Genomic DNA, 72,089 nt, shown 5'->3' on the forward strand with positions numbered 1-72,089 from the left:
CATTGGGGCTCACAAGTGCAAACTGGAATAGGTGTAAGAGTATCATATTTATCCCATAGAATCTTTAATTGTGTGTGATAATCAGTGAAGAGAGTGAGTTTTGTCAAAAATTATAAATCTCTTTTTGCAGTTCTGAGATTCTTATAACATCTCCTTGAGAAAAACCTATCAGATAAGTCTTTCCAAATATCCACAGCATTGTCTAACCACAAGAACATTGGGGCTCACAAGTGCAAACTGGAATAGGTCTAAGAGTAACATATTCATCCCACAGAATCTTTAATTGTGTGTGATAATCCATGATAAAGAGTGAGTTTTGTAAAAAATTATAAATATCTTCTTGGAGTTCTGAGATTCTTATAGCATCTCCTTGAGAAAACCTATCAATAAATCCTTCCAAATATCCACAGCATTGTCTAACCACAAAATACTTTTAGCAATTGAAGGTGATAAAGAACGGATTAACCAAATAAACCATTGTGTTGCATCTTTGCTAGGCTGGATAAGTAGGATCATCGTTCGAAAGAATTAGTATGCTTCCATCGACAAATCCAAGCTCATTCTTTGAGAGCAAAGCCATTCGCATGGATCTGAACCATAATTAAAATTAGGCCTGATAAAACTGGTGAAACTAACACCAGAGATGGATTCTCATTCGGATGAAGGTAGAACGGATTTGATGGTGTATTGTTTGCCATGCAATTTGTTTTTACACAATAGGATGAATCTCGTTGTTTGCCATGTTGATTACAGCAGAAAGACTTGATCAAATTGAACTAATTCTGTGAAATCGATGTACGCAAGCAGAAGGACAGCCAAGAAAAAAAATTCTGATAAGAGAAAATTCCGTCCAAGAGCCCCCACCGATGTATGCAAGCGGAAGACCGAAGGGACGCCTACAAACAGAACAAGCAACGATAATATTTCCAGTTGTTCAATAGAACTTCAAAAGCGGACAGTAATGGAGAGCCCTTCTCAGATGTTCAAATTATCCTTTAATCCAATCAGTATTGCAGAGTATGGAGGATGTTCTAATAATATTTCCAATCAGCTTGCTGAACAATACCAATAGCAGCAAGAAGAAGAAACCAGCAACAGATTTTCCGATCTGCAAAGCCGTTCTGATAATATTTCCAATTAGCTTGCTCAACAACACCAGTAGCAGCAAGAAGAAGAAACCAGCAACAGATTTTCCGATCTGCAAAGCCCTACTGTCGGCGAGATTGTGAAACAGAGAACTAGATCTGTTTGAACCTGCTATTTAGTGCTGCAGAAAGATTGTGATGAAAAAATCAGATCTTGGAGAATATTTCTGCCAGCGAATCCTTCTCAGTTCAGTGCCGTTGGGAAAAGAACAACGAGATACTCTTAGTTCCCGAACCAATGTTCGCAAGAAAATCCTACAAGATTGGCATTGATGCAGACGAGGCTCGGCGAAGAAGGGAAGACAATCTTGTCGAGATCAGAAAGAACAAACGAGAGGACAATCTCCCAAAGAAACGCAGAAAAAAGAAAACAGAGAGCCTATCTTTGAGCGCGTCTGTGATAATGGCAACGCCGGAAAATGATATAGCAGAAAATTTATGAAGCTCTGAAAACCGGTACAGAGGTGTCAAAGCAGAACGCTGCTTGTGCTCTGCTTAGCAAATGAAGAAAAAAACAAAAAAGAGGAAAACTAATAAATTATAAATTACAAATAATAATCGATGTAAAATTTTATGTTTGATGTGATTTACATGTAAAACTTCACTACATTCAAACGTATGCAAAATTGAACGAGTAAAGGTTTAGATTGATAATGATTACACATTCTCTCCAAATGCCAACAAAAACAAATTGATATAAATTTTTACAATATTCTTAATTTACACCGATTTCAAACTCAGATTCGCTCGCTTTCAAGTTAAGATAATTTTTCTCAAGTTCAAATGGGCACGCTCCCCACTTGCACATTTCGCCGTACTTAGAGATGTTCCCAATATATGGTTGCGATGTACCATGGTCACATGTTACCCCAATGAAATATGAATACGACAGTATTCAAAACAAATACATATTGAGAGTGCGAAGGATTCTTCACCACTATCATCGGTGGAGTTGCAGCAGTTTCTCGCAAAACAATTAGGGTAAATTACAAATACCCTGTATTATGGGGTCAGTGACAAAGACCCCTTGGCCCTTGCACTTTTTTTTTTTTTTTTGTTTTGTAACAAAAACCCCTTTCGTTAATATTCCATCAGTTAATTTCGAAAAATATTCTCAACAAAGTATAAATTTTTTTAAATGCTCAAATTAATCTTTTATAATTAAATTTACCTTTTTCTTTAATTTATGAAATCTTCTCTTCACCACTGTTCCTTCGAGTAATAAGTCGTCCTCGCTGCCTCCTTGGCGTCCCAAAGAAAAGGCGGGTATAATCTCATGCTCTTGTAGAGCGACCCATGATTGTAATGTAAACCTTATTCTTCACATGAGAGTGTCTTTGATATTTAACCAGAAGAACCGGGTGAAGGTTTCCATGTTGTGTCTCGATCAGTTGAGATAAAGCTAATCACCATTCACCAAGTTTATGCAAAGCCTAAAATTTGGGAAACTGTTTCCAAAAGCGTCTGGTTAATTGAGCCAAACCTTTCGTTGCTCGGGCGGACAACACTTTCAGATGCGGTGGTGAATTCTGGCGATGGAAACGAGGGACACAAGTATTCTGGGTCAAATCCGAAAGCAGTCTTGCAAATGCTGTCAAGGCAAATCTCTGGAGGATATCTTATAGATTGCTCACGTACGGAATTCTCTACGGCGACCATAGAGAGATTCTGGCTGGCTGTATAACTAAACATGCAGCATTCGAATCCATGGACGTAGAAATAGAGAGTAATGATCTAAAAGACAGAAGAGAAAGGGATGATGATACCTGCAACAAAAAAGAACGATTTGACCTCCCGATTGAAATCTGACAATCCTACATCCAGAATTGAGAAAGGTTTCATGTAATAACCACAGATAACTACTTTGTGATAACCCGAAAACTGCATTTGTTAATTCGACTACAACTGGAATTAGGCCTATAGGTGATCTGTAATTACGGAAATAGACATGGATGCCGAACTGAGAAACGGGGCCATGCTGGGTTAGTCCAGTACGTACTTGAGTTCAAGTGTTCAACAACTAGGTCAAAATGTTCAATCCGGTCAATTCCACCCGTGCCATATATGGACTTGTGGGCACAACCCGATTGAACTTATTCAGTTCAGCTTTACCCTTGCAGTTTCATAAAGCAGGTCGCAAATTCTTTGGGGACGTGTATAAGATATATGTTGCTTTCTTGTAAATGATCTTTTGTGGACAAATACTCAAGTTTGGTAAGATGAATAAGAAATATGTGAGAGATTCAACAACATTTGTATTAATACCACTCCACATCTCTCTTAATTTCTTGACGTCAATGATTAACTATTAGGTCTTCTCTGCAATTTGTTTACCTTCTCTAGATTGGTGACTTGTATTAATACCAAGATGTTAATGGCCCTTGCCATTTCTCAAGTGTCCTTGATTATTGGGTCGATCTTCCATGGAATGCGTATACCTTGTCTTGATTCTATATGTTGAGAAGCTTAGATTATTAATCAGCCATTCAATTGGTAAGGTAAACAGTGGAGGCATTCTACGGCATTGCAGATTTTGGACTAACCTTATAGCTCACAGAGCGAAGTTAATAATTCTCTAGAGAATAATGAAAGCTACCTATCAAAGGCACACATTTTGGACACACACGTCAGGTATCGTAATCTTTTCATGAGCTTCGACTATCTATTCTCTGCAACCCACTTGCTACTTTCGTCAGACTGTAATCTTCTGACGTGGTTCAGAAAACTCATTTCATTTAGGGCATGAAAACTGTCCCTTTCTAGTTCCTTTGGTGAAAGTTTTCTAAAAGTTCTACATATGGACCTCACCACGCCTCAACAGAGGACCGTAACTCCAAAATACGCATATTTAAGATGGCAAGTTTTGGATGATGCGTTGGTTCAAGATTAAGGATGATCAATTTTTTCTTTTCCGGCAATCAACACTTTCTCATTGTCGGAGATTTCTCACCAAAAAGTTAGATTTTTTTTTCTTTTTTGACAATGATTAAGGTATTTTTGCATCTGCTAGGTTTTAAGAGAACGACAAGAAAAAGAAAACAGACAAAGTTTAGTGAGTTATTTATTTTGGTAATTTAATGGCTTCTGTCATCTGATTTAAAGGTTTTAGGGAGCTCTTTGTCGCAAATTAAATTATAGGGGTCTTTGTCACTGATTCTATAGTACAAATGGGGTCTTTGTAATTTATCATTTTATCCTATAAAATGTTTTTGAATTTCTAATCTCTCGAAGTAGAAGACATAATCTAATGCTACTTAATGATTGAAACAATTATCTACTTAAATATATCCTAAATTTTCTTTTTTTTTTTTAATTGATTTAAACATACCTTGAGCTAATCTAACATTAACCTCATTTCACTTTTTAACAATCATTTAGCCCTTTTTGATGATTAATTGGTCGTTGCAGTATTCGTCCCTGAAATCGAAATCGACGGGCGGATTGATGCATGGGATATGAAACCTGTGTGACGTCGGACAGTGCGGCGTTTTGAAATGGAAGAGCAGCGTCTCGTCGAAGGAGAGCTCCCACTCACCGTAACGAATGGAGTCGTGAAAGGCGGTGTTGCGTAGGTTCTTGACGTAGTTGGGCAAGATGCGGAGTCCATCATAAGCCCTCGTTGGACAAATGTAGAGGTCCAAACGCAATACTATTGCAAGGCAATTGCAGAGGTCCATCTTCGCCATTTTCAACTGGGTTTTGGTAGTGTCAGAAAAGCAGTAGCAGTTGCAGAGGTAACCGTTGGACAGATGGCTCTTATCGATGTAATCGTTGGATAAAGACATGCATCCGGAGACACGAGTAACCGTTGGACAAAGACATGCAGTCGGAAACGCAAGTAACCGTTGGACAGAGGAAGGTAAAGTTTACATTGATTTTATTAATGTAAACTTTCCACTAATTTTTTTTTGGTGAATATACTTACAAGAATGAAATTTTACCTAATGCCTGTACCTAATGCCTGTAAAATCGAAAGGATCAAAACAGATTAGACCAAATGGGGGCATTTCAGTTGTTGGAATTGAACTAACTGCCAGCCCAACATTAGTTACACTTGCACTAGAATGTAAAATCAGCAGTAATGTGGGTAGGAACGAAATTGGGTAAGGACCACCAGCAATGCATGGAGATTAAGCCAAATTGTGGGAACCATAACTTTTTCGCTTCCTCTTTCATTCTTCATTCTAGCAACTCAACCGGCTCAAGGGAATGGAAGGTAAGAAAAGATCTGTAACCCATAATTAGACCAATGAATAACCCATAATTAGACCAACGAATATCCCAGCTTCTCTTGCGTCAGGAATATATAAGCCTCAAGTATTTAAAATTTGGAAAGAAGTAAAATATAAGTGAATATTAAGCAACAATAATTTTTAACAAAACCTCAACTGAGGCTGAATTTTTCTTGATGTAGGTAGACTTTGTACTACATAATCATTTTTCTTCTTGTCTAAAAGTTACCGATTCAGATGAATCTTGGAAATGAAGGGAAAAATTGCCATTGGGAAAATAACTGGATTTGGATTTTTGTTTCCTTTCGAATGGTGAACGAACTGGAACTTCCTATCGATGATATTTTCTTGTACAGCAGAATTTCCTAGTCTGGTAAGTTGTGTCATTCATAACTATATTCACTCGAAATTTGTACTCAGCAGCAGAAAAAGACGCCATGCTTATTGCTTACTAATATGGTGGCAGGGATGAAAATGGGGTGGGTTCCTTTCCACCTCCCTAAACCCCCCTCCCTTTCGTGCCCGCCCCAAAACATTTAATGCAATGTTTTCAAAACTGGAAGGTTCCGTTTTATCCCAGAACCGTTTTTCGTCAAGAGCCATTGAATTGGTCAGCGAATCGTTGATTCAGGTGATCGAATTGTCAATCCTAATAACAGTCCAAACTTTCACAGAACAAGTCTGTTCCCTCAAACTCCAACCCACTCAAAACCCTGTCATTAACACCCAAAACACCAATCAAACAAAACCTCCCAATACATGAAAAGTTCTTAAAAAAGAATGATACAAAATGATGAGAAATACCACAATCCTAAACAACACAACCCCCATCATCCACCATTTCAAAATCATTTCCTCAGTCAACGGTTTCGAAGGCAGTTAAAAGGGTCTCATTAGAGAAAAACAAAGAGAGCTATTAAGGGGGCCGGGGGCCGGGGGCCATCGCCAACCAAGACTTTTATAGCATCATCAGCAACTGAAAGAGACATGAGCTGCACTATTATTAACATCACGATCAACAAAACCAAATTAACCAAACAAATCATGGAGCAAAGGCAAAACTACAGGAGAACAATCAAAAGATATCAGGCTCACAATTCTGACAATACTTAATGAGTCAGAGCATATAATCAAGTTCTTAATTCCAAGATCCGCTGCAGCCAGAGCAGTTTAAAATGGCCAACACCTCATCGACGCTTTCAGTCCATACGCTTATATTTTCTTTTCCAGGTAATTTGCATTCATATCTGCAGGTTTGAATAATGAAACCGATTGTTCTTGGCTGCTAGCTTGCATGATGTGTGAAGGTTTAACTTATATTATTTCATTCAGAGTACCCTATGATAAAAGGGAAAACAGATGAAATTAAGAACATTTAGATTCTAAAAACTTCTTTACTGATTTATTTAAATATCTATAATTCAGTGAATAAATTTATGAACAATCACCGGTTGCAAAAACAAGGAGATTGTGGGTGTTATACAATATAGTGAAGATGAAAACAAAAAACAAGGAGCAAAGACCGCGGGAAAAGTCCATTTTTAAAGTCAAATCACAGAGATATCACTCTTATTGGTGGCAAAACATCGCAAGCATCTTGCTATTCTCACTCCCCGTCTTCCCTCCAACAAATCACAACTCCTACAAGTGCAACATCCCAGTGGCAGGGATCGGATGGTAAAAGACTTTATTACCTCTCACGGGACTCGGAATTCCCAACTCTTATACCATGTCTTCACAGACGTAATAGCTGAGGCCATCCTAAATATACCCTTGACCCCTCAATATCAAGAGGACAAGCTTCTTTGGAACAAAACCAAGGATGGGGAGTACTCGGTTCTACCAGCTTACATAAGCTTCTCAAGCACATACCATGGGCCCCTCTCAAGAACAAATTAAGTGGTCAAAACTGTGGACCACAAAAGCATCCCTTCGGTGTCAACTCTTTGGATGGAAAGTCCTAATGAATGGAGTTAAGATAAAGCAATCCACTCGGTTACTAAGACACTCAAGGGACCCATCCTGTGTTTTCTGTGGTAATGCACCAGAAACACAGGCACACCTCTTCTTCGAATGTGCTCTACCAAGAGCAGTTTGGTTGTCAACGCAAATTGGTTTTAATCCAGAAGCCTTCACACACTCAAGAACACCAGACTTCCTATCATGGTGGCTTGAAAGGAATCCTGAGAAGAAAAATCTCTTCGATTTCTTCTTGGGTAGGCTACTAGCTTTCTTGAGGGCCATTTGGGATCACAAACACGAAGTGATCTTCAAAGGAAAGTACCCGGACCCCCTTGAAGTCATAAGGAAAGACAATGCTTATGTCCTAGAAAAAGCAGTTCAAAACCGGTCTCAATCTCACTTCCAACATGAACAAAATGTCATACCTACCCACAACTTACCCCTCGTTTCTCACTCAATAGCGATAGTTGATGGATCCCGGAATCCAACAACGACTCAAGCCTCCATAGGTTTATATATAGTCTCTTACACACACAATGTTTGCTTTGTAGAAGGACAACAATGCAATGCCATTAACTCCACAGAAGCTGAGCTCTAAGCAATCATCAAAGGTCGGAGAAGACTTATTTTATTGGGTATCAACTATGCTTTCATTTTGTCGGATGTGAAGGAGATCTTGCAAAAACTCAGAGAAACCAGGGGAAACACAAGGTGGAATGAACATGTGCAGTTCAAGCATATCAAATTCACTCTCCAGGTTCCAAAAGTAGGCCGAAGACTTCGGGGCCTTGGGAGAGGTGAGCCAAAGCCGAGGACCGTAGGCCAAGGCAAGGTATTCCTTCTAAGGACCGAAGAAGTCGAGGACTGTAGGTTGTTCCTTCGATGATGAGGTTCCTGGAGACCAGTGGTACTGCAAAACAGGGAATGTCAGAGGCCTCGGGCGAACACCCAAGGCATAGGCTCCGAGCGGTGTAAAGTAGGAGAGGGTGTAGACAAAGCCTTGGGGGTAGTCCTCAGGTGCACTGGATCTCCTAGAGTAAATGCTAAGGGAGCAAGGTAAGTGCGAGTAATAAATGAGTAAGTTGTGTTAGAATTCCCTATTCTGGATCCCCTTTAAGGGGGAGTTACCTCTTATTTATACTTGGGCGTACTAGAGGTAGGTGAAGATGAACACCCCGGATGAGAGTCATTTGAGGACAAGTGGCAGGCCCTGGTGGGTACATCTGACCGTCACGCAATTGGCCCCATATGAAGGTAGCAGGGATCCCCCCTGCTGTAGTTGACACTGTCAGACGTTAGTGGGTTGGGTCAGGCTAACCCACATCACTTGCCCCCCACTCCCGAGGCCGAGGCGAGGCCTTGGCTTCAGTTGGCAACGAGGGTAGCAGTCGAGGTAAGGCATCGGCTTCGCTCATTTGGGAGTAATGGTCATTATGCCTTCGGATTCATCAGCCAAGTGGTGTCCTGGAATGGCGTCGTTTTTGTTGTGTGCATCATCCCTCTTCGGTTCGGAAGCAAGTGTGGTGCGGATGCTCGATTTGGTGGAGGTGTCCCGTATCGTGCACGGACAAGTCACGTTAGGGGGCTACCGTGTGGGGGACGGTTATTCCAGTAGTCGTGTGTTCGCTATGTTGAGCGGTTCGCTTAGTGGCTTGCGATGGGCGGGCCCTGAGGTTCACTCAGCAAGCTGTCGTGGGCGATCTTCACGGTCCACCCGACGTTGTTTCACCTTCCGAGGCATTGCGTGAGAAGGTGCGGTAGAATTGGTTTGCCAAAACAAAGGGCTCCCGTGCCCGTTGGATTCACGTCGATCTGAACGATTGCTTGGGCATCGTTTCGTCTTTTGAGGTCGAGCGTCGGGTGGCGCATTACAATTGGATGGTGGGAGCAAACATGTCTCAGCCATCGAATTCGAAAAGATCCATGCCGTCCATTTTCCTTTAAATAGGGGCCCTGACAGTGACTTTCTCCTTCATTTGAACTTAGATGCCCTTGCTCTTGAGTGAATGCAGCTCCCCAACTCTCAATCGTCTAGGACATTCACATTTCTTCCTCTCTTTGGGACATTTCATCTTCTCTTAGGTAATCAACTATGTCATTTTCATATTCTGACCCTGAATGCCATGAACTCTCGAACATCTTGGGAGGGAGATCTCCTGCAACCACCTCCCGACGGGAGGTGGCCGTCCTAAGGGAAAGGTTAACCTCGAGGGGTGCCGAGGGCAGCTACCGGGGCAATAACCCTCCCCATGATAGCGCAGCGTCAACGTCACCAAGGGAGCCCGAAGGACCTCCTCTTTCTGAGGAGAATGTTGTGGAAGTTGTCGCCAGACTAGTGGGAGGGAGCACTGCCCAAAGGATGGCTGACACTAGTGTCCCACGTTTAGAGATCGATAGCTCCTTGGATGTGGGCCAGGTCAAATCCCTGGCGATGAGGTTCCATATACTCCGGTCATATGACCTGAGGGTCCCCGATGTGGGCGATCGGTCGTAGACCCCCAAGGAGGGAATATCTGTCTCTACCGGTATTTTTTCGAGTTTGGCTTGAGGTTTCCCCTTTCTTGATCTCCAACCTGTTGGAGTGGTATGACATCACTATCAGCCAACTCTACCCAACGCCCTTAGTACCATCGTTGCCATAATAGTGTGGGCTCAGTTCAGGAGCGTGGGGTTGATGTTGAAGCTGTTCCGTGCCATGTTCGTGCCAAGAAAGCACACTTCCGAGGCCAAAATGCATTTTACTTCCACCCGAGGAGGGGGAAGCCTGTGCATAACCCTTTGTCCGTCCACGGCTGGAAGGACAAGATTTTCTATGTCTCTTGCACTGAGGATGAGCGGTTGTGATCTGATTAGGGGGAGGCCTACGTCATCATCGAGAGATGACCCCCACTGCTCCGAGATGAAGAGGCTGCAATTGTAACTCACCTGCTTGTGATGGGGACATTCCAGGCGAAGCCGTCGGTGGAGGAGGAGGTCCCCCTACTTTTTGCTGGGATTAGCCCAGCCCTCCTCGGTAGGAGAGGTTTTGCAGTTACTTAGTATGTCTTCAACGTTTTTCCCTTTAACGTGCTAATTATTTTCCATTGCCATTTTGTAGAAGTGCCAATGGATGCCAAGTAGCATTTGTTGGAGAAGGCCCAAGTGAAGCAAGCTGGGAAGAAAGCCGGAGGGCAAACGCCGAAGAGGCCCGATGATGAAGCTTCCCTCCTGCCCCATAGAAGGGGGGAAATCCGCAGGTCCCCACCAAGGGGAAGCAGTCGATGGTGGCACCCCAGGAAGTCATTGGTGGGGTGAAGAGGCCCTTGGAGGTAGCCAAAAATCTGATAAAGGCGCCGAAGAAGCCCACCACCGGGACTGAGGCACCGAAGAAACCCGCAGATGGGCCCGAGGAGGGTAAGAAGAGGCTCGTACTAGAAACACCGAGGGAGGCCGAGGAGGTGGTGCGAAGGTCCATGCCCGAGGAGTGCCCATCCGTGCCTTCATCATCCCCTCCATCAGTACAGGGATCTCGAGAGAGCCGAGGGAGTCAGGAAGATCTTACGCCCACAATGGCAGCTCCGAGAGGGGGACTCCATTCAAGATTAGGGGGTCAACCAAGAGCTGGTGAGTGGGGCCATCCTGCCAAGGTATCGTTGTCGCTTACTGTAGAGTGACCCTAAGGCCATCTACGATGAAGGCCTGTATCACTTGGCTGAGTTAAGATGTTCTTTGGTTTTGTGTTTTCTTCTCTTCCTACCCTTTTGTTTGCTAACTGGTTTTGTTGCAAGTCTATCTACACTTCGTCGGTTTGGGGGACCGAACAAGACTGGCCATGTCTCGCATTAACAAGGTAGAGAAGGAGAAGCTATAGAAGGAACGAGAGAAGTTCCCAAAGGCAGCAGCCACCACCACCGAGGACAAGTACCGAAAATTCTTAAAGGCATTCCTGGATCAGCAATCAGTTCGGGCGCGCCTTGAGGTTCAGCTGAAGGAGGAGCAGCAAGGGCTCTCCAAGAAACAAATGGAGCGGGTCCAGCTGGAAAGCATTATCACGAAAGTGGAGTGACGGGCAGCCGAGGTCGAGAAGAAGGCTGCTGAGGCAGAGAAGAAAAGTGGCGAATCAGAACAATCATAGAAAGCAGCGGCCGAGGCGGTGGAGGTGTACAATAAGTCCTCCAATTATCTAGACGCACAGGCATACAAAAAAGGCATTCCTACTAGTGTTGCCAGATTTTGGCTTCGAGGGGCTGCAGGTGATCCTTGACTCTCCCGGCGAGGCTTAACTGGCCGAAGACTCTGTTCCCCCTCCTACCAATGGCGAGGTGCAGGTGTAGATTTCCCCCTCCTTTTTGTTCAATTGTTGTAGTACTTTGTTGTTTGCTTTTCTTCTTTTTCTTTTTGTGAATGTACATATGCTTGGCCTACAAAGCTTTAACAAACTTTTTGTAAAAGCAATACAAAACAAGAACTAAGCAATGAATGAAGCCATTTTTTGTATCTACTGTGCTTTGTGCATGTTGTCTCTTCCACCTTCTTTCTTTTCTTCTCTTTCTTTTCTTTTGGGAGGTCCTTGCCCCTCTGAACAATCAAGACCATGGTACACAAGGCACACACAATTCATCCATAGTATTCATTTATTTGCATGCTCGCCTCAAGTAATTGGGGTTCACCCGGCTCCTAAATCCCTTAAGTGTCAACTTAGGCAAGGCCGAAGGGACTTGGCACCATGGCCGAGGTATGCCATCGAGGTACTTGGGGAGATGAAAAGCCATGGTGGAGTAGCACCATCGGAGTGCAGTTCTCCTGACCTGTTCTCACCATGTGTTTTCTCAGGGGAGGCCGAGGCATCCCACCGGTGAAGCCGAGGGCTCGACCTCGCTATTTTTGTGGCGCTAAGTGTAGGTAGCCGAGGGGATTACCATGCTCCGAGGTGACGAGGTGTAAAAGGCCTTTTGCCCTAGCATGAATGCCCTTGGTGAGGTGCTTGTTCCGGTGTATTGTTTTCCGCAATGGCCCATGCCAAGGGCTCGTCCCTCGGAGGAAGGCTTCCCACGTCGGCAGGTCTTGAGGCTGCGGATCTTTTTGGACTTAGGACATTCGTCCAATCATCCGAGTTGAAGAGGAACTTTGCTTCATTTATTCATTACTTCATCAAAAAATTACATTCATTTGTAATACATCCGGACGAGGGACGGGTCTTCCATATAAACTTTCTAGCCGAGTGCTTACTTAATCTGGTAGGGGCCTTCCCAATTGGGACCCAACTTTTCCACTCTAGGTTCAGGGACCATGACCTTCTTAAGGACAAGGTCTCCCTTTCTGTTGTGCCTTTCTTACACCCTAGAGTTATAGTAGCAGCCACCCTAATCTGTGCTTGTTCTCGGGCTTCTTCCAAAAGATTTAAGTTCGTTCTGAGCACCTCGTCATTCTCGGCCTCATTATACCTTTTGATCTAAAGCGTTGGTTGGCAGATCTCTACTGGAATCACTGCTTCCATACCGTAGGTCAGGCTGAAAGGGGTCTCTCCTGTCGCTGTCTGTGGTGTGGTTCAGTATGCCTAGAGGACGCTGTATTGTTTGTTGGCCCATAGACCTTTAGCTCTATCCAAGAGAGGTGTACTATTGGTCGACTAGGCCATTCGTCTGGGGTAGCCCACCGAGGTGTACTGTTGTCTGATGCCAAGAGAGGTGCACTATTCTCGGAATTTAGCATTATCGAACTGTTTTCTATTATCCGTAACCAGCATGTGGGGGAGGCTGAAGCAGCAAATAATGTTCTTTTAAAAGAAGTCCTAAATTGCCCGTGCCATGATAGTGGCTAGTTGGTCGGCCTCTGATAGCTATAAATATATAACCCTAGCAAGTGCACTAGTTATCAAGTAGTATAAAATATCGTTCCTACAGGGATTTAACAAAATAAGTATTAGAACCATTGTCTTCCCTAATTATCTGGATAATCAAAATTTAGATTTTAGCAAACAAGAATTACTGAAAATAAAAACTGGAACAAAGAAAATAAAAACAAGGGTGATCACTAATCGAATATGCAAATGATGGAATCACTAGGACTTTTGGTGCACCTAACCAATGTGATGAATATTGATGGGTCCGATTATCCAAGACTAATTGTCATTCCCATAAGCTGAGATTTTCCCAAATTTATTTAATATTCTCTCTCGAGATAGACTAAACCTACGCCAATCAGGTAACCCGTCGATCTCTCGAGTAGAGCTCTCAGGATGGAAATGCATTAAGTCTAAGAAAACCATTAAATTCATATGAATCATGTATATATATATATATATATATATATACCATTCAATTCACACTATGAATTATTCTGTCAATTATGTGAATTCCTCTCTCAATTCATTCACATAACCCAAATCACCTAAGAGGTGGTCAAGCTCTTAATTGCAATAAGCACAGTAATTCATAGACTATATGGAAATCACAATCTTGGATAAATCAATAAGATAAAAAAAATATTCAGTAACATGGTTAGGCTTTCCATAGCCCTAGAAAGAAACAAATCAATTCATGATGGAAGAATTAAAACAAACAAAGGGGAAGAAAGAACTCTTGAATTCGCCCATGGTGCTGAGATCTCCTCTTTTTGAAGTTTCTTGAATTCTTAAATCTTTCTTGAACCTTTCTTGACTGATTGCTCTTTGCTCCTTAATTCAAATCAGAAGTTAAATGATTGAATGATTTAGTGATCAAGTCATCCCTAAAACTGGTCCGCCCCCTCCTTTATATAGATTAAAGGGGAGGGGTGGTCTCCTAATTTCTCTTGAAGTTGATCTTTACAAGAAATAGAAAGTCCTATCTTAATTCTAATCTTATCTCTTTATTTCTTGAACTCAATCCCTTTTTCACTCTAAGATTACATCAAGAATTTGGATCTAGAAGGATTCTTCTTAGTTTCTTGTTCTTGGATTCGTAATAGACCTCCTTTGCGAATTGGGCTTCAGCCAAGCTTTTCTGCGAGTTGGGCTTCAGCTGCGGATTGGGCCTTCCTATGAAATTTCTCCGAATTCAGGCCCGGATTTGACTTCGATGCAGGCCGAATCAGTGAAAGACCAAAATATGAAAGTTGTGGCTTTTTCTCTTATCTTTCCATTGGGTCTTAAATCATCCTATTCGGAGTTCGGAGACGCGAGTTAGGCCCAAATCATTGAACAATGTCAAAACTGTGAAAAATCATCCGATTTGTCTTTCTTTGCTCTTGATGCCTTCTTTCATGCCCTGAACCGGAATACAAGAAATATGAGTCTAATTAAGTACTAATTCAGTATAAAAGACAGAATATTAGGGGATACAAATATGATAAATTCTCCTCTCATCAGCCTCCACTCACCTGGTGAAGTAATCCACAGTAACAACGAGGTACTTCCTGCCCCCCATTTCTGAAGGGAAGGGGCCGAGGAGGTCCATCCCCCACTTAGAGAAGGGTCAAGGGATGTTGAGGGCCAAAAGGTGGTAGCTAGTTGATGGTAGAGGTTGACATGTCTCTAGCACTGGTCGCACTTACGCACTAGCTCAGCTACGTCCTTGTGAAGGGTCGTCCAGTAGTACCCTCTTCCTGGCAAAAGCATCAGAGGTAAGGCAAGGTGAAGGACCTCCTCTACAATTTACCCTCCAGTAGGGTGTAATGTGCTACATAACGTCTGAGTTTTCTGGCTTCGTTCCTATCGTCGGGTAGCCTCCCCGTCAGTAGGAAGTCGATGATGGGGTCCATCCAAGATGGTTCAGCCTCTACGGGGAGGATTTGGATGTCCCCTATGGAGGGCCGAGGTAACCTTTCCATGCGCACAGTGCGGCCAAGGGCCACGTCCAAGGTGCTTGCCAATTTGGAGAGGGCATCAGCTCGGGTGTTCTCGGCTTGCAGGACTTGTTGTACGGAGAAACGACAGAAGTGGCAGGCTAACTCTCTAACCTTAGCAAGGTACTTAGTCATGCTCTGTTCTCTGACCTCGTATTCACCGTTAACTAGATTCACCACCAATTGTGAGTCGTTGAGAACTTCGATGTACTTAGAGCCGAGATCTCTGGAAAGCTGTAACCCTGCCAAGAGGGTTTTGTACTCGGCTTCATTGTTGGATGCAAGGAACTCGGATCTCAGCGCATACTCTATGATGGCACTGTTGGGGGTGAGGAGAATGAGGCCTGCTCCACACCCTTTGGCATTGGACGAACCATCGACAAAAAGTCTCCACGCAGGGGGGGTTCCTCCACCAGGCATGCTTCTTTTGATTTGCCTCTGTGAGGCTAACCGAGGGGCTTGTTGAATGTGCATTCTGCTATGAAGTCAGCCAAGGCTTGCGCTTTGATCGCGGGCCTAGGCTGGTACTGGATGTCAAACTCTGATAGTTCGATCGCCCACTTAATCAGGCGTCCCGAAGTCTCTGGCATGGTGAGGATGGCTTTAAGGGGCTGATTCGTCAAGACCACGATGGTATGGGCTTAGAAATATGGCCTGAACTTTCTAGCTGAGGTGATGAGGGTGTAGACTAGCTTTTCCATTTCAAGGTACCTGGTTTTGGCGTCATAGAGGACCTTGTTGACATAGTATACAAGTGTTTGGACTCTGTCATCTTTCATTAGGATCGAGCTGACGGCCTCGTCTCTAGCTGACAAGGACAAATATAGAGTTTCTCTTGATGCTATCTGAGCAAGGAACAAGGGTGAGGCAAGGTATAGCTTGAGATCATCGAAGGCACGCTGACATTCCTCCGTCCACTAAAAATTTTTCAAGTTCTTGATGGCACAGAAGAAGGGAAGTTAGCAGTTTACCAACTTCGACATGAAATAGTTGAGGGCGGCTATCCTACCAATGAGTCTCTAGGTCTCCTTTACTGATCGAGGGGTGTCATGTCTACTATGGCCTGTACCTTGTTCGGGTTGGCTTCAATGCCTCTTTGAGTGACAACGAAGCCTAAGAATTTTTCAGAGGTAACTTCGAAGGCACACTTTGATGAGAATAAAAATTATCATATTTTTATCCCCAAATATTCAGTCTTTTATACTTAATTAGTACTTAATTGGACTCATTATTCTTGTATTTCGATTCAGGGCATGAAAAAGGCGTCATGAGAAAAACAAGGCTAATCGGGTAATTTTACCCAATTTCGGCACCACGAGATTATTTGGGAGTAACTCTCTCATCCGGACTCCGATTGAGAAGATTCAAGATGCATTGGAAAGATAAGGGAAAGATATACAACTTTCATGTATTGAATTTTGATAAATTAGGAATGCATAGAGGTCAAAATTGGGCCCGAATTCTAACCAAATTCGCAAAGAAGCCCAGTTCGCAGAGAAGCCTTGCATCGGCCAAATTCGTTAAAGAAGCCTTCTCTAAAGCAATTAAGGAGACACCATCCAAGAAAGCTCCAATAAGGAGGTCAGCTCCAAGGAGAAAAGGAGGAAGTCGGCGGCAAGGAGAAGACAAGATCTCAGCTTCGAGGGCAACATCATGAGTTCTTTCTTACCCCTTGTTTGTTTTATTTCTCTTATCATGAATTAATTTATTTGTAGCTAGGGTTGTGGTAAGCCTAACCACGACAATGAATTGATTTTTATTCTGATTTACCCAAGATTGTTATTTTCATATTGTCTGAGTTATTATGCATAATGCAATTAAGAGCTTGGCCACCTCTAAATTGATTTGGTTTATGTGAATGAATCGAGAGAGGAATTCATATAATTTACTGAATAATTCATAGTGTGAATTGAATGGTATATAGAGATATATATACATGATTCATCTGATCATATAAGTTTTTCATAGAACTTAATGCATTTCTATCACGAGAACTCTAGTCAAGAGATCGAAAGGTTACTTGATAGAGGTAGATTTGATATATCCTAAGAGGGAATATTAAATAAATTTGGAAAAACTTCAGCTTATGAAAATAATAAATTATCTTGTTTAATCTAATAAATTGATATCCATTGGAATGGTTAGGTGGACCAATAGTCCTAGCGCTTCCAATTTGATCGTTGCAAGTTTTGTCATTGATTGCCCTTATTTTTATTTTGTTTTCTTCTATTCTTAATTTTTAGTAGTTCTTATTGTTAGATCTGAAATTCAGTTGTCCAAATAATTAAGGAAGGCTATAGTTCTAATACTTATTTTGTTAAATCCTCGTGGGAATAATATCTTTATACTACTTGATAACTAGTGCACTTGCTAGGGTTATATAATTATAGCTATCACACTTGTTCGGGTTGAGCTTCATGTCGAACTTGCACAGAGTATCAAAGGTCTCAGCCAAGTCCGATATGTGTGCTTCGGTCTTCAAGCTCTTCACCACCATGTCATCAATGTAGGCTTTGACATTCCTCCCCATTTGATTCTTGAAAATTTTGTTGACAAGGCGTTGGTAGGTGGCCCTTGCTTTCTTAAGGCCGAATGGCATTACCTTGTATCAGTACAAGTCATGCTTAGTGATGAACGAGATCTTTTACTCATCGTCGGGGTGCATCTGGATCTGGTTGCACCCGGAGAAGGCATCCATGAAGTTGGGTAGTTCATACCCTGCAGTGGCATCGACGAGGTTGTTTATACTCGACAAAGGAAAACTGTCCTTCGGGCAGGCTCGGTTAAGGTCTTTGAAGTCAATACAAATCCGCCATTTCCCATTAGCTTTCCTTACCAAAACCACGTTAGACAACCAGTTAGGGTAATGTACCTTACGGATGAAACCGACGTCGAGTAGCTTATCAACTTCCTCTCCTATGGCCTTCCATCATTCTGGTGCAAAGTTCCTCTTCTTTTGTCGGACTGGCCTAGAGCTCGGGTCTATGCTCAGCTTATGAGAAATGACCGATGGGTCAATTCCGGGTATGTTTGTGGCAGACCAAGCAAAGGCGTCATCGTTAGTTTTGAGGAAATTTAAGGGCCATGTGATAGGAGGACATGGCTGGGGCTGACCAAGCAAAGACGTCGGCGCTCACGGGGAAGGTTGGACCCGACACGGACTGTCTTCTCTGGTGATGACTCGTCCAGGAGAACCGAGATGAGGTCTTCAATTGGTTGGCCTCGGCTCGGTGGCTCCTCCCGGAGGTCAAGGCCTTCTAGTGACAGGGCCTCCTTATTCTTTCCTTTTAGCACCACAACGTAGCATTGGCGGGCAATTTGTTGGTTCCCACAAACAACTCCAACTTTGTGCTCAGTGGGAAACTTGAGGGCCAAGTGATAGGAGGACATGGTTGCCCCTACTGCATCAAGGGTTGTCCTCCCCATTATTGCATTGTAGGGAGAGGCAACCTTCACCACCAGGAACTCATGCATCCAGGTCACCTGGTGTGGTGCTATCCCCACCGTGATGGGTAGGGTAATTTTTCCTTCCAACCTGACGACACCGCTGGAGAAGCCAGCGAGGGGAACTTTGATAGGCTGAAGCTGCTCTGGCACAAGCTTCATTCTCTCATAAGTGTCGTAAAAAAGGATATCGGCTAACAAGTCACTACCCCCCAAGATCTTTTTCACCAAAAAATTGGAGATGATGGTTGCGACCACGAAGGCATCGTCATGGGGGACTGTGACCCCCTCTAAGTCCTCATTGGTGAAGAAGAGGGCATGTGGACAGCTCGGCCTCTACGGAGTGTCCTGGTAATTCTACTTCTTCGGGACAGGCTCCTGGATGTTAAGATGCCTGGCGTAGGCTTTTCGAGCCGAGGCTGAGGCTTCACCTAAGGTCATGCCCTCGGTGATGACATTGATGGCGCCTACCACTTGCTGATGCTGCTGCTGGGAGGACGAGGCGCCAACCTCTCCTCTGACGAACTACTTGAGGTGCCCGCGACGGATAAGGGACTCTATCTCGTTGTTTAGATCGTAGCAATTCTTAGTGTCAGGCCCAGTGTTGCGATGATACTTGCAGTACTTCATAGGGTTTCCCATCTTGGGGTTTTGCTTCAAGTTCGTTGGCCACTTCACAAACTTCTCCTCCCCGATCTGCATCAGTATCTGAGTGCAGGTGGAGTTGAGTGGCATGTAGTCCTTGTAAGACAAGGCTCAGGCCGATGGCTTCTTGTTGTCTTTGCCGCCATAGTTGTCGGGGTGGTGCTGGTGCCCGCCTTTCCTCTTCTTCTTCAGGGGCCCGTCTTGGTGCTCGGTTGCCCTTTCTTGTTTGTCCCCAACCTACGATGTATTTTTGGGCCTTCTTAAGATATTCGAGCTTAGTCTTCAGTGGGGTCTTGGCGATCGAGCACTTGAGGGCTGAGTTGAGGTAAAGTCCATTAATGGCGGCATGCATGGAGACCATAGGGTCGAGGTCTCAAAGTTTGAGCTCTTCCTTCTTAAAGAGGTCAATGTAGGATTGCATGCTTTCACCCAGTTTCTGCTTGAGTGACATTAGAGAGACTACGCTCTTCTGGCATTGTCTACTACTCATTAAGCAGGTGAGGAACAAAGTTGTAAATTGCTCCCATGAGCTGATTGATTGAGGAGGGAGGCCAGAGAACCAGCGGCAAGCGGCCCCCCTGAAGGTGGCCTAGAAGGTCAAAGCGTCAAAATACCCGTACAGTATCATGAGCGCCCTAAAACCCTCTAGGTGGTCATCAGGGTTGGTGCTCCCGTCATACATTTCCAATGTGGGGGGAGAGGCTCCGAAATGATTTCTAGGGCAAATGCGTCCATGCGATCAGTGGAGTTGCCATGACTGGTTGAGGCATCAGCTCAGCTCTCCTTAACCTGGTGGAGCTCATCCTTGATGGCCCCAATCTTGGCAAGCCCTAGGTCAGCATGGGCATGGGCCTCACTTTAGTCCTCGCAGACTTGGTGGGCGTTGACTCGGACTCCCGAGTACTCCGAGACATGATTGTGTGCTCCTCTGCCGGTGCGATGATCATTCAGAACGTCCCAGAGATATATGACCGAAGGTGGCGTCATCTCTCACCTCGGGGCGAACTCTAGGGTGGCCAAGATGCCCGCCATCGTCCCAAGGCACCTCCCTCCGGCAACGGTGGTGTTGCTCTGAGTGGGCACACTTTCCCTTTGTCCAGAAGGACAGATGTTCCTTCGTGGTGAATATGGGTTATGGTTGTTGCCCGATTCTGATGGTTTGGCCAACGAGTTACCATGGTCGAGGGTTGGTGGCTCGACATGCTCGTATCGGCCCTGATCCTCTAAACCCCAGCGGGGCGGTCGCCTCGAGAGGGACCTCCTTCTCGGGGGCAAACTTCTTCCATACGTTGAGCAAGGTGGTCCAAACGATTGAGGACAACTTGAAATTGTTCATAAGTGACCAGGTTCTAATTGTTCCTGGTTCTTCACACCATGGCTTTCAAGCTTAAGAGGGCTTGGATTTAGAGTATGTTTTTTTTTATCCTAAAGCGGGGGTCATCTTAGCAACGTTTCCCACAGACGGTGCCAATTGTTGCCGCACGGACTGGCTGAGTGCAATGAGGTAGGCTGAGGCGAGGTATTCCTTCCGAGGACTATAAAAGCCGATGACTGTAGGTTGTTCCTTCAGTGACGAGGTTCTTGGAGACCGGGGGTACTGCAAAACAGGGAATGTCAGTGGCCTCGGGCGGAGACCCGAGGCATAGGCTCCAATGCTCAATTTAGTACGATGAGTAAAGTAGGAGAGGGTGAGACGAGGTCTTGAAAACAGTCCTCGGGTGCACCAAATCTCCAAGAGTAAATGCTAAGGGAGCAAGGTAGATGCGAGAAGTAAATGAGTGAGTTGTGTTAGAATTCCCTCTTGTGGATCCCCCTTTAAGGGAGATTTACCTCTTATTTATAATTGAGTGTGGTGAAGGTATGTGAAGATGAACATATTGAATGAGAATCGTACGAAGTCAAACGGCATGCCCTAGTAGATACGTCTAACCTTCATATGGTTGGCTCCGTACAAAGAAAACAGGGCTCCCCTCTATGGCTGACGCTGTCAGGCTAACCCACATCACTTACAAAAAAATACTTTGGGTGTACTTGAGAGATTTAGCTGCCGTATAAAAGAAATATGCTCACTCCTCAAGCTCTATTTCCTTGGTGTTGATTTTTATCCCGAAGCCCTGCATCCGGATGAAAACCACTATGTGATGCGTGTGCTATATATACCCATTAGTTTGTAGAGATCCTGGTTGGTTGTAGCCTGTACGGTAAGGGTAATGGGTTTCAGCCTTTCAGGGTTTGGAACCTGGAAGCTCTCTCTCCATCCGCTTAGGCCTCGTTTCCAAGTGTAAAATTCAAATATGTCGACTGCACTATTGTGGTTGGAAAATTACAAAAAGGCAAACTTTGCGAGCTAAAAAATATTTATATTCGGTGGTGAGATGGTCTGAAAATAAAATACGGGGATTGACCGGAGGCCCCGAGTGCCTGCGCATTCGTACCAATGTTTTTGCTTTTTTTAAAAGAAAAATGGAATGGAGCAGTAGCAGAGGAGAGACTAATCCACCAATTTAACAAACAAATTCTCTGGATTGAATCAACTAGGAATAGGATAATAATAAAATCCAAGTCCTTGAAATATGAAAAATAAAATAAAATCTACACAATCCAATCCAAGCAATCCTTTTGATTAAAATCAAACAGAGTGAGAGAGAGTTGACTCGAACTGGTTAAGGGGGGACCAGTTGACGGTGAGGGTCTGATGTCTGAACTCTGAAGCATGAGGTCTGAAAAATTCAAACATGGAGCCACCCCGATTGTGTATTCACTATTCATAAGGTGATGTTGACCTAAGGCCTAGTCAACTCAACTGACATATGACAACCAAGCATTGTGTGTATTCAGATGTGCCCTTTTATTTTGAATTTTTGAGTATTTCGTGTGGTGAGAGTTGAGACCGGAGAGAGAGAGAGATTCGCACATTTTAAACTGCAGCAACAGGGTAGGCTGCACTGCACCAATACTACGGCAGAGAGGGAATTCTCATTTTAATTATTAACTTCCCCGTGAAGAAGATGGAAATAAAACGACTCGAGTACCGCACTGGACTACATCATAGTAAGGGAACGGATTACCCATACCCCACCGGCCCCAACCTATCCAAACACACAGAGCCTCTCTCTCTCTCTCTCTCTTGGCGCCTAGAACAGATAAATTCAGCACAATGACGGCTATGGCTAATTCTCTCATTTTGAAACATTTGAGAAGCCAGCCCCAACCTCAGTCAAACAGTGAGAAAGACAACCTCTCTCTCTCTCTCTCTCCCCCCTTGGGATGTGGGGGGCTCAGTGATAACTGATAAACAAGTTGGTTAACATATAATGGAGTTACAGTGCAAGAAGAAAAATGTTGACAAATCACTGCTCTCGTTTCTTGATTCTACGTCCACTCAATGTAGCATTAATGAGGAAGACAGAACCATTAATTTTCTGACCACAATTCAACGCTTGCGTTCATCACTGTATTTGTTTGCTCTTGAACCCGCATTCAATGCTACCCCATCTGCCCACACCCTCCTTTTTCTTTCCCCCACTTATCTCTGCAACCTCTCTTCAGCTGTCAATTAATGTCTTCCTTTTTTTACTCATTTATCATCAATAGTGGGAGCATTCTGCATTCCCCCCTGTTCTCTTCTCAGTTCTCGTCATAGTAACTTCTTCCCGAGATTAGTAAAACAGTGAAGCGTACAAGAAAGAAAAATCTTTAACCACGGATACAACTTTCACTAGACAAATGAGACAAAATCATGGCTTCAGAACAAAAGATACGAAAAGTTTTGCGGAAAGACTCCAAGGAAAACCAGCTTCATGGGATAATATGGATTGGATTAGTATATTGTTCTTTTTGCTCTGTTTTTTCACTACTGTAGATTGTTCAATTTTGAGCTGGCTGATGTGGCTTCTTCCTCTGTTTGTATTGAGACTGAGGGCGAGGATTTTGACGACACTTCTTTCATCTGGGATGTTAGAGGAGTTGATGATGGCGGCTTCACGGGTGGGGCTGCACAAACTGGAATCACTGATCGAATGTGAACTGCTGGGGCAATGCTCTGTACATAGAACCTGTTTGTGTTCAATATTCTTGGGAGAAGGACCGCTGCTGGGACCATGTTTGCTACGTCGGCTGCCTCCATTGGAGAAGAAAGAGGTCTGAAATGCCTGGTTGTGATCTGTGCTTGTTTCGGACAGTGATCAGGCATCGAAATGTTGAGCTTTCCCGTCTTAGGGAGTGGAAATCTCTGTTGATAACTGAGTTTTGGCCCCAAGGTACAACCCTTGTTTGAATTGTTGGGTTCCTTTTCCATGGGTTTCTCACTGGCATCTGGTTTTCCATTAAGACACTCTTCTTCGTCCTTTTCATGCTCTTCCAATGAAGGTGGGAACTCTTGTCTATTGACCTGTGATCTGTTGCTAACTCGTACTGGGATAGGTTTGTTCGGTGGGTAGAAAGAGAGATGGTTTTCTCTGGTTGGATTTGGCGGTAGGAGCTTGGAAGATGTGAGAGGAATAGATTGGGGAAGACGAGCCAAGAAGCAGTTCTTTTGCTGTTTCTGTTGCTGGGCTGTATAATTCAAGGAGAAATCAGGGACCGGATCCATAGACGTCCATTCCTGATGATGCAATAAGTTTTGGGGGGAAGAAGTAGAAACGTTATCCCTGTGAATCAAGAGCTCTCTTCTGCCTGCCTGCTTAGTCACCCTCTGTTTTTCGGATCTTTTTCCATCTTTAGGCCTGAAATTTGAGAGAACCTTTGCCACTGCTGCCTGTTCCTGTTCTTCATTGTTTTCAGTATTGCTTTCATTATCTTTGTTTGTTCGAGATGGAAAACCAAAACTTGGCACTACATGGATAAACATGGTCATGCTTAGAAGCCGTGATAAAGATCAAATTTCTATATACATACTGAGAAGGAAACTATGACAAACAGAAATTACTTTGTTTCAAAGCAGACCAGGCAGCCATGGCGGCATTTTTCTCAGCTTGTTTCTTGGTTTTTGCTGGTTCACCAACGAAATTCATACAGGCAAGCTCTACAGTGCAAGTGAAAACAGGTATATGGCTAGGTCCTGACCTCACGGTGGTGTATACAGGGAGGTTCAGACCAGCTCTATGAGCAGTTTCTTGCAGCAGGTTCTTGTACACTCCAGTCTCATCCTAAGCAGAGCTCATAGAAGGAAGAGTAGAATAAACAATGAAAAACATATAGCTATTCTTTCATCTCCTCAAACATAGAAAAGAAGAAGCCGAACTTATCATGTCTGGTTTTGTTTCGCAGAGAACTTACGAGAACTTTGGCAGCTAGAGACCTTGAAGGACCTCTTGTGTAGAGAGTGTTGAGTGCTACTTCGGCTGCTGCATGTTCTGCCTGTCTTAGTGTCGTGCAATAGCTGGGTCCTTCAAAGATTTCACCATTGAAATTGACGGAGGCCTTGAATCTAGGAGCATGATCAGGCCCTTCTCTGATACATGCATAAGAAGGGAGATTAAAACAGCTCCTCTGTGCCAGTTCTTGCAGCTGGTTTTTATACATACCTGCCATTAACAAACCCGTAATTGATCACATAATCCAAAAGAGATCCATTGTCTAAACCAGAAAACAATTTGAATAGAAATAGAAAACTGCATCAGTGGAGCTAGCCTTTCATCCAGAAGGGCCAAAAACACAAGAACATGCAAGTACAAGAAGAGAAACCAACCTTCTAAATCAGTCTGAAGAAAATGAACGCACCAAAGCCTCTTCACTACCGCATGAGCATGTATATCTTTTTTTTTCCGGGAAACAAGCACCTGATTTGAGATTGAGATCTGTAAAGAGTGAAAAAGAAATACAAAAAGTGAATAACGCTAAAATGTCGATCCAAAGCTAAGGTTAAAGGTTAGGTGGGGCTCTGTCTCAAAGTCTCTCTTGATTTACCCAAGATGGGGTTGAATTCCTTGACTGTCTGTGTTTAACGCACACTTTCCAAATACGGCACGGTTTTTCCAAAGCTGAGGAGCCAAAGAGCAGCCATTTCCAAGTCCCCACAGCCCCAGCCATCAATGAGAGCATTTATGGCTTCGTTTCGTAAACCATCTTTTCTGTATTCTGTGGTTTTCTAAACTTTAAACAAAACCATTCCTAGCCTGAATTGCCTATATATAATATGAGAGTCATAAGTCATATGTCATAAACATGGAGGACTTAAATGTGGATGACCGGAAAGATTCTTTCGTCCAAAGTCAAAGCACCATTAGTTTTCAGTCTGCCAAATAAAAAAGTTTTTCGGTATACACCAATGAAGAGTAGAGTCTGGATCTGCACATCACCATTTGATGCCACCTGTCCTTCACACATAGACAAAGTTTTTTTATAAAACTCATGTGTCGATAACAGGTGGCAAAAAACTGCTACGTGCCTAGCTATTTTTGTTAATGGCAGATCCAGACTACTGAAGAGTAGAGTCAAGCTTGTCATGAAGTAACACGGTTTTATCGTCAACAGTTCTTCCGTCATACGTGATACGTCCATGATGCATGAAAGGGTAGCGGGGTTGGGTCAACTTTGTCTTATATCAGTGGATCCCACCTTGTCCGTAGGGCAAAGTTCTACGGTAAGAGTTGCATAAACGCCCGCAGCCAAAAAAAAGAAGACAAAAAGCCATTTTCCACTTAGGCAGTTAGGATTAGGATTTAAGAACCCATATAATTTTGCATACAGATTGAATGCATTGCATCTACGTGCTTGATGCTGAAACATAAAATGAAAAGTTAAAGTCGTGATGTAAGATTACATCTCTCAAATTAAAAAGTAAATCCCTCGTAGCAGCTACCAAATACCAATGTGTCACGGTAATAATCACAGCCAATCCCCTTAATCCTTAATTAAAAGACCAGACGTGCTAAGAGGCTGCTTCATTCATTTACGTAACTTAAGGTTATACCCATCCTTCTGTTTTTAGAAGGAACTATAGATATCGCTGATTTACAGGCTGTATATGCTAGGATGTGCGCGGCCTGATTGTTTGTTCTATTTATGTATAACAAAAAACAAACTAGTAAAAGCTTCCAGAAGTTTAGCTAACCGTGGCTGATGAAGTTTTTCAACCCAGAGCTTTGGTTTTGTGATGCCCTGCAAAAAAGACTTAAGTTGCATGGAGTCACTGTATACTACTACCGAAGATAATTTCTGTCTGTGTGCTGCCTCTAATCCTGAAATTAGTGCCTTTAACTCTGCACCATAAGGGCTGACTGCCCAGCATGGCGCTCCTTCATATATGGTTTCTTCTCTTGTTGACTGTGGGAGGATGAAAGCTCGTCCTGCACTTCCTGTAATAGGATCATAAGAACCATCAATTTGCATGGTAGCTACTCCCCTAAGTGGGTTTTCTGGAAACTGTACATTAGCACAACTGCCCGAGTCTTTCCATTCTTCTAGTAGCATGTAGGTTCTCTATTTCTTTATGATTTCCTGTGGGATATATGTGACATTTTCAAATTGTTTTTTGTTCCTTGCATTCCATATAAGATAAAGCAACATACACCCCCTTCCCATGATCTCTATTGCCACTTCCTTTGCATGTGCTGACCTGAGTTTTTGGTGCCAATTTGAGAGGATTATATGGGCCGGCTGGTCTGATATTGCTTCTGGGTTTAGTCCAACCTGAGCTGAACACGATACATCTCGTGCAAAATGACAATGAAAGAAAAGGTGATGAAAAGTCTCTACCTCATTTAAGCACCACACACATAATGAATCCGACTGACCTAGCCAATGGTGGCTTTTGTCTTTCGTGGGTATACCTTTCCATAGCATTTTCTAAACAAAAAGTTGGAATCGGTATGGAATACTCATCTTCCAAAGTAGCTTCCAGTCAAAGAATGTTGATGATGATGAGCTTACTTCAGAAGAAAGGAAGTGATAAACTGAGCTTACTGTGAATCTCCCTGATTTGGTTAATTTCCAAACAGGTGTGTCTCTCTCTAACTCATTGTTTTTTGTAATGCTCATTTTGTGGGGGATTGATTGCTGGTCCACTAACCGGAGCATCTCTGCCTGGTTCCATGCTCCCTCTGAGCTTAGGAGATCACTCACTTTTATACTCGGGTTTTGATGAGTATTTGGGGCTGGCTTCGGAATCGTGGGGACCCAAGAGTCTTGGAATGCCTGTATGTTTTCACCGTTCTTGATCATCCACAAGGTGTTTGGTTTTAGAGTGGACAGGAGCTTTTGGGTTTGTCTCCACCATGGAGAACTATTACTTCTTGGTTTTCTTGCATTGAACAGATTGGAATTGGGGAAGTATTTCTGTTTAATTTGTGAGCTCCACAAGCTGTTTGGGAAGGCTAACAGCCTCCACTCCTGTTTGCTGAATAAAGCTTTATTCATCCTTGCACTTTGCCTGAGACCTAATCCACCACAACTTTGGGATGGCACAGCTTATTCCACGAGACTGTATGTCTCTTTTGGGAATTCCACCAGAAGTCACGTGACAATCTGTCTACTGCTTGATGGAATTTTTGGGGTAAATTTGTTGTTGTCATCTGATAGTGAGGGATTGACTGCAGAACCGACTTGACAAGCGTAGATTTGCCCGCTTGAGATGGTAGATTTGAACTCCAAGTTTTTATTTTTGTTATTATTCTCTGTTGGAGTTCCTTCTGTGTGCTGGTTTCTGTCTTTCACGTTAGTCTCACTCCAAAATAATTATTCCCCACTAATGGTTGTTTCACTCTGAGGACTTGGCTAATTATTTTCCTGTGGTGCCTTGGCACATTGGTGATGTAAGCCACTAATGATTTGCTAGGATTTGATTTCTGTCCAGAAATCTGTTCAAAACAGTGGACTTGATTAAGCTCTTTTACTTGCTTAGTGTCAGCTCTATAGAATAGGATACAATCATTTTACTTGCTTCATGCAAACGAAATTGCTCAAATGTTTTCCCAACAAACATTGGAATGAAAATACATTGGTGAATGAAACTATACTATTAATAATCTGTTGAAAACGTCAAAACTATCCTTCAAAAGAAGACACTGTTCATCATTGTCTTTACCTTTACATCTAAAATACATTATTGTGTAGTTATTTTTTTACTTTCAGTTATTATTTCTTTTGAAGGATAGTTTTAACATTTTTAATAGATAACTGATGATCAGTTACAAAAACCAACTTGACACTTTTTGAAAGTTTAGATACTGCAGTGACACGCTTAAAGTCTGAGTACTAACTTGACACTACCCCCAAACTTCAGGGAACTAAAGTGGAATTTTTCCTAATTTTTTTAATTAAAAAGCTACTAAAATAACCGATAACTACAGAAAAGATACCCCCGTCATGCATGATTTTTTTTATATTTTTATTAAAAAAAAAAAGAATACTCCCATGACCATAGGAGAAGGGAAGAATCAAATTCAACCCTTTTCACTAAAATCCATTCTCATCAATCTTTGCCCTTAAATCCAGCCTCGATCCTTTCTGATCCGGTTGCATGTCCTACCAATTCGAAGATGATTGAATAATCCGGCTGATCTGATCCTTCATCCCACAAAAATAACAAATGCAAAGTAATAGCACGCAGCAGCCGTACATGAATATTAATAAAAGCTCTGTACTCACAGGCCCCAGAAGTAAGGTTTTGTTGGCTGCCGCTGCTCGGCAGGAAACGTCTTCACCAAATATTCATATATTAGAGACGTGAAAACATTGATCTTCAGATACAGAAAGCAATAACAAGACAAATACCTATTCCACAAACTGCGTCATAACCAAGGCTTAGAAGAGAGGAAAAACAGAAGCGAAAAAAATAAAACTCATAAAGGCACACTATTCCTCCTAGATATACAATGACCCAAATATCATGCCCCCTTCAAGTTCAACCAACCAAACAAGCCCCATACCATACGAAAGTAAACACAGCAATAACGTGGAAGATGACCAGCAAAGCGTCATGCCCCAAACCACCCAAATTGCAACCTACCATGCCCATTTCCTCTTAACGCGCTCTTATTTCTTTTTACAGCGTAGAGTTGGAGTGCCCAACCGATATTGTCATTCTGGCTATCCTGTTGTCATAAACCCAGTTAATTTCCTCGATGATCAGCTGCCAAGGGGAGGCGTCAGGGTCCAAACATCCCACTCCATACTAATTGCAATAATTTTACCCTGTTCAGTTTGGTTTCTATAGCCTAGAGTCTGACTGAGAATCTTGGTTGCCTGTTGTCGCGCTGGCACCACTCCCACTTCCAACCCGATTTGATTCACCAACTCCAGCCGCCATTGCAAGAACTTCTGGAGATATTTCCCAGCTCCCGCTTTTCCGTCCCCAACTTGAGCGCCTAGGATGTACTCCTGCACGCCCTTTGGTACCATCTGCAGGATATGCCCTGCTTAAATCTGATGAGGCATCATCGAACCCACCATCCTTGTTGTCTCCGCCATCATCATTGCTATGCTGCCCTTCAAAGTCACCTGACTCAGCCCCAGCCTCACCCCATGTAGGCTTTCTACCCATTTCTCTGTCTCCCACAGCTTTTCCCATGTTGGGGCTAATAAAACCACCACCCACAGTACGAGGTGGTAACACAGGCTCCCGTTGCACCCTTGCCCTGAATTTGTTTTTGGATAATGGAATGCTGGTGCAGAATATCTCCTTGAAGTTCTCTGCCACTCCTTTGTTGTATGGATTGGCTCGTCGATCATATCGGTATCTAAAGTTCTCATAGGTAGTCTGTCATGAAACAAAAATCTCAATGTCTCAAAAACTTGAGAATCTTCAAGATTTCAATTTGCATGGATGATATACAGAAAAACCTTATCTTACCTGGTTTGTACTGATGAGATATAAATGAAAAACAGTGAGGCCACCCACAAACCAAACTGAAATGAATGTGTAAATAATCAACACAATGGAGGCAGGTGTTTTGGTCATTGCCTTCCAAATTGTGGTCTCCTCAGCATCCATGATCCTCGTGATGTAGACCCAGCAGAATCCAAACACATATATGCAAAGAAGAGTTGTTGAGAAGACAAACATGAAGAAGAACCGATAATTTCGCTGCACATGGTCATAGTAATATTGTTCAGAATTCAGAGGGGCATATATCAATAAATCAAAGACTGCCCTTTTTATTGCTAGAAATCAAGAACTGCCTGGAGCAACATTTTGAGGTCCACCAGAAAGCTTATCAACATCTTCATTTGCTTAGCACAGTTCCATTTGCAAATTGATGAATACCATTTTGAAGTCAACCTTAAGGGGTTATCATGATCTATATCATATATGATTCTTTTTTTTTCTGTAAATATTTATACCATATATGATGCTGGCTAGAACTTGTAATAATCCACAATAAACAGCCAAGCAGGTGATGTGTCTTTTTAAAAAAAAAAAAAAAGTGTGACCCAATTCCATTTAAAGTTTAGGTTTGAATGAATCAAGGACATAGAAGAGAGGAAGAAAATAAAATGTGAATGTCATTCCATCAGATAACAAACAATGTTCCATAAGATTCACATTAATATCATCACTTACCAAACCAATACACTGGCCGACCCAGGGACAATGGTGATCAAACCGTTCCACGCAGTTATTGCAGATCGAACAGTGTGAACAGCGAGGAGGTCTATAAAGCATGCAAGTATCACAGTACTTGATTTTCACAGTGATCCCATTGACAACAACATCCTTCATGCGAGGCAAACGTAACTGTGGAGTTTGACCACCAACTTCAGAACTCCCATCATAGCCCTCTGGCTCTGGAGGATGTGCATTACGAGGTATAATACCAGGATCTCTTCCAGAAGTTAACAGAAGAAGAACTAAAATCTGAGCAACCAACCACACCCGTCATTTATGATTAAAAAATCTTGAATAGCTCATACTCTTTATCAAATTTATCAAGATAAGATTCATAACAACCACTACAGAATAATTTGTACAGCAATAAAGTAAGAGTGGAATATAAATTCAAAATGGGATTAAAAATCACAGGTTTTGATATGGAAGCTAAGCACACAACTCAACAAATATCATGGAAGAAATCGAGTTTTTTCAAATTCTTACACCAGTGGCAATTATGTAGTTTTTAGCTTATTAGAATTTTGTCAATGTTAGTCCTTTCGGAGTTTATCTTTTCCAGATTTATTAGTGTTTTAGTAAATAGAGATAATCATCTTGAAGATTATAATAGTTTAAGCACCCTTTTTTAGAGAGTAGGTAGAGTTGTGGTTGTAATCATAATCACGCATTATTCTTTCATCCTAATTTCAGGGGTCAAAACTGGTCCTTTTCCATGATTTTGGTTTCATTATATAGCTTTTCTAATCACCCATCCAACAAAAGAATGACCTCCCATACTAAGTATGGGGCCATTATTTATGGATGTTAATACGTTTTGTTTGACACCAATTTATGTTGTAAACTTAGGTTGTTATTATTGTATTTTATTTTTTATGTATAGATTTGTTGTTTAATTTAAGAGATTAAATCAAGTTTTATTTCTAAATAACCCACTTTATGGATCCTACATCATTTGAAATGAGTTTTTGCTTTTTTGAGAGTGGACACATTTCCAAGGAAGAAAGCATTTGCTTGAGAGTGGACACATTTCTAAGGAAGCATTTGCTTGAAAGTGGGAATAAACCACTTTTGAGATGCTCTTTCTTGAGCAAATAAGATGTCACTTCTCTGAAGGTAGAAGGCTGGAAGCTCTCTAGTCTGAGATCACATCAGCGCCCCACATACACATCTCAGTGTGCATTGGGAACATCTCTCCCGTACATGCCACTGGGAGATGTTCCCAATACACAGTTAGGATGTGCTGTGGGGTGTTGTGGGTGCCGATGTGAATTCCTCTAATCTATGACAGGATTAGGAAGTTCTTAATTAGTGTCTTATCTTTTTTTTTTTTTTTTTGAAGGGTAACTTTCATTCATTCATAGGAGGGATGTACATGAGATGTACAAAAGCAGGGCAAAAAACCACAAAAAACAGCCCTTTCAAGATGCAGGCAATACATTTGCTCTGTACAAGCAATCCCTGCCTGAACCAGATTTGGCTAAACAATCTGCAGATTGGTTTGATTCTCTAGAGATCCATCCATAAATGCAATTTAAAGAAGCTGACAGCTCATAGATTTCATAGAGGAAGTGTTCAAGCCTCCAAGGACAAGTTCCTTTGCTTTTCGTCCACCCAATTGCATTCCTGGAGTCACCTTCCACCAAAATAGAGGTAGCATGAACAGAGAGGACAATTCACGAGCCATGAGAAGAGTTTGGATCTAATCTTCAGAGGCATCAGCTGCTGAAATAGGACCACTGAAGGCGCACTGCAATCTCCCTACAGTATTCAAGATAACTCCTCCAATGTCTGCAAAAGATGGGGGTTCTACTGGTCCTCTAAAACTGCCATCAAGCTTAAGGATAAAGCTGCTATTGGGTCTAGGGGAGAGTGGAAGAGTGGGCTGAGGAATAAAGGGAGAGGAGCAAAGAAATTCCAGTAGGTTTCTGTCCAAGTCACCATAACTGATCCAAGAAAATGCTTTGTTGGCCAGCATCCAAGAGAAGATCAGATTCACAGCATGCCTTTTCACACTTACTGTAGAACACACTTTTTTTTTTTTTTTGATAAATTAGAAGACACTTTGTGGTCAATTTTTTTTTCTTCCCAGATGCACCACATGACTGCATTAATCACAGTTTTCCAGAAGATGCTTCCCCACTTCCACATCTTTCTACCTTTCCATTGGAAAATGAAGTTACTCACTGAATTTGGAGGGACCCAAAAATAGTTGCTGCCATGGGTGGTCTTGGAAGAATTGCCACAAGGAACGAGTTACCTTACAGTTTATGAGCACGTGTCCAACTGATTCATTGCCTTGCAGGCACATAACATAAACATGGGGAGAGACATGAAACATACCTTTCCTTTTCCTTTGGATAACTCGTAAGTGTTGATATGATCAATAGCTGCCTCCCGAATGAAGAAAGTAATTCTGGGAGGAACTGAAGATCTCCATATTCTCTTTGCCAGGAAGGGAGGGGGACTGGGCCCAGCAACCAGCCAATTAAAGTAGGATTTGATGGTGAAGGACCCATTGGTTGTCAGGGACCAAATAAACATGTCCAGATTACAGGGAGAGAGGCAAACGTTGGAGAGATAAAGGGTAAGGGAAGAGATTTCAGACACCTCAGGTTCCGTTAGGGTTCTACAGAGGTTGAAATTGAAAGACAGACCTTCACCGCTCCTAACAAGGGTGGAAAACACACAGACCTGATTGTCAAGGACCAGTCTAAAGAGTATAGGGAAGGCCAAGCTGAGAGGAGTGAGATACCACCATAGATCAGTCCAAAACTTAATAAGAAAACCATTACCAAAACAGTATCTAAGGAAAGGAGATAAATTAAAAGTGAGAGATATACCTTTCCAAGGGTGAGCAAAGGTGAATCTGCCTAAGTGAGAGATATAGCTTCATTGCTTAGTTTTTTTAGGAGTAATAGTCAGTTGTTAGAGTTGCTCTAGGTGTTCCATGTTTGAGACTTTGAGTGTCCTTGTAGGTTATATATAGGCTTCGATACCAAAACCTCTACATGCCTAGCATACCATTGTTGGACAGGAGACATACCCATTTTTTTGGATGACACCAAATACTGCATGGACGCTTCTAAACATACTTGATACTTTTAAAATATGTATAATGATTTGTTTTGAAATATCATTCTATAAAAGTTTCTGTATATGTTATTGATTTAATTAATTATTGGCAAGACATAAATCTTGCTAAACTAACACTTGGCTTCAAAAAATATATAAAAAATGATATTAGCATACCATATGGGATCCATACTCATACCCATGTCTAGATTCTAGAATTTTAGGAAATAGAGTTATATCCTCATTCTTGTATCTATGTCCATGCCGATATCCATATATGAGCATCAAGGTATTTAGGTGTCTTGTTTATAATGCAAATAAGAAGTTGTTTGTGATCAATTTCTTAGTTGAAACTGGAGTTTGTAAAGGGAGATCAAAGTCCTAGTGTTGAGCCAATGAGCCTACAAAAGGAACCATTGAAGTTGAAACTAGAAGAGATGATTCGATGAATGAAAGTTTGGTTTTGTGTGTGTATACATGCACCTTCCATTAGTTCACAAGAACAAAATCCAGAACAACAGCTTTGGCATTAAGTGGTGAGTAGTCTTTGTAACATGGATTGGAAGTGATTTCAACCTATCCAATTTATAGAAGGGTAGAAGAGTCCTGAGATTAGTAACCATGTAGACATCGGTGCCATGGGCTTCTATAACCGCCAATGGCATTCATTATATCATTCCAGGTTTTGGTGGAGGCAAATGCAAGCAAACAAAGCAATGGACTCAATCAAACACATACAGAATATGGAAGAACTCTCAAACGTCTCAATTCCAAACTGTCTTGTATCAGTTTCTGCTACCAACTGGACATAAGTTCTGCCTTGAGAAAGCAAACCAACCACCATTTCAAGATGATGTGCCAATACAACCGTGCACCATGATTGTAATCTATGGCTTCAAGACACCGTAGTTTGGTCAAACCATCCCAGTTCAATATGTGACTGGCAAACATCAAAGCACGGGCCTAACCTCCAATAAAGATCTTCTAACTCATGCCTTCTAACTAGGTAACATGACCATGTCCAACTACCCACCTTATGTTATATCAAGCATGTGCCCCAAATTCCCTTAACTCAACTCTTTGAATGGGCTGAGAGCATAGGACCTGCACCCAAATGTGCACCAGTTCCTCAGAAGCATGACAAAGCCATAGCAGCTGTCAACATCCTGTTAACATGTGTTAGAGAATAAAGCCTATTCAAGGACCTCGCTTAACAGCTTAAGCTTTTAGGTTGAATGGTTCTCTGAGATGGTATCATAGCCACTTTGACCAAGTGGTCTAGTGTTCGATTATTGTCACCCCCGCTGTAATTAATTAAGTTTCAGCACAAGGTATGGGTGGGCATGTGCTGTCCGCACTTCAAGCCCAATGGGCTTTCGTGTGAGGGGGCATGTTAGAGAATAAAACCTATTCAAGGACCTCACTTAACAGCTTAAGCTTTTAGGTTGAATGGTTATCTGAGAACATGGATTGCCTTTCTTGGAGTAATCCCCCTGGGAGCCCCAAGACGTCCACGGAGGTGGATTGTGAAAACCCAAAGGTTCAGACATAGCTCACTATATGTGCATGCAGAGTAACTTTCTTTCTTCGAAAACAAACTGTACTTACAACATGGATCTTTTTCTTGATCAGCAAAGAGAAATTTTTATTATAATAATTGAGGATAAAGTTAACAAAAGAGATAGGACTGCCAGCCCAAAGTACATTTGTATTACATAGCAGCCCAAAACAAATACTGCCTCATAACTACATGCTTAACAAGGGAATCAGCTAACCCATTTGCGGTCCTCACCCATTTAAATTCAGCAATTATGTCCTATGCAATACTTAACAGTCCACGAAGTCTGACTGCTACCACTTAGCCCATGAAACAGTTAGCTTTGAATCTCCTTCCACCTCCACCTGTCTGTACCCCAATTGTTTTGCTAACTGAAGACCTTGCAGCAAAGCCAATAATTCAGCTTTCAAGGAGTTCGCCATTCCAATAGGTCCTGAATATAGAGCTAGTATTCTGCTTTAAGAATACATGATCAGACCACCTATTCCTGCCATACCTGGATTTCCAAAGGAGCTGCAATCGAAGTTCAGCTTTACTTTGTTGACTTCTGGAGGTTTCAATTCCATCCTTATCTTTTCTTTCCTTTCTTTTTCTCTAGATGACTGTCACCTCTGTCCAATCTCTAAGGATATCATTGGCAGAGAAAACTTAAAAGCTTTCCAAGGTTTTTACCCAGTGTGCAACCTTTATTATGTTGTCCACCATCTCCTCCAAAGATCTACTCTATCCAATGAAGATTCTTGCATTCCTCTCTTCCCAGACCACCCAACCAAAAAGAGAACAAAAAAACTCCCAAATGCAATGCACAAAAGAACAAGAGATTAATAAATGAGAAAGAATTTCACCACTGGCCTTGCATAAAAAGCACGTATGAGGAGAAAGGTAAGTATTAGGCCTTCTTCTCTGCAGTATATCACAATAATTAATCATTCCCAGGAAAATTTCCCAATAGAAGGCTTGAATTTTAGGCGGAATAGGCTTACACCAAATCTCTTACACCGGGAAAGTCTGCCCCCTATAGAAGAGGAAAGTGAAAAAACAAGAGAAAGTGAAGAGCCCATCAAGAAAGGCTGACTAAATTCTATAGTCCTCAAGGTTTTCATCTAAAAACACATTCTCTAAGAGATCAAGTAGGTGGATAAGAGAATCACATTCAGTCTCACTTAGTACCCTTCTGAAGCCTAAATCCCAATTTAATCCTTGAGGAGAAAAGTTCCCATTCTAGAGATAGTTTCTTCTTTGAGATTAGAAGGGGCAGAAAGTTCATGAAACTGTGTTTTAAGTGGTGTTTCCCCTAGCCAAAGGTCTTCCCAAAACCGGATTTTGTTATCCTTTCCCACATCAGAACAAATGAAATTGAAGAAAGTTGGGTAGACCTCATGAATGGCTTTCCAAGGAGAAGCTAAGGTTGCATTGGGGGGGGGGGGGGGCTAGCTTTGCATTCCAGCCGTTTTCTTCCATCCCGTGAATGCATTCAATGACCTTGTGCCACAACCTCTCTCTTTTAAAAGGGAACCTCCACAACCATTTACCTAGCAGAGCAGTGTCTCTAAGAGATAGGTTCCATAATCCTAAACTACCTTTTTCCTTGGGTTTGCAAACTTGTAAACATTTAACTAAATGATCCTTTTTTTCCCTCTCAACTCCCACAATAAGTCCCTCATAAATTTCTCTAGTTGCCCTACAATTCTAGCTGAGACCTTGGGACCTTATAGATTAGAGACATGCTAAAAGTTATCAATCAAACCCTTCCCTTCAAGTTCTTTACAGCTTCTGGTTCATCACCTTCACAAAACAAGATTGTGCCATCAGCAAATTGGAGATGGGAGACAACAATCTGGTTCCTACCAATCCTCCAGCCTCTAAATAAACCTTGCAAATCCGCCTTAACAATCATTCTACTTAAGGCCTCTGTGATCAAAGTAAAAAGGGAAGGGGGACAATGGGTCTCCCTGCCTAATCCTCCTCTTGATAGGAAATAAATATCTTGCAACTCCATTGATTAGAATTGAATAGTTCACAAAGCTAACACAACCTTTAATCCACAGCCACCATCTTACACCAAAACCAATTCTAGATAGAACCTCTAAGAGGAAATTCCAACCAACTAAATCATAAACCTTTTCTAGGTCCATTTACACACCAGAACCTTCTCACCACCCCTTCATTTCTCTATAACACTCTCATTGGCCACCAAGATTTGGTCAATAATTTGTCTTCCTTCAACAAAGGCACCTTGGAAAGGAGAGATCACTGAGGGTAAGACAATTTTCAGTCTTTCAGACAGAACCTTTGAGATAATCTTATAGAGGCTCCTAATCAAACTTATTGGCCTATATTCCTTTGGGGTTTTTTACTCCTTTGGCACCAAGGAAATAAAAGTGGCATTTGCCCTAGGAGAGAATCTCCCCTTTGAAATAGAATTCCCCAGGCACTACAAGAAGTCTTTCTTTCAAAATCACCCAACATTCTTGGTAAAAACCCATGGAAAACCATCTGGCCCAGGGGCTTTGGACCTCTCCATTGAAAAAAAAAATGCTTTCTTAACCACCTCAATAGAAAATTTTCTTTGTAAAATCTGAGATTGCTCTGCTGAAATTCTGTCCCATTCCAAATCCGGGAGAGTTGAGGTTGTCCCCCTTGAGGTTGAAAACAAATCCTTGAAATGATTCACAAAAATCCAAATGATCTCCCAGTCCTCCCTAATTTCTTGACCCTCCAATTCTACAGTAGAAATAGAGTTTTTCCTTCTTCCATTTGCAAGTGAGTGAAAAAAATTAGAATCACCATCACTTTCTAATAGCCATTTACATCTGGATTCCTGTCTCCAACTAATTTCTTCTTTCCTCTAAATCTCTTCTAGATTTAACTTCAGACCCCATCTTTCCTCTCTATTCTCCTCTAAGAACAAACCTTGAGCTTCTTGTGCATCCAAAACTTCAATCCTTGAGCAAATAGTTTCTTGAGCTTCTTCTAATCTTCCAAATTGTTATTTGTTCCACACTTTTATTTCCTCTTTCAGCGTTTTTGGTTTCCTAGAGAAACTTACAATTTTCCTCCTCAATTCTAAATAGCGAGGGACCTCCAAAAGAAGATTCTTTCTCAATACGAATGGGACAATCCTCTAGGCAAGGCTCTAGAGGCCAAGATCCCTCACATATCTTCCCACTCAATCAAAAAGAGGAATCTGTCTAACATGGATCTTTTTCTTTTTGATAGAAAAGGCATCAAAGGGAAACAAAGAAAGATAAAAAAAAAAAAAAAAGCAAGTAAAAAAAAAACAATAACAACAAAGCAAACCAACTAGAACCAATACCTACTCAGGAGAGCACAGCTAGGTTCAGAACTTTGCAACATGGATTAACAGAATTGTAACATGACCTCCAAGAATTATCAATTAATGAAATATTCAACCACAAAAAAAAGCATCCAAGAAGTGGCAACAGGAGAGTTTACGCAAATCGAAACCTCAAAAAAGAATGAAATCATTAATTATTCAATGCTAAAGCACTAATTTTTGTTGTGTATGGCATCTTATTAAACATGAAAGAGATCCATAGAAAGAGTTGCAAAAGACATAGTTAAATATTTTAAGGGATGCAAAAGACATAAAACTCACATATAATGTTAATGCAACAGCAACAACCATTATTGAGATTCCTAAATGGTGAGAAAAATCATCAATCAATTTTCTGGCAACAAAGACACAGAAAATTGAGACTGGAGCAGTGATAAGGAATATAGTTAGAAATAACGATCTCACATCTGGTCCAAAAATAAATCTCCCTTGAAGAAAAAATATCTGCATAACAGAAAACAACCATGTCATTAACAAATACTCAAAACCTCCTCAAATGATATTTTAACCACTATGAGCATACAGCGTCAGATAGTATACAATTCTCATGAACATATCTTCTATTCAGAAGATCTTGGAATAATTAAATATCTAGTTACAGTCCAGACGTCCAGTTGCGGTAATTCAACATGAGCAGAAAGGAGAAGAAAGCCAGATAAACAAACAAGCAGGCATACATGTCTCTAGAAAGAAGAGACAAAATCCCTGCCCTTACTCTGGTGGTAGACATATGGAGCAACCGGACCAGCATTTGTATTCTCAATAGTAAAGCTCTCAATTCCCATAATAAAGCTCTTGATATCTTAGAAACAAGAGGTTTTAAAATATGTAGGACTAAAATAGAATATATGCTATATAAACTTAATAATAATAATAACAACAACAACAACAACAATAACAATAATGGGAGTGCAAATCAGGGTAAACATAGGACTGCAGACCAAGAGAAAACTCAAATGTGACCTTTTCCGAAACATTGGTTTGATAATTCGTAACAAGAGAGAGAGAGATTGCGGAGGATATCACCCATAGAATTAAATCATGTTGGGCAAGACGGAAGGTGCATCTGGAGTCTTATGTGATAGGCGAATACCACTTATATTAGAAGGGAAAATTCTATAAAACAGTTGTAAGCCCAGCTTTGCTGTATGGAGCAGAGTGTTGTGGTAAAAGAGAAGGCTGTAAAGGGGGTGAAGGGTGAATTAGAAGAAGAGTCTTAAGAAGGGGAAGAGGAAGATGAGGAGAAAATTGTTGGTCGAGTTAGAAAAGTAGGAAAAAAAAAGATGGATCTTGAACAGATCGTGGAAACTGAAGTCCAAGTGTGCAAATTGTTGGTGCAAATTGTTTTAGGAGGGAAAGCGGCAACAAGAAAATTGTTCTGGGAATCAGAGAAGAGGCATCCAATGAGTGAAGAAAATGCCAATGCATAAGTCTAATTAGTAGAGGTAGGGGGGATTGGGTTGTTGGCAGCAAGAATGCTTTGATATTTATGGGATGAAGAAAAGGAAAGAGTGTTTCTATTTTTTGCAGGGGGGGGGGGGGGGGGGTTAAGTTTCTCCTCCTTTGTTGAAGGTGATATCTTGTCACCTTCTCTTTTTTCAATAGATTTCTATTTTACTTATTACCAAAAAAATGGACAAGTGGAAAAACTAGAAAGGAGGCCAGAAGTAAAATCATTTTAAGGAACTTGGGAGTAGCTCCAATAGGTGATAAGGTGAGAGAAAGTAGGCCAAGATGGTTTGGCAGATGCATAGAAGACCACCTACAGCATCTATAAGTGAAATGTTACAAGGTAAAGAAGCTAGAAGAGATAAGAACATGGATTGAAGTAGTAATAAACGATTTAAGCACTCAACTCATAATTTAACAATGGATATGACAATTAACAGAACGAAATGGAAATCAGGATTCAAGGGCATGTATTTAATGGTTTTGACAGGGAAAACTCCAAGCAGCAACAAATGAAACTGATAATCTCAATGGTTTATGTCAATGCTAAAATAAGGTTTTTCAAGCGTAACGGTTCATTGATTCTCGGTTGTTTTATCCCTACTTTTCTAATATCAAAAAATTGAATATTTACTAAGTATTTGTGTCAATAACCAATATGCACTAAACGGATTCTAAATTTCAAATGACAAGAACATGTAGTTTAATGCTGATACTTTGCAAAACCACATTGAAAGAAACTTTGTTTCAAAAGCTAATACAGTAAGTTCCCATAAAAAAAGCAGCACTTTACAATCTCAGACAAGCCTAGGTAAATGGTAGCAGCCCCAGTTAAGTTCCAACAGTAAACGCATGAACAAGTGGAACAGCTTCAGGTGGTCCAGCTCAGATTTAGTAAAATTTGTGCAGCAGTGCACTCAATATTACCATCTAACAAAGGTAGTCACAACTGCATGCAGGGAGGAAGGAAAATGTAGGATGCCTTATATCCTTTGCAATCAAAATAAGCTGCAGTATAATCCAACTAACCTGAACTAAAGATTGATCCAACCAAGGACTCTTTTTCCTTTTCCATTTGACATAAATGAATATCTAGCACGCATAACAAATACCAAGTTCTCCTATAGAATGCATTTATGCATGACCTTTTTAATAGGTATATGATGTTAAGAGTACAGAAAAATGACAAACAAATAGAGATTCTTTACAAGTGAAGAATGCCCTAAAGAAAATTGACAAACAAATAGAGATTCTTCAACAAGAACACCCCCCCTTTCAGCTAGTTTATGCATCTTCATTCTTAATATAAAAGAATTTTATTAAAAATAAAGAAAAATGAGATCCTCCTTCCTCTCCTTGCTCATCCCCCTCCTCTCTCTTCTTCCTCCTCAGCCCCCTCCACTTAAGGAGGCTTACACCTCCTTGTGTTCAGGAGGCTTATGCCTTACATTCTGAACTACACCTTACGCCTCTAGGCAGTGGAATGCCTCGCATCATGCCTCCACGTTAAACATTGCATCCAGTGATTTAAAAGGCGTGCTCAAGCGCACAGGCAAGGCGCATTTCAGGGTATGCACCTCGCCTAGGTCCTAGGCACAGCCCTTTCAAAAGGCACACGCCTGGTGCGCCTTTTGAAAATTTGACACTTTTTTGCTTTTTTTGAAAATAGCGGCTGGACCGGGGGCTCCGCCCCCCCGACCCCCATGCCACGCCCCTCAAGGCAAGCCCAAGCATTACCCCCAATTTGGTAATGTTGTTCATTCATTCATCCTAATAAAATGTCTTCTTAAAAAGCAATTAAAACTATAAAATCATTATTTTTTGTGTGAAAACTAAGAATTTAAGACCTAATGCGGACTCGTTTGGGCTTGCCTTGAGGGGTGTGGCTAGTGATTTAAAAGGCGCACCTAAGCGCATTTTGGGGTATGCGCCTCGCCCAGGTCCTAAGCGCACCCCTTTCAAAAGGCACACGCTTAGTGCACCTTGCGCCTCAGCTCAGGCGTGCGCCTTTTTAAACTTTTGCTCTTTTTTGCTATTTTTTTAGTCTAACGGCTAAGCCGGGGGCTCCGCCCCCAGACCCCCAACCACGGCCCTTGAGGCAAGCCTGAGCAAGTCTATGTTAGGGTTTGAAATTCTTATTTTTCACATAAAAAATAATAAGGCAATGAAAGTTATAAAATCATTATTTTTTATGTGATAAATAAGAATTTCAGACCCTAACATAGACTCGTCCGGGCTTGCCTTGAGGGGTGTGGTACAAAGGCGACTCATAGAATCAAGAATGCAATATGTTTTACATCACATTAGCTACTTAAAGCAATGCAATTAAGGAGAAAAAGTGATTGTGGGTTTTACATGCTTGAAAATGCTTTATATGATTGCTTTTATTTTTAAATTTTCATTTGAATACTCTTTATATGTTATGTTTATGTATTTTAATTTTAGATAATAGATTTTTTAAAACATTTATTTTAAAATTTAATTTTATATTTTTATTAACATTATGTTTAATATTTTTTTATTTTTTTGCATTTTTTTAATTTGTTGGAATTTTTTTGACTTTTTTTTATTTTTTAGTTTTTTTTTGTAATTTTGTGCCTTTCTTAAAAAGGCATGCGCCTCGCCTTGTGCCTCAAGCGCAAATTGGCCCTTGCGCTTTTAAAACACTGGGCATGGCACAAAGGTGGCTCGTAGAATCAGGAATGTAATATGTTTTACATTACATTAGCTACTTGAAGTAATGCAATTGAGTGAAAAAAGAGATTAGAGGTTTTACATGCTTGAAAATGCTTTATATGTTTGATTTTATTTTTAAATTCTCATTTGAATATGCTTTACATCTTATGTTTATGTATTTTAATTTTAGACAATAGGTTTTTTAAAACATTATTTTAAAATTTAAGTTTATATTTTTTATTAATATTATGTTTAATATTTTTTTGAACTTTTTTGGTTTTTTTTTATTTTCTGGCTTTTTTATTTTTTTTGTATTTTTGCGCCTTGCACTTTTAAAACACTGATTGCATCAAATCACAAAACAAGCAGAAAGATCAAAGATCTAATTATAAAGGCATGCATAACAAACACGAAAACAACCATGTTAAATCATGCTCAATTTTTATTCTTTTTTTTTTTCCTTTTGAAGAAAAGCAGAGATCAAACAATGTACTGTTCCTCAATCAAAAAATCAAAAACAGAAAAATAAGAAGCAGAGGTAAGGAGGAAGAATATCCCATCCGGTGTGATAAAAATAAGGAAAAATAGGAAAATGATATTTTCATTTGGTTTCTTCCAAACAACTCCTAAACCAAAATGCTTTATGTAACCCACATATACAAACAGAATTAATAAGTTAACTTTTTCTTAATTTATATAAATAGGCATCCATCGTACCAACACACCTCATCACCTAATGCCCTAGCATTTGGGTTATTCCTATGTCAACGTACCCTAGACACCAGAACTTTAAACCTGAAACATGTGCGCAAATCTCAGATAGGAAATGCAATCAATGATATCTAGGAAGAAGGTCAAAAGGAGAATCACTCCAGGGATAAGTTACCAAGTAGTTTCTATCGAAAAATGATTGTCAAACTTTCACTCCATATGATATGCTTAATACCTTCTCATTAGTCATTACAAAGTCCGTTTCAAGTTTTGTTAAGTGTTAATTACAAAAAGGACTCATAGATGTAAAATTTTCAGCAAACAAAACGTGGGTTGAACTTTCCAAATTGGCAAATTGTCTCTGAAATAAGCCATAATCAACTACTTATTCCCTGGTAACTCACTAAATTCAAGGCGTATGAGTAGAGTATCATTCACAGATTTTTTTTTTTTATCAATTATCATTCACAGATTATAGGAATTTCGTTTTTCACAAGTATTTCATGAATGGTGTTGGAAGAAAGAAACTGGCCCATATATGAGATGCTTGGAAAGAGAGGAACAAGCCCAAAGCTTGGAAACCATAAGATTACAAAAAACAGGATGTATCTCTGACAATATTAGGTTTGACTACTAATTTCCGGTCATTCTTCACACATTTTGCAACAATCAAAATCCAAATATTCCTACAAATCCTAAAACAGAATAGAAAAGGGAAACGAAATTAACATGGTTATAACAAATTAAAACCATTTCCTGTAACCAGGGCCGAAACAAAACAAGTGTTAGGCTACGTATGAAGAGATCTTGAAACCGTCATCTCCATTTTTTTTTTTTTGTTTCCTTATTGCGACTGAAAAGGGGGTGGGGGAATAGAAAAGCATTACTTTTACAAAAAGAAAGGAAATACCCTCCAAGTCTCATCTCAATTCCACCACTAATCTGCTGCTAGAAAAATAATAATAATAATAATAACAACCCTAACTTCGTATCCTCGAAAACCCCAATTTATTAACTGAAATTGGCGAGTCAAGAAAAACGAGAGAAGGAAAACAGGGAAAAGAAAGCTCCACTTACATTACTGCCTTTCCAGGTCTGGTAAGTCCTAGGCGGTGGCGGCCCAACGGCACCTCCAGCGGCTGCATTTGCATCGGAACTCTGAGGAGGAGGAACGACGTACATGTCACTTTCTACCTATCTTTCTAATCCTCTCTCTATTTTAACTTGAGAAAAGAAAACAACAATCTAATTGTATGGTGCCCCGAGAAGAGAAGGAAAGGAGGCAACTGCGTCAGGGCTTTAACTTTCCCGCCATGGAGGTCGGTCAACTGCTACGATGCTTCAGATTCCGGCAATTACCGCCGAGCGTACATGGAAGGAAGAAAACTAGGATTTGGCTCCGTATGGACGGCGTTCCAATGGTTTACTTTTGTCGTCCAGAGGTCATGTGATTGTGAGGAGAAAGAAGTTATCTTCTCTGTGAATGACGGAGGCAAACCCTCTTTCTCTTTCTTTCCTCTTTCTCTTTCTCTTTCTCTTTCTCTTTCTCTTTCTCTTTCTCGAAGCTTTACAGGAAATTAGACTGACGTGGCTGCATCCTATTGGAAGTCTGAATTGCAAGCTACAGTTTTTTGGTCTACTTTTTCTTTCCTTTTGTTATAATTATAATAATAAAATAAAAACAAAAAACAGGGACAGAGAGAGAGAGAGAATAGGGAAATGACCTCACGGAATAATGTAATTTACCGGGAAAAGCCAGCCTCCAAGTTAGATTTGATGGATTCACTACTAACTATAAAGGCACCGGCACCTCCACACACCACACTTGACGGGGCCGGGCCAATGGACAGTGGTCATAGCTGATAGCTGCAGTCACTTTACATAGTAAGCCTTAGTTGTTCCATATATTACGAAGAAGCCCTCTATCTTGAAATTTGTCTAGTCCTAACTCAACAATTCTATTTTATCCAAAAAAAATCCTGTTATAAATCCTATACATGCCTTCATTTGATGATACATGTCGTTTTATATCATTACTACAATTTATTTGCAGATACGCATAACATGTTCCCTTACATTAGTATTCAAAGGATTAGATTAAAGTTGACTTTTACCAACAAAAAAGATTAAAGTTGACGTGGGTGTCCAATTAGGTCCCGTTTGGCATCGTTCCACCGAAGTGATTCTCGTGTTCCGGACGTTTGGGACGGGTTTTTTTTTTTCTTTTTTTGATAAAATTTGGGACGGTTTTTTCATGGGAAATGGCATGCTCCAGAGTAGGAACAGGCTTCAAAAATGACTTGGCATCTCCGCCCCACAAACACCCGCGTCAAACGCGGGACGAGCCCAAACCTCACATCTCCCATATTCCTACCCCTCAAACTCAAATCAACGTTTTAAAAAATGAATCGAAAATAGAACCGTTTTGGCCATTACTTTTTGGGTTTATGGTCTGATCATCCAATTCGAACGAATGGGTCATTCCGACAAATAAATTAAAAAATAATTAAAAATAAAAAAAGGTCAAAAATCGTTGAACAAGTTGACTAGTTGACGGTTCAACTACTTGAGTCAATGGAACCAGTTGCTTGGACGGTTCCTGAGCTGAATGGTCCAACCATCCAGGTCAACGGCAATTCAAAAACATTGCCTCAAAATCATGTCTGACCCCCATTCTACTCCCCTCTACCCGAGCTCAGATCCAACTCCATTTGTGGCAACAGTGATCGTTCCAGCTAGTTCACCGTTACTAGGTACGCTCCAGCCCTCGTATTTTGTTTTGATATTTGGTTTTTTCATTTCAAATAAGAGAAACCCTCATTTGATATTTTGTTTTTCATTTCAAACCAGATAAACTTTTTCCCCCTCTTCCAACTCCCTCTTTGGCACCGACAATCACTTCAACTAGCTCACTGTCACCAGGTACTCTCCAATCCTCGTATTTTGTTTTGATATTTGGTTTCTTCATTCCAAACCAAGGGAATGCCTTGTTTCTCTAGTTTGGAGAGTACTTGGTGATGATGAATTGGTCGGAATGATTGTTAGTGCTGAAGAGGGAGTTGGAAGAGGGAAAACAAGTTTCTCTGGTTTGAAATGAAAAACAAAATATCAAACGAGGGTTTCTCTTATTTGAAATGAAAAAATCAAATATCCAAACAAAATATGAGGGTTAGAGCATACTTGGTGACAATGAACTGGCCGAAGCAATCGCCAATGTTGGAGATGGAGTTGGATCTGAGCTTAGGCGAAAGAGAGTAGAACGGGGCTCAAACATGATTTGACGTTGAGGGGGCGAAAATATGAGAGCAAGGTTTTTGAACCGTTGTTGACCTGGACGGTCAGACCATTTGGCCCGGGAATCGTCTAGGCAACGAGTTTCATTTTACCCTAAACCCGATATTTGGCCAAAAGCCATTGAAAAAGTTAACAACCTGTTGACACGGGCGATTGAACTGTTGACCCGTTCAATGATTTTTGACCATTTTTTATTTTTAATTTATTTGTCAAAATGGGCCATCCGTTCAAATTGAATGGTCGGACCATCAACTCAGAAACCAATGGCCAAAACAATTCCGTTTCCAAGTCATTTTTTAAAAAGTTGTATAGAAAAAATGAAGTTTGGGCTCATTTTGGGGCTAACAGGACCAGCTAACGACCGTTCCATTAGCCTCACACGCGGGAACGTCCCACTATGTGCGACTGGACATATGGCACTATGGCAGTCGCACACATGGTTTTTAAAACCGGCCTGATGACCAAGCCGGTCAGGGGTCCAGTTACTCGGCCAGTTCTGACAAAAAAAAAAAACGGCCAAAACCATTTGAATGGTTCAGACAATTTACCACCTGATTCAATGATTCGCCGACCAAAATCAATGATTTTAGGGAAAAATCTGATTTTTAGGAAAAACGGACCTGATCAGTTCCCGGTTTTTTCAATCTGACCGTCCGGTCCGGTCCGGGTTTGAAAACCATGGTCGCACGTTGTATTGGGCGAAAGGGGGTGGATCGGAAATGCGAACTCTTCAAAATTGTCATTCGTTATAAATGAGGAAATCGTCATTTCTAAAAAGCAGCTCCTGACGAGCACTGTTTTCCATTCGTCATTAAAACACGCGAGAGTATGGTTAAATAAGTAATTTCGACTGCAATGACATATTACAACATAAAATAGAGACGTTGGGAATAGCCCTAACATCTTCTTCTTCTACTCACTGTGACATCGACCAGAGGGGGAGAGCTAATTATAACCAGGATCGGTGGTTTTATTGTTAAGGATCGTTTCCATAGGCTCCTCTCCTTTTGCTTCTATTTTTTTCCATGATTTACTTCTATTTCTTTTTCATGACTTCCTCTTCCAAATATCTGTTAACATCATTCACCAGCCATGATTTCATCCTCTAAGTATCTGTCATCCTCTCCTTAATGTTTTGCCCTTCCAAATTTGCTCTTTGAAGTATCTAATCTACTTTTTTAATTTTCACGATTTGTTCTTTTAAAATTTTGCAATTTTTTTGGTACGTGCTGGTGCTGGACGAGATCGTTAACTTAGAAATCTCACTCTTCCTCTTTCATTTATTATTGGTTTGAGTTCGTTTTAGCTTTTAATTGGAAATGCAATGTTAGTGTCTGGGTTATCGTTGAGCTGCTCATATACACCACATGGTAGCCTCTGCGACCATCTTATCTCCCTAGCCATGCCGGCACTACATGGAACAGATAAACGTAGTAAAAAAGAAGAGTTCTGCATGGACAAGGAAAGTAACTCCATTAGGGAAGACGAGTCATCCCAAAGACCTCAACAAGCAACCTCATCTCGATAATAGGTAATCCGTGCTCAAGGTAAGGGACTTTTGGACTTCTAATAACTATAATTTGCCTCTTCTACTCGGATCAGTGCTATTCTTACCTATTCGATCCCACCTCATACCTTTTGTTTCATTGAATTGAGTGTCGGAGTGTCTATCCAAGGAATAATTCATCGGGCCTCTGATATTCTTTCTTAATTTCAAATCCTGGTGCTCGACTTCATCTTTCTACTTTGGTTTCACCCAGTTGGAAGGATTATTTAACTACGATCTTGATTTGAGAACAAAGCTTAGAAAGTCATAATGCAGAGCATTGGTGTCTCCATGTAATGTTAGAAATATGAATAAAAAAATAATTAATATGATAAGAATCCCAAATTGACAAAAAAAAACACTTATAATTAGAATCCTAAATTGGCAAAATGTTCTTATAATAAGAATCTTAAATCGGCACCAAAAAATGCTTGTTCAAAAATAAAACCGAAGATAACATGGGGCTTACTTGGTTGACCTAAAAGGGATGACTTGGGTTCTCTCTGTTTAACCAAAGATAAATGTTGATGTTCTGCATCCCTTCCCTTGCTAGTAAGTTTTAATAATTAGCTTATATTGAGGTCTATCTAAACGTGTAATTTAGAATGACAGCTTCTTGATTGATAGTCTAGTTCTAAATAGAGGGTCAAGGCCTTCTGTAAAGGATTACATCTGGTCTATTACAATTTGTCAGGCTTGTTTCGATTACATTGAACTCAACATTTTGTATACATATATTTGAATCACTAGCCTAAAGATTCAATTGTGCTATCCAAATATTGTTTCTGTTTCTATAAAATAGAAATTTGTTGTAGAAGAACAAACTGTCAAACGCCTCAGTTATTCCTTCGGAACCAGAAATAGAAATTCTGTTATGGAGTATAATTTCCTTAGGTACATAAATAGGCAGGAATAGTGCCAAACGGGGCCTTAGAGACCATATTTATTCCTCACAACACATTTAATCATGCATTGTGATTATATCTCACTAGTCACTACTAGGCATGACCCAGTACTAATATGAACTATTTTAAAATTTCAATATTTTTTAAATAATTTATATTAAAAATTTTAGGTTGGGTTTTTCATTTGATTTTTTGATAGATTTTTATTTGACTTAAGAAACTTATCATATTTTATCTAGCGTGTGGCCCGTTACAGGGCAGTCAGACGTATGTACCATTTTGGTTTTTACTTTTATTTGTTTTCCATAGTAATATTGTTTTATTTGAGTTTCACTATTTATCTAATAATTATACATTAACAAATTGAATTGCTAAGATTTAGCTAGTGAATGACCCCATATATACTAATTACGGAAAAATTGACTCAAGTTTGATTTCCAACATTAGCTTAGTCATTTTTATTTAATTTTTATTCATTTATTATTTTTTAATCATTTTAATCCATTCCATTATTTAATAATTTTTTTATGGTTTAAGCACGTTTATGAATTTTTAATCTATTTTAGTAAAATTATTTATTTATTTAAAGATTATTCCTTTTAAAATATTGATTTAATTAATTATTTAAAGAACATTATTATTTTTAATTAGTGATTATTATTATTATATTATAATAACAATTATTATTATTATTATTATAAGAACAATTCTAATCCAAAGCAAATTGATTTCCAATAGAGTATAATTATTATTTCTTTTATTTGTTAATTATTATTTTGCATTTTTGAATAGCCATTAGTGATTACTATTAATATTATTAATTATTGTTTATAAATATTGATTATTAATTATTGCATACAAAAGAAGTAGAGGGACCTAGTATTCTAGTCGAACTATTGTCTGCTCACGCAACAGTTCGTGCAAAACTCGACCACCGAGGGCGTCATCAACAATGATGGTATGACCTTCCCGGCTACCGGCCTCCACCCATAAATGATTGCCAATGGTAAGCGATCTCATCTAACCTTAAAGAAGAGTCGGTGGTCTCCTGTACTAAAAAAAAAAACACACCCTGTATCTCGCTTCCTATACACTAGTCATATGAACTTCCCGGCCACTGGCAACCACCCATAAGTGATTGATGATGGTCGATGATCTCATCTAACATTCAAGAACAACTAGTATTCACCTGTATTTAAAAAAAAAAAAGGCTTGTATTCTATCTTCTTCTCGGGCATGGATTTGTAATAACGGTAAACAGAGCTACCGTTTTCTACCTTCATATGACCCTTTCGGCCACCAGCGGCAACCCATAACTGATCGACAATCTCATATACATTATAATAGCAGTTGGTGGTCGTCGGTCGTAAAAACAAAAGCATTTGGTTTTCTTCTCAGAGGGCCCTATCTTCTCAAGTGACGATTTTGGCTTTAACAAGGCCTGACTATTGCTACTTGCTATGTCCCTCCCGACCACTAGCGGTTATATAGAAGTTTCTCGGTTGCAGTTTGGATATAGGGGATGCTTGTGAGTTGGTTCGAACAAATATTTTTGAAATTAAAATAAAATTAACTATTGAGTTTTTTTTTTTTTTTGAAAATTATGCAACGTGGGCTTATTCACACATAATAAACTAAATGTGACTGAAAAACTACTCAAATTGAATTATAAAAATGGAATGTTATTTCCAACAAAATTGGAATGCCACATGTGTGAAAAGGGTAGACTACCAGACTATAGCCTAACTAAAGGTGTCAATCTGGATTTAGTCCAATCTGATCCAGTCCAATGTTTGTCCATTATAAATGGATCAGGTCCAATCCAATCTAATGAATATTTTGGACTAATTTGGACCAGTCCAATTCAATGCTTGGACCATCCAATCTGTTCAAATTTATTTTGGTTTAGATTGGTTTCAACTCAAATCCGATCCATTAACACATATATTCTTATCTTATAACAATGGACTAGATATTAGCTTAATCCAACCCAATCCAATATAAATTTATTACGGACGGACCAGGTCCAATCCAATCTAATTAATATTTTGGATCGGATTGGTCCAATCCAATATGTCTTGTTTGTCCGTTCAATCCGTCCAAATTAATTTTGGACTGGACAAGGTCCAATCCAAAACTGGTCCATTGACACCCTTAAGCCTAACAATATTCTTTTAAGCTATGTTTGGTTTGAAGGAAAAAATAGGGAAAGGAAAAAAAATGTATCAAAACTTATACAATATTTGTAAAAGTTTCATTTTTTCCTTTCCTTTCCTTACTTTTTCCTTCAAACCAAACATAGCCTTAACATATTAGATTAGATAGATACATATTTTGTTATCCACGGGAGATGTTTTCCATGCATGGATGTGATGTACTGAATATGGTTAGATAGATACATATTTTGTTATTCCAGGTCTGATTGTCGATTAGATAGATACATATTTTGTTATTCCAAGTCTGATTGTCGATTGCCCACACAAACAGCTTATAAGTTGCTTTTGGTGGGAAAAATAAAATAAAGGATCCAAAGAGTTAAATTGGCTGTCAATTAGTCCATTTGTTGGGTGTCTACTTCAGCTTTTAAGTGCCCATTTGCGAAGAGTCCAGATATGTTGGCCACATTCAGCCAAATGCATATCAGGAATATCAACGTTGTAAAGTACAATCAATATTCCCAATGTATCGCTAGGTAAACCGTGAACAGGGTCAACAATACATTTGGTTAGAAGATCCAATACGGTCAACAATATATTATGGTCAGAATCTTCAAACTCATTTGAAAGGGAGTTCACATCAGCATCCGGGATGCAGAAAGTTTTGGTCTGCATCCGCGAACGTGAGAACAATACGTCACGTAGGGCGGTAGGGATTTCAAGACTAACGGAGTCCAGACTTAACGGGCATATGGACTCCAAAGTCTTAAATTTTGTTAAAATGTAAAACCCGCCCAAATCCCCATTCCCCTATCCCTTCCTCCGTCTCTCCCTAACTCCCTGCCTCTTCTCTCTCTCGATTTGTCATTGGCTGTGCCTAGAGTGTCAATGGATTGGTTTTGGGTTGGGCTCCATTCAAATTAAAATTTATTTGGATAGATTAGACGAACCAGTATGACATTAAATTTGGATGAATTGGACGGACTAATATGACATATTGGATTGGATCTGGTCCGCCTATAATGAATTTATATTAAATTAAGCCAATATCTGGTCCATTTGTAGAAGATAAGAATGTAGGTGCCAATGAACCAGATTTAAGTTAAAACCAATCTAAATTAATAGGAATTTGAACAGATTAGACAGTCTCTAGACCAGTCCAAAATGGATCATAATATTCCTTGGACTGAATTGGACCATGTCCATTTGGAATGGACTGGACCGGATTAAACCAAATCCAGTCCAATTGACACCAGGCTAGCTGTGCCACCGTTGCAACTTCAGATGCCCGTTAAGTCCAGACTTTGGAAGCCTTTTAATCATCGAGTCTTGTAGGGTTCATTTCTTTATAACCTCTTCTTCTCTCGATTATTGTTCTTCATGGATTTTTCCCAACCACCCACTGTTTTATTTAGCAACCCTTCATTACTGATGGAGTTAACTATTAAGGCCTTTTTGGTGGTATTTGATGGTTTTCTCCGATCTTCGTTAATACCCGTCTTATTAGCTTTTGTCTTGTAAAATTGTCAAGAATTTTCTGATTTGAGGTGCAAGTATTCAAACTGAGTTTTGATTCATCATTAGTCGACCATTGATGGTTTCAAATTATCCCTTAAGGGTTCAAACTGAGCTTTGAGGTTCAAGTATTCTTTTCCTGCATTATAACCCACCTCTTTTTGCATGCTTAATCACTCCCAGTTATCCTTGCATTGTTTTCTCTCATTCTTACTACCATGTTTATGTAGGTGGGTCACCACTATACATTATTCTTCCATTTCTTTTCTTTTTGCTTTTCACAGGGTTTATTCTTTTCCCATTTGATAGTTTCTAGACTTGGAAAGCATTTTATGGATTTCTAATATTTGATATTGCTGTTAAACAAGATTGTCCTTCCTTTTATCTTGTTTGGGAGGGCTAGCTTGTTCCCTTGGGGAGGTTAACCTAATTTCCCTTTGACCCTTGACCATCTCTTTAGGGAAATTAGGTTATTCTCCCAAAACTCTCTCTCTCTCTCTCCCCGATCAACCATTTTCGTCTCTCACTCAAATCTTCCGGTTGCTGTAGTGTCTCTTCTTGCAACTTGAAATGTAAATCCCATCAAGCGTGCTAAAAATTTATGCGAAAATATTTTTGTAAATTTTTATCTTAGAAATATTTTTGGAAAATTTGCTTCAATATTCGGTGGATGTAATGTCCATTTTTGTTTGATTTTTTTTTTGAAAAATTTTATCATTTTATTAGTTTATCTGCAAATTTTTACTTTTTTGATATAATATATAATTTTTGAATTTTATCATTTTATGTATTTTTCAATTTCTGCTTTTATCCCATCTTTATATTTATCTGATTTTTTGCCTTTTTCAAATTTCTTGTATATTTATTTTTTAGTTTTTTGCTATAATTTCTATTGTTTTTTATAATTCGTTTTTTTTTTTGCATTTTTTATTTTCTAAGATCTATACATTTTCTGTATTTTTTCGTTGTTTATTTGCAATTTCTTTGTTTTTATATAATTTTCAGTGTTTTCTACAAATTTTATTTTCTGATTTTTTTTTTATTTTATTCAATTTCTTCAGTTTATATAATTTAGATTTTCTTTTGTTTTTGAAAATTTTATTATGTTTGAAATTCTATAATTTTTGGTATTTTTTGCAATTTCTTTGTTTTTATGTATTTTATATTTGAAAATATTTTTTGAACTTGTTTTCCTTTTTCATGCTTTTTAGTTAAAACATATATGTGTGTATTTTACATTTTTCTGTAATTTCTTCACACTTTTGTATTTTCTGAATTTTCTTACATCTTTCCTATATACTTTTTTTTTGCAATTTTCAATGATTTTTACATGAAATATTTTTTTACATTTTTTTGTATTCTTATTTTTTATTTATTTTAAAAAAGTGAAACTTTTTATTTTTTACTTGAAATATATAGTTCTATATATTTATGCAATTAAAAGGTTAAGGTTTTGCTTTGAATTAGAGGGTCAAATGGATGGGTTAGGGTGGGTAAGGGTTTGACCCACCATGGGTGGGAGATGGGTTAGTGGGTCAATATGGGTGGACTGGTACTCAACCCTCACCCAACCCCCAACCCACCCATTTGCCACGTAGTGAGGGATCGCTAGTTTGATCAATTGCCCAAAGCAGCTTCCTCTTCTCTTTGAGGACAAGTTTCTTCTTGTTACCTTTAATTAATGCCCAATTCTCAGAATTGCCTCTTCTTAAGAACTTTTAACAGCAAAACAATTGAAAATAGAGCCAAGGAGGAACGAGTAACGTAGGGAAAGTAAACTGGACTCTACAGAAAGACTTACTCTACCCGCTACTATCTAAACAAACTACACTAACACCTACTAAACAAAGCAAGGATCTACCTCTACAACCCAGAACTAAAAATACAAGGCGACTTTAATTTAGAAACTACATCGGATTATTAGGATACAAAGACTATATACTTCCGTTAAACGAAAGATCGTTGTAAGCTGGAATGCTGGGTCGAAATGAACCGAAATCTCCTCTTCGTGCCATTCTCTCTCTCTCTCTCTCTCTCTCTGAGAGTTTTCAAACTAAGCACACTTGCAAAGGAGGTGGCAGAAACGATGGGCTTCGATCGCCAGTTACAGGGGCGTCGGAGGTTGCAGTGGTGGCGCAACTGGTGATAGGTCGAGAGAGAGCGAGAAAAAGGATAGGGGGTTACAGGGATAGGGCGGGTTTTACATTTTAACAAAATTTAAAAGACTTTGGAGCTCAGACGCCCGTTAAGTCTGGACTCCGTTAGTCTTAAAATCCCTACATGACGTGTTGTTCTCGCATTGTAAGTCTTGTTTGGTGAAAACTCCAAATATTCAAAAATAAATGTTGAAAACTTCCTTCAGTGGCTTCTCCAAAGTAGTTCAACTAACGCCTGAACCCTCCTAAATGGGCCTTAAATAATTTATTTGGAGCGCTTCAAAATAGATGAATTTTCTACCAAAAATATAGATGAATTTTCAGCTGAGCCCTCCCTCCCAAACGGACCCATAATCACACAAGTTGCAATTAATTGTTAATACGTTATCAAAAGAAGATGGCAGTGGCAGAGGTAACTGAATCCCTAATATAAGTTTTAACATTTATCGATCTCTCATTTTGTAATTTGCTTTTTTTTTTTTGGATAAATGCAATTTGGTAATTCGGCGTTGTCATCTCGCTGATCAATAAATAATTAATAATGTCAAAGCAAGGGTTCATGGAATTAGTCAAGTTTATGGGTTTCGGTTTTATTTATTTTAGAGTAGTAGGTGATGATTTTATTTTTATTTTTATATTTAGACGGAATCTTTATTGAATTTTCGTTCGGTTTGGAATGAGTATAAATGTGTTTTGTATTATTTTATATATATTTGTATTTGTATTCTTTTTAATTTGAGTTTTTGTTAAATTAGATGCATCTCCACCGATACAAAACGGACGTTTGCAAGAGATTCTACCAGGTTGAGATATGGAAGGGCGTTTGATAACAGTAAGGGTGTTAATGGACCGGTATTGGATGGGAGCCATTAAAACCAAAATCAATTTGAAAGGATTGGATGAAGCAACAGGATATTGAATTGGATTAATCCAAACGTAGTCGCCTAAAATACTTATTGGTTGGATGGATCTGGACCATTCTTAATGAATTTATATTGGATTGTATTGGATTGAGCAAATATGTGATCCATTGATATAAGATACCGATATAATTATATAAGTGTCAATGGACTGGCTTTGGGGTGAAACCAATCTAAATTAAAACTGATTTAAACAGATTGAATTGGATTGGTCCAAAATGATCTAAAATATTCATTGGATTAGATTGGACATTGTCCATTTGTAGTGGATTCACATTGGATTGGATCAGGTTGGGCCAAATCCAGTCCAATTGGCATATGTAGATGACAAATCAAACATGCATCTCCACTAACTAACCGAGTCTCTAGGCTGTGTTTGGTTTGAAGGAAAGAGTGGGGAAAAGAAGGAAAAGGTAGGAAAACTTTAAAAAACCTTGTATATCTTTCCCTACCTTTCCATACTTTCTCCTTCAAACCAAACATAGCCTAAATTTATCATTATCGTAATTATCTCTCCTAAGATGACATCTAGCATTGGAAACTTGGAATTATCGCTGGTGTTTGGCACTAATATGTTGCTTCAGAGCCGTTATTTGTTGCACCGTTCTCTGAGAAAATGGCTTCTTTTTATTGTTTGGCATCTATGCTGCCACATAGGATATTTTCTAGGGAAAAGCACCGGTTTTATTTGGTATCAATGCTCTATAATTGTTTTTAGCATTGGTCCACATATTCAATGATTTACATGATGCCATGTTATGGTACAATTAGCAGTAACGGTTCTGAAAACGAGAAAACATGAAATTCGACATTTTCTCGAGCCATGCTTTCTCGAATTTCAATGCATGGACATTTTCCAGAACAACGGTTCCAAAGAAAGGCTGTGTTTGTTAGCACACCGTTTCTTTCTGATGTGGCACAAACATGGAGCTGTTTTCTGAAGCAACGGCGTTGAAGCCAAACACCTCCATCATTGATGACCATCATGGTTCTCCAGTTTATGCTTGAGCCATTCCTATAGCAGCTTAATCAGTCTTGTGTATGGAAGCAGTTGCATTCTTGGAATTAAAGCCTTTGCTTTGCTATCTCTGTTAGATCTGCCATCGTTGAAGATAGAGTTGAGATGTTCTGCCAACAATACATTTTTCAACATTCTACTAACATGGCCTAACACCACATATCTCACTACGAAATTGGGGCACACCATAAAAGTGAGATCCGTCATCAACAAGATATAGGGTGTCAGATGATGTTAATAAGGTGTTGGAATATATTTTGTTGGCAGGTAATAAGATGATGCCGTTGTTTTGATTTAAGTTCGTGTGGGAGGATTCCTCTAAACTTCCTTGGAGTGTCCGTACACTCATAGTAAATTGCAACGCCCTTCTAAGCCATCTTCCTCAGTTACCCACACAACAAGAGGTCTTCCAATAGAGCTGGTGCATAAATTAGCTTAGATTTGCCCCTACTTCTATTTATTTACAGATCTGGTCCACTACTCCAGATTTTCTTCATCTTATTTATGATCATGATGCAACTGAAACTGATGAATGGAATGAATTGCTCAATTTAGCGGCAAATGAGAGGGTGAGCATTGTAGAGGATGACAATTGCCTCGGCCTGGCCCATTTATACTGGAGCTCAAAATCCAGCCCAAGTTTTTCTCACATGAGCAATGAATAGGCCTCAACTGGTGGCCTGTTGCCGTGTGTAGCATAAAGAATAATAGGCGTGGCACTTTATTATTATTTTTTTCAATGGAATATACAACAATAATAAAGTAGTAATACATCTTTTGGTTAAAACCTAAACATAATTGGCTTGATTCAGCCATATATTAGTACTAGTGGTGTGGTGACCCGTGTGATGCATGGAAAAATCTGGAAGATTGAATAATTTTACTTATTGTTAATTAATTGGTAAATTAATAATCAAAGTTTGCTGTTAATTAATTAAAAGTATTCAAAGTTATTGTTAACATTTAAAATTTTAATAATTGCATTTTCATTTAATATTGATCTATAAAAAAATAATTATTGTTAATTTAATATGAATAAATATTTTTTGATAAATTTAATTTTATTAATCGTTTATAATAATTTTAATAATTAGCAGAAGGACCCCTGCATTGCAGGGCTAGTGAAATTGTGAAAGTTCTATGTAAACTATTTGCTTTAAAAGGATGAGGGAACAAATTTTAATAGTTTCATTAAAATGATTAAAATGATCTAAGTTTTTATCACTATCTTTGTAGTGAAAACCATTTTAACTCATTTTTCATTTATTAATTTTTATTTATAGGGTTAGTGGAATTCTGAAAGTCGAATGTAAACTATTTGCTTTAAAAGGGAAAAAATTTAATAGTTTCAATAAAACGATAAAAATGATCCAACTTTGTAGTCAAAACTATTTTAACTCATTTTTCATTTACTAATTTTTATTTACAGATAAAATATTTGAATGAGAACAAGTAAAGTTAATTATACATTTAAAAATAGCAATGCCATACAAATAAAGATGCACTGACAGTCCATAGTCAGGATCCAACTCAGATTTACTCCAACTAAGCACCTAGGGACGTGTTGAAATGTGATTGGACTCGAAGAGAAAATCCCTTCCAGTCCAAACGCATTAGATCCGAAGTGTATCCCACTCTTCCCGAATAAGAAAATAATGTCCACCTCACTGACCTCGAGTCCCCACCATGCTACAACCTACACCCAATAGAATATGATTGTTAAAAAAGAAACCAACTAATTTTGCAAAGTCTTCCCTTTGGTCAAACGTGTCCATTTCTACATATCATCTGTATACTCCAGTTGCAGTCTTCGTAGTTCGTCCATCATGATGTAATTCTTGTGGGAAGAAAAGTTGAGAAATCAAGATAAAATTTGAAGGAGAACAGACCAATAGATAAAGGAGAGTTCTGGTTTTCCCTCCCAAATAGTTACTCCTTGTATTCTAAATAAAAACTAAAATAGAGAAGAGCACCACTATCTCACACCAATCTCCATTCCAACTGCAAACAAATATAGAAGAACACATGATCAAACCTCAACACCTCTAGAAACCATCGAAATAAAAAGGAAAATGAAAATACACAAGTATAGTACAGTAGGCACAATGAAAACAACCTCAATAGTCAATAATACTTAAATTGCAAAACAAAGGGAGTCAAATCTTGTAAAATAATAAACATAAAGAAGGAGAAATAGAGCACATCAAGCTGGGAAAAAACAAAGTAATTTGGAAAAGAAAAATAATAGACGAAAAGCCATCTATCCTAATCGACAATCTTAAATCACACAAACATATGAACTTGAATTACAAACATAGAATGAAGAAATTACCTACATGCTCTATGTCACAAGAGCCACCCTTGAACTCCATTTGTACCAGTGAATGAAAGGGAATCTTGTAAACATAGAATGAACAAAAGGGAAACCTGCAAAGAAGCATGTGATCAGAAAAAAAAAAAAAAAAGACAAAACAAATAGCAAAGGAGATCAAGTTAGATGATAAAAAGACAAATAGAATGAAAAACAACTAAAACCCTAAACTTAAATCAAACCACCATTGTAACCCAAACCAGAAGAATACTTCAAGGAGCACCGTAAAAAGAATGAAAACCTGAAAAAAAAAAGAAAAAAGAAAATGGAAACATTAGTGTGGTTACAATGAAAAACAAATCAAATAAACCACATAACTAATTCAAACAATAGATTATCCAAATCATTACAAATAATAAGGAAAAAAAAAGCCTAGGGATTCTTCTAAAATGAGAGAGGTGAGGGTTAAGAGAGGAAGAGATGAGAGAGAAATGATATAAGTGAGTGACGTCAAGCATTCTCAAGGAAAGAAAGATTGCAGGGAAAAAGTGGGAGAGAAATGGCAGAATACTCTCAAATTGGATAGAAACCATCAAAGGTTAAAGAGAGTTGTATAAAATAATACAAAAATAATATTGTCATTAATCATAAGTGGGAACACATGGCATTTCAAAAAATTAGTTCGAACACATGGCATTTCAAAAAATTAGTTTGAACAAGTGGCATTTCAAAAAATTAGTGCGGACACATGTATCTTGCATGCTTGGATAGGGTTAAGTATGTAATTATTGACCTCGCAATAGAAAGCGGATGCTCTCACATGGGAATCTACTTGCTACACGGAGAGAGCATCCCAATCGTATTAATATAGATATATAAGATGGTTACTATTTTTATTATTTTTAAATGAAGTTTTGATTGACTTCAAATAAATAAAAATAATTGCAAAAGCTAACATTTTTATTAATTTACTAATATTTAACAATTATATAGGAATGGAAACGGGGCAGGGCACCCCATCCTTGCCCCTGCCTCATAGTCAAGACACTCCACTCCATCCCTGCCCCGTCCCCAGTGCCAAGCTAGTTCAAGGCAAGGAACCCACTCCCCATTAGGGATGGGGAATCCATGAATTTTCCCACTTTGTCCTCAGTGTCTGGCGAGTTCGGGGCAAGAGACCACACTCCACATCAAGGATGTGGAGTCCTTGAATTTTCCTTGCCCCATCTTTAGTGTCGGATAGGTTCTAAGCAAGGCACTCGCTCCCTGTCAACCCAATATTCAATTTGATGACAAAAATGATCAAAATGATATACTAAGTATCAGTCACATGGTAAATTTCTAAAAGTACACTAAATTGTCTTTAATTTTAAAAAATGTAATTCTATGAAAGTTTACTACATTTGTATAATTTTGAAATTTTATTCAAATTTATTTTTAAATTATTATTAAATAATTTATCTTATTTTTAAATGTTTTACTTACAGAGTTACACTAATTTATCTTATATTTTTTAATATGAATTAATCAATAATTTCTTTTTTCTAATATTATACTAATTTTTCTTAATAATTTGTGTAATTATTGGTTCAAATTACAATTTTCCTTTCCCATGCTCATTTATCTCTAATAATTTTCAATAATTTACAACGAAAATTAGATAAATTTTCAATAGTTTTTCAAAAACCTATCAAACGTAAGAAATTCTCCTAAAATTTCCAAATATCCCAATAAATTTCAATAATTATTTAATACTTCTAAATAAACTTTCAAAAATTTTATAATTTTTAATTTCTAAAATGTTATTTTACGAAAATGTAGTTTTATGCAAAATTTTGATTTTTTTTTACATCTGTGTAATTATGGAGATTTATTGAAAAATATTATATTTTTTTATTAAATATTTGTTTTTATTAGGTAGTTTACTAACAAAAATACACTAACTTATCTTTTATTTTCCAATATAAATTATTTAATAATTTCATTTTCCAACATTATAATATTTTATTCCCCCATATGGATTCAGTTATTAACTATAATAATAGCAATAACTAAAATTTTATACTTTTTGATAATTGTTAAATATAATTCTCAATTTTATAGAAATTAGTTAAAGGGTTTTCAATTTCTATAAAATGTTGTTAATTAACATGAATATAACATTATTTAAGCAAAATACTTTAAAATGTCATAATGAGTTAATTAATAATAATATTTATTAATTTTTGGTAATTTACTTACCGTATTTATTAACTTTTAGTAATAACGCTATTTAATACTCATTGAATATGGATTGGATTAAATATTAACCATATTTAACTATTTATTAATTAATATTAATATTTTAAATGAGAGAGTAGATATTGATTGGGGAGAGAGATTTTAGAAATTGATAGAGGAGTGGGGTAACATGATAGTTCTTAATGTCTTAGAGTAGATATATGGTTGGGAGAGAGATTCTAGGATTATTTTTAGCTAGTTGGGCTGGGAATGATGACATAGCTTAATGGGAGGGTGGAAATGGGAGAGGAGAGAGAGTCAAGGAGAATTGTACGTGGATCACCAAGATGTCATTAATGTCCAATATACAAATAAAACTAGTTATTGGAAATTAAACATGGAATGGCAACAGAGTCAATTTAATTGAGCCGGGCTGGCTTCTAGTATTTTGTATTAACTCGTTGAGACTAGTTCTCGCATTAATTTGACCAAAATGCCAGTCTAAGACTCAAAAAACACTAAAAACTATCATAAGATATGCCAATGGTCAATATATTTATCAACATAAGCTGATGTTATGCTAGCAGTCCCAACCATTAGTACATCTCAATTATCCATTAATCAAGGATCAAATTATGAGTATTGTGTATTGTATTGGATAATTTGGATACAGATATGTTTTAGAAACATAAAAATACAGATAAAAATGTAAAAATGTTTTGATATATTAGGAAAGATCATACAAATTATATAAATACATAATATTAAATTTAAAGTCAGTTAGCCGTAAATAATATATAAATACATAGGAAATGCATATTTTAATGGTGTGCATGAAAAAAATATTATAACTAATATAATGGGATGCATAAATATCATGCATCAATCAAGAGTCCAAGACATAAAACATATGCAACCTTATATATCTGCCCTAATTATTATTTTAATTATTTTTTATTTTATTATTGTATAGACTTGTCAACATTAGGGGTGATTATGAAACTCGTTCTGAGCTAAATTTAACAACTACGAAAAAGTGCTTATATAATTCTGCCTTAGGCCTAAAACACAAACCTGAGCCCAAGCCCGAAAACTTTAAAGACAAACCAGCTGGCCAAACTAAGAATGATCACTCCACTAAGGTAAACATATATGCCCGATCCAAAGAAGCCTCTCTCTAATCACAGCCTGGATTTATTTCATAACATGTAGAAATAAGCGAGATTGACTAGGGAGCTTCTCTGCTTTACCTGATTAGAAAATCGTTACTCTTTTTTCGGTTTCAGGGAACTATGTTATTGAGTTTCCATCTACTAGACACAAGAGGTGTACAATGGGCTAGGAAACTTAATAAGGAATAAACACATTAGATCCATACTGTTATCAGATGCACCAGCGCAACTTAATCATGAGTATAGCCCATTGTTCACAACTTGTTATAGCAAACCTAGAAGTATCTAGATTGATCATATATGCCTCTCCAAGTCGAAATCATCCTAGTCACAATGAATGACCATTTTAATTTAATTCGGAGAAAGGCTTCTCCAAACAGGCAGGTAGCTATGAGGAGAGAAATAAGAACAAGATGTTACAGTTATTCATACATTCATCTGACCGGCCAATACTATAGTTTGGATATACCACCCACACAATATGATACAGGCATACAGCTGCTCTCAGCATAATCATACAAGGTTTTTAAAATTGAATTGGACAATGAATCATTCAGGGGTTTAGTTTTTGAATCGAACAGTCTGATCGTTCGAAACGAATGGACGTTCCATTCTAACAAAAGAAATAAAAAAATAAAAAAAAAACAGTTAAAAGCATTAGATGATTCGAATAGTTTGACTGTTTGGATCAGTGGTTTGCTGACTAAATCAATGGTTTTCAGGCAAAACACAGTTCTAGGTTTAAATGAAACCAGTCAGATGACCTGTTCTTGATTTTTTCAGTCTGACCGTCCAATCCGATCTTGTCCAATTTTGAAAACATTGTATTCACATGCTTTTTTGCTTTTAGAAAATCAAGGCTACAAAAGCAAAATTTATGTTAAGAAGGTAAAGATTAAAGAGTTAAAAGGGTCAGTATTGGTGGGAAGTTATAGGGGTAATATGGACAGGAGTAGTCAATATTTGTTCCATAATCCTTAAGGATCCCTATCTGATAAACAACGGTTTGGATCTGTTGCATCATTACTTAACGTGACATGTCATATTTATGATATAACCCTAAATTGGCACATACTATCGTGCTCCATATGTTGAATAGATTGTTTTTGGAACGAAAGGATTAAAGATGTGCATCCCCAATAAAAAGATTCTAGCTATTTTGCCCGCCTTTTCTTTCAAGAGTGGGCGATGATAGGCCGGGCCCAAGTAAATTTAATTTGGAAGTGTTTAAATTAAATTAAAGGGCTCCTAGTGTATTAGTAGCCCCCTATAAACCGCATTTTGCTCTTGCCCATGAATTTAATATCAATTCACGGGCAAGATTCAGTCCACCCTACTTCCTACCTCCACCTATTCCTTAAATTAAATGATGCTAGTGACTGCTGACCAGCTCCCCCCTGGACGGGATTTGGGAGATTCGACCTTTGTACGTAGGAGTTGAACACCTGGATGTTAGGATGCAGGTGTTACAGTTAAAAGATTTAAGTAGATAACGTTTCCCATTAGACAGGAAACTTGCCTCTGCCGAACTGACATCTCTCCTCGCCTCCTTCATCAGATTTCTTGCACTATTAAATTACTGATCTTTTCTGTGGAACCCCTTTGCCTACGCAACGGATCAGTCAAATGAGATTCATTCAGACTTTTGAAACAGTCAAATAGTAAATTCTCTTTTTGTTGGAACTGAACCGGCCCATAATGCACCATCACTGAGACATCAGTGCACTCCGCACATTTGACTTCTACACTTCGTTTTCTTTTTATTTTATTTTATTTAAGTTGTGTTCGGAATTATGAGCATTTTTTCAATAAACACTATCATATAGGTACCATTTCAACATTTAGCCCATTATAATCTATACATTTAAAAGCTTGTAAAAGTTGGCATTGATTTATCATTAGAGGAAGATTCATTTTGATGCTTCCTCCAAGGATTAATTAGTTATTTAATATATGATGCCTAGTGATACCTAATTGCCAATAAATGATTCTATTATTATTTTTCTCCATTTAACAAATAAATCAAATGCAAATGTTAGTGAAAAAACAAAAGCTATACCAAATACATACTTAATCGGGGAGAGGATCACGTTAGATCCTGTCATCATGCCATGGGCCATGGCTGGTAAAGTGCTAATTTAAGCGATCTAATATTCGAATCCCGACAAGTTTTTGTTCATACATTAATAAAAAGGAAGGAATTTTGTAAAGGGTCTCATAGATGGAGACGAACCCACGTACCTGGATTCAAAAGCGTAAACTCTTAAGACTCTAGAGCGCTAAATAATATATATCCGCTGCACATTATAGCTAAGATTTTTGTTGTCAAAAGTAGTGGTATTTCTTTTTTTCCTTCCTAAGTTGAAATATACTGACACTCCACCTTCTTCCAACAACAACCCTTCCAGACTTCTTCTAATGTTTATATTCCATCTCCCACCTAAACAAGTAATGCATTTCCATGCACGAAAGTTACAATTCATTAGCTGGGCTGGGATAGTATTTTGAAGCCTTCGAGCTTTTGCAAAGGTTTCCCCTAGGAATCAATCATGCATGTTTTCTGATTACTTAATCTAGCATCTTTCAATTCATATCGAGTTTAAGCTTCCCGAGTTCCCACATTCCATAAAAAGCTAGCACACAGGACAGTTGCTTGTTTCCAAACCTGTTGATATCTCCTTGTACCACAAATACTGAAGACTCTGGAAATTGCAGGCCACCTTTACGCTCCATTGATGCACAAACTACATACCAATGTATTAATTGTTTGTAATATTCCTAGGACTCATCATAATCCAGATCTATCATCATTCAATTCCATTTAATTTGTTATTTTTGGATATATCTAACTCTTACTATTACTCCCAGTCAAGCATTATAAATTATTTCAATAAAGTAGAGAAAAAGAAAATACGAATTGAGTCTTTTAGATGTAAGTAGGGGAAAAATGAAAAAAACGGGTGGTTTACTTGATGAGGATACAAACTGAACCCAATTACTCAAGTCAAACTCAACTCAAGCCTTGATCCCAGCTATTTGGGGTTGGGGTTGGGGTTGGGGGTTGGGTATAATAAAGAAATGGCCTGGATTGCAGTAAGAAGCCGAAATAAAATCCATTACTCTCGTCTAGTTGGCTTCCAAATACCTAACAATCAAAATAGGAAAAAAGAAGAGAATCTTGAAAAAATGAATATGTGCACCATGCATGCATGCACCCTCCATTGGAGAGAGTAGAGAGGTTGGGTAGTTCCATTGTTTGGTGATTGATTCCTGTTGCCAAATTTACTCTTGCATGAAGGTGGTGTATGATCATCATCTTGCGTGGACTCCGCTTCTCACTTGTCGCCGTGTGAGTTGTGACCCGATTAAGACCATTACCTTACCAAATTTACCAAGAACCACATGTCCACCACTCTGGTTTGGTTCGTCACTTGGATTCGTGAGAATCTTGTTGCGCGAATGAGGTGTACAGCTCCCGTCTTTCAAACAATGTATTTCATGGTCAGACTCACACTCAATCTCTCTTCACCATGTGAATCCCCAGTTAAAGAAAGGCTTTGCCTTGACAGGATATTTCCAAATACAAGGAATTGAACCAGCAGCTCTTTGAATTATTGCGACTCTCATGGTTCAGGCCCTTTCTTGTTTTAAGCTAAAGCAGAGATTGACTTTATCTCATTTGGCATAAGAAATCGGGATGGATTAAATCGATATCTTCTCCCTTTTTCTACATTGAGAAAACTTAAAAAGATGAAGCGAGGAAATGCATGCCAGCTTCTGAAAGGCCGCTTCCGTTTGATTCAATCGATGCAGTCACACTAAAATACATTATCGACAACAGCTGCTCGCCTGCTCCATGAACCATGACCATGAGAAAAATATTCTCGCACCGAAAGAATAAGTAAATAAAACAGATGAGCGCGCAAAGAAATTGTTGTGGTTACTGGTTAGTAAAATACCACTAAGCAAAAGACAAAAGTCGTTACGCTGGTTTTGCTGTAAATCCATATCTCTACCATCATAACCTAATCAACTTCGGAAAGACGGCTTCACGTAAAACCGAACATACGCGTTGGCCAAAAATTAAAAATGTCTACGTTTGGTTTGGAAGAAAATAAGAGAGGAGCAGAAGAAAAGTAGAGGAAAAGTTGTTGAGGAAATTTTACAATTCTCTCTTATTTCTGTCAAACCAAACATAGCATAAGATGTATACACTTTGGGCGCATATAATAAAGCTAGCACAACCTAAACTAGCCAGCAATGGAAAATTGGAAATCCCTACCTTGTAAGTTGTAAGGAGATGTGTTTTTAAACTAATATTAATCATAAATGCTCGGCCCTGCTAATCTTTCTTTTTCTTTTACTTTATAAGTAATTATGTTTGTTTTTGCTTTCTACTTTCCATCCCTAAACCAACCCATGCCTATTAATAGTAATTAAGCAATAACTACATTATGATTAATACTCATTAATCCTTGTGTAACTATGAATACAAATGCTTGGAGGAGAAGAAAATCATCCCTCCGCACATAGATTACTCTACAACATATATAGTGTAAGTACACTATTATTAAGGAAAACCCAACTAGGGGGAATCCGGATCTTTTTAATTTTGTAACAAAAAGCCATCCCAACACGTTCCGACATGATTAGCGTCCATACATCTCATGCATGATGGGTACCCGTCTTTTGTGTTGTGAAATGTGCGCATGCATACAGCACAGCATGTTGCCATGAATTTACATTGGTGCCCCGCGACATGAGACTGGGAATATCTCTCCCATACTTGTCAGGGGAATATCTCTTTGTACTGTGGGGGGCGCCAATGCGAATTCTGTTGGAATAATTTTTGTTGGGAGGAGATAAAAAAATCAACAAGAGAGAGAGAGAGAGAGAGAGAGGGTGAGTTACAAGTGACAACTAATTAGGGCTGACGTGGTGAGGGGGTGTTTCCATGATTCCATCTGGATGGAGAGAAACGGTTGGAAAAAGGTCAAGAGGGGTGAGTCACGACTCACGAGAAGTGGGTTTGGCGCGAGATTACTTGGTGGGGGGTGACCGGGTGAGAGGGGTAACGTAAAATTCCGTCGCCGCTACTCGCTAGTGCTAACCATATGTGTGGGATGTACGTGTTGGGTGAATGGTTGGTTTTATGATGCGCCAGCTACTAAACCTCCAGTTGTCACGCTTATTGTATGCTTACGTACAATGCGCACCCCTGCTCTACCCCCTTCCGGGCGCTCTATTTAACGAGCATGTCACACCACATGAGCATCAGTTACACCACCATTGCCACTTCCCTAACCGAGCTAGCTAGAGAGATGAGAGTGTAGTAAGAAGGAAGGGATAGAGATAGAGAGAGATAGAGGTACCAGTAGGCAGCAGCTTTAATTTCCCTTGCTAACTCAGCCCCACTTCATCGATCTTTCTTCATCTTGAGACTTAAGAGTCAGAGCGTCAGAGGCATTCTCTGTCTGCTATTTTGTGCGTGTGTTTGGGTTTCTTTTATACAGATCAGGAGATGGCTATGTTCGACGTCCATCATCCATGGATTTTTGCCTTCGGTCTCTTAGGTAGAGATAAATAGACATTAATCATCATCACCTACTTCATTAATTAATTGCATATTTATCTTTCTTCTATTTCTTTCCACTGTTTTTGGTTTCTTTGTAGCTCTGTTCATAATCAGAGAGGTTCTTCTTTTACTTTATTTATACAATAATATATCTGGGTAATTTGTTGTGCTTCTTTAGATGATAAGCTTGTACAGATTCACACCGTTATTTACCTACTAAAGGGTGCTCCGGCTCTTATTAAAAGTAATGTAAACAATAAACGCATGTCACATTTTATATAAGTAATTCTCATTCTAGTGTTTAAACGCAGTACTCTTCTTGTGAAGCACCTTTCCAGCTGGTTTTCTTGTTGATTAGCTTTGAGTTATTTAGTGCTGTTTTAATATTGTGAGTTATTATTACAAGTCCGTCGTTCTAGCTAGAGTATATATAAGACGTTTCCTTTGTCATTGTTGATAGATGATGTTGTTTGTTTTGTACAGGTAATATCATCTCCTTGATGGTTTACCTTGCTCCAGTGTAAGCGTTGTTGATGCTTTTCTTCTTCTTTAATTTGCTTCAAATGTTATATATGTAACTAATACATACATAGTTTTAGTAGATAGTAATATATCGATGGATATGATCTTCACAGCTTAATTTGTTTGTACTCAAAAAATTCAGGCCTACATTTATTCGAATTTACAAGAAGAAATCAACAGAAGGCTTTCAATCGGTTCCATACGTGGTTGCACTATTCAGTGCCATGCTTTGGATATACTATGGATTACTGAAACCTGATGCTCACCTTCTCATCACAATTAACTCAGTTGGATGTGTTATAGAGACCAGTTACATTACCATGTTCATGGTGTACGCGCCAAAGAAAGCTAGGGTATAATAATGAGACTGTTATTTTACTTTTTCTTCTCCATAACCGTCTTAATTAGCTAAGCTAAAATGTATAGCTTTCTAATAATTCTAGTATACCCTGCAATTAATGGAGATTTCTGTGTTTGGTATTAGCTAGCTAAACTATACACATATATAGCTTTCTAATAGTTCCAGTATACACTGCAATTAATTAATGGAGGTTTCTGTGTTTGGTATTTAATAATCAAATATTGCAGGTCCTAGCCATCAAGCTACTGCTATTGTTGAACGTTGGGACATTTTGTTCGATCCTTCTCTTCACTCTGTTTCTAGCAAAAGGTTCAAACCGTGTCAGGGTTCTTGGATCCATTTGTGTTGTCTTCTCTGTGAGTGTCTTCGCAGCGCCATTAAGCATTATGGTGAGACCACAACACTGATGACACACTTTATAAGGGCATGCTTTTGCAGCATCATAGAAATAAAATGATTCTCTATTGTGTACTTCATTCAAGAAACTTCCAATGTTTGATTATTAATTATCTTCACATTTGGTGGTTGCTTAATTGCCGTGGTTATATTATACTACTACTATTACTAATAATAATAGAATTATGGTGGGATAAATTAAGTTATTAAGATTGAATTGAAAGTAGGGGTGGCAATTAGATAGATGTGAGTGGGTTGAGCTACAAGCCACCCATCGAAACCATCAATCAATTTATGACCCATCTGCATAGAGCCTAAATGGGTGATAACTGATAACCCATTCATGTCCACTTTAACCCAACCCAACCAGCTGATTCATCCTCAATCAACCACAATAAATGGCTTATAATGCTGAAAAACAATATTGAATTTATATATTTGTTTTTAGACACAACAAACAATGATCCCAAGCCATTAGTAAATACGTGGCAGTTTTCTTTACATTCAACTACTCTGCTTTGATGAATCCAACACCTCCTATGGGGTGAGGCATTGATCACCAAAACAGTAAGTGGTAACTTGAATCTGTTGATGTAACGTTGAATTAATTGGAGTATTTCTTCCCATCATTAAAATAAAAGTACTGTAGTATATATGTCATGGGGGTGGAGGTGTAAAGTGAATTTCAGTCCAATGGTTTCTTTAACAAAAGTTGATAATCATTAACAAATTAAAGCCTTTTCTCGCATATCATTAGCCTTGGAATGAAAGGCCAAAGACAGATGGCCATGTCCGGATCAAAGTCTGGTTTTACTCTTTTCTTCCCTTTCTTAATTATAGGATTAGGAACAAAAATCTCTTTGGTTCTTTTAATCATTGGTTTTGTGTTTAACGTATGGCAGCCTCTTCAATCATTGATTTTGTGTAATTTGCATTGGTTCAAGAACACGAGTTAATAGACACTACTGCTTAATTAAATAGTGGACAAATGCTACACCCCGATAGGCTTAAATATCGATTCTTATAGTTAGGTCTTACCTAAACCATAAGAAGACAAGTTAGTAACCATCACCCAACAATGCCCATGCACTTAAGTTTGACTGACCATATCCATTCACTGAAGCTTTGACCCAATGGGTCGTCAACCCATGTACAACCCATTAACTAGATGGATGGGTTGGGTTGGGTGGGAAAAGAAGGCTGGTTCAGAAATTGCCACCCGTAAGTGAAAGCTCCTTAACAGAGGGAGGTGTATATGATTTATTATTAATTGGCTAGAAAGCCAAGGAGTAGAAAAGCTTTCAGTATAAAGAAAAGAAAGATTTGAACTTTAGGTAAAAGTGTATATATGTCAAGTGCATGCCAACCCAAATCGAGACGCATGCATATTTGAAAGGCGCAACAACTCTTTTTTTTTTTTTTCGTTTTGGCTTTCCACGTTGATATATATATATATATATATATATATATATTGGGTAATTAAGAGCTTACATATTAATTAGTTCTTTTATGGGTATTGGCTATAAATTAAAAGCAAACCAACCATTGCCAGCATTGGAGAATCCTTTCATTTGGCAACATTTTTCATATTATATATGTTTGTTTATTCTACCCGCAGAGACTTGTTATACGTAGCAAGAGCGTTGAATTCATGCCGTTTTCGCTCTCCTTCTTCCTCACTTTGAGCGCTGTTATGTGGTTCTCCTACGGCTTTCTACTTAAAGACTTCTACATTGCTGTAAGTAAATTAAGACTCTCTATGGCAATAACTTGAATTCATATTCAATGTTGTTAACAAATTCCTTCGTTAATTAACTTTAATTTGGTGATGATATAGCTCCCGAACATCTTGGGATTCATCTTTGGGGTCGCTCAGATGGTGCTATATGCAATATACAAGGACGCCAACAGAAGTAATATAGAGGAACGGCAGCAGAAGGTGAATGAGCATGTCATCGATGTCATTAAGCTAAACTCCGTGGCAAGCCCGGAGGTATGTCCCGTCGAGTTGACAAAGATTGTGGACGTAAGTAATCTCGGCCTGGGGAATAAGGAGCATGAACAAACTGACCATGACCTTGACCATGGACTGGGAGGAGGAGCGTCAAATGAAGCCCAGAACCAGCACAATTAATTGAGTTAAAAAGTGAAAATTGAAGTTGAGCTCGCACCAAAGTATCATGACGATCCATCGTTTATAATTCCCTCCCTGCTCCGTCTCATTATTTACACATATCTAAAGTAAATCCTAGTTCAGAGTCTCCACTCAAAGTTTATTCCACCCTTAATTTACTGTTCTCTCTCATGTAATCAATATATCTATATATATAAGTATGATAGACGCGAATTAATGTCCAACAATTTATGATGTATGCCGTGCATCAGCTTTGGTGGTACAAATGAAAGAAATTAAGAG

General features: G+C 39.1%; 3 protein-coding genes and 1 long non-coding RNA gene across 4 annotated transcripts in view; 1 reads left to right on the plus strand and 3 right to left on the minus strand.

Annotated features, from left to right (window-relative positions):
• Positions 1-702: 702 nt before the first annotated feature.
• LOC148853434 (uncharacterized) lies at positions 703-2,931 on the minus strand. Its single transcript, XR_016112505.1, has 2 exons — positions 2,317-2,931; positions 703-1,636 (listed from the first exon to the last, which is right to left on the minus strand). It is a non-coding gene; the product is annotated as an uncharacterized LOC148853434 (long non-coding RNA).
• Positions 2,932-22,902: 19,971 nt separating this feature from the next.
• LOC148853435 (uncharacterized) lies at positions 22,903-25,445 on the minus strand. The gene is made up of 5 exons (XM_088982592.1): positions 25,139-25,445; positions 24,921-25,029; positions 24,509-24,756; positions 24,159-24,378; positions 22,903-24,064 (listed from the first exon to the last, which is right to left on the minus strand). The coding sequence occupies exons 1-5, from the start codon at positions 25,271-25,273 to the stop codon at positions 23,085-23,087; spliced, it is 1,692 nt and encodes a 563-aa protein (XP_088838718.1). The 5' UTR covers positions 25,274-25,445; the 3' UTR covers positions 22,903-23,084.
• Positions 25,446-28,836: 3,391 nt separating this feature from the next.
• Positions 28,837-45,144, minus strand: LOC148853436 (putative protein S-acyltransferase 7). Its single transcript, XM_088984522.1, has 5 exons — positions 44,684-45,144; positions 39,032-39,214; positions 30,735-31,028; positions 30,024-30,257; positions 28,837-29,930 (listed from the first exon to the last, which is right to left on the minus strand). The coding sequence occupies exons 1-5, from the start codon at positions 44,786-44,788 to the stop codon at positions 29,382-29,384; spliced, it is 1,365 nt and encodes a 454-aa protein (XP_088840648.1). The 5' UTR covers positions 44,789-45,144; the 3' UTR covers positions 28,837-29,381.
• Positions 45,145-68,084: 22,940 nt separating this feature from the next.
• The window catches only part of LOC148853437 (bidirectional sugar transporter SWEET12-like), a 4,050-nt gene continuing 45 nt past the window's right edge, over positions 68,085-72,089 (plus strand). Inside the window, exons 1-6 of the mRNA XM_088941556.1 lie at positions 68,085-68,392; positions 68,878-68,914; positions 69,059-69,269; positions 69,505-69,666; positions 71,292-71,411; positions 71,511-72,089. The exon at positions 71,511-72,089 is cut by the window's right edge and continues 45 nt beyond it. Of these exons, the coding sequence (XP_088797682.1) occupies positions 68,341-68,392; positions 68,878-68,914; positions 69,059-69,269; positions 69,505-69,666; positions 71,292-71,411; positions 71,511-71,807 (879 nt within the window). The 5' untranslated portion in view covers positions 68,085-68,340 and the 3' untranslated portion in view covers positions 71,808-72,089. The remainder of the gene's footprint in view (positions 68,393-68,877; positions 68,915-69,058; positions 69,270-69,504; positions 69,667-71,291; positions 71,412-71,510) is intronic.

The sequence above is a fragment of the Nelumbo lutea genome, chromosome 4, assembly GCF_056320005.1.
Source record: "Nelumbo lutea isolate HS-2025 chromosome 4, American lotus-T2T, whole genome shotgun sequence".
Classification (NCBI taxonomy): domain Eukaryota; kingdom Viridiplantae; phylum Streptophyta; class Magnoliopsida; order Proteales; family Nelumbonaceae; genus Nelumbo; species Nelumbo lutea.

Coding starts and splice junctions, on each gene's coding strand:
- LOC148853435 (XM_088982592.1), bottom strand. CDS start 25,273: ATGCTCTCATTGATGGCTGGGGCTGTGGGGACTTGGAAATGGCTGCTC. Junction 25,030..25,138: donor GGAATTCAACCCCATCTTGG/GTAAATCAAGAG, acceptor CACTCTTTACAG/ATCTCAATCTCAAATCAGGT. Junction 24,065..24,158: donor CTGGTCTGCTTTGAAACAAA/GTAATTTCTGTT, acceptor TTATCCATGTAG/TGCCAAGTTTTGGTTTTCCA.
- LOC148853436 (XM_088984522.1), bottom strand. CDS start 44,788: ATGTACGTCGTTCCTCCTCCTCAGAGTTCCGATGCAAATGCAGCCGCT. Junction 39,215..44,683: donor AGACCTGGAAAGGCAGTAAT/GTAAGTGGAGCT, acceptor TCTGTTATGCAG/ATATTTTTTCTTCAAGGGAG. Junction 29,931..30,023: donor ATCTCATCAGTACAAACCAG/GTAAGATAAGGT, acceptor GTTTCATGACAG/ACTACCTATGAGAACTTTAG.